The following is a 72,089-nucleotide window of genomic DNA, read 5'->3' as shown; positions in this document are numbered from 1 at the left end:
GCATAAAATAATTAGATACATAACTTGAAACTCAATGTGTTCATAATATTAGCAAGATGAGCACCATATATGAGACATCCCCAATGTTCCCAAGACATCTATAACTTAGTATGTACCCTAATTCAAGAGTTTCATGCATCAGAAAATCAACATATACTAGTAAAGTGGCTCATTTGAAACTAAACAAATATGGGAACCATACATAACAAAATTTCCCATTTCCATTGGAGGAATTAATATAAAAGATACATAAACACGAAATGGCATGACATCTAGAGCCCTTCCACAATTTTGGCTGGAGAAGCATTCACCTGAAGTTCTATAAGTTGGTCAACGTATTCTTGAGCAAGTATATTTACTCTTCTGGAGAATTGGTACCCAATTTTTATATATAAATGTTGGACCAAGCCTCATGATAGTTTCCTTCAACCATTTCGCAAGAGTCATCCGTCTCAACCTCTTCTTCTCTTCAATCACATCTCCTGCGAGTTAAAACTACGTTAGATCTGAAGAATGTAGAACAACAGCCTAAACTATCAAAAGTCCACTTCTTAAATGGATTTTGTTAGAATAGTGAATAGATAAACTGTTATGCTCTACCCAAATGGGAAGAGACAACAAAAAAGCATATTAGAACAAGTGAAGGGTATTACTATAGGGAAACATCATTATTGTATCCTCAAGTACTGGAAACACCAAACTATGATGGCTTTAGATTGAGCATATGGCTTCAGGAAGAATGGCTCATCAGAAAACGCAAGAGAGAGCGAGAGATAGCAGATAAACAGGAGAATCTGCCAACCTGCAAAGTTAGACGACGTACCTCTAATGACCACGCCTGTGTGTGTTTACAAGATCCTGCCACAAGCAGAGAGTGCAAATTCAATAGATAGAGTTTTGGGAGTTAAAAACTCGAAGCTTGACTTGTCAATCAAAGATCCAACTGAAAGGCAAACACTGAAATTCAAAGACAAAGCAGATTATGTCAATAAAAGAACAAAGTTAAGCAAAAGTTCCCTTCTCCGATACAACATAAATGAGCCAGTTGTAGATACCTGTTAGTTTTGGACGAGAACGTCGAAATTGCACATACCTAACACATCCACAATAATTGAAATTGCTATCTTGAACATGATCTATCCCTTTTATCATATGATATACTTAATTTTAGATGGACTTAGTTAGTAATCAAAAATTTTGGACAATAATCGAAATTTTTGGACAATAATCGAAACTTTTCGACTCCTCTAAATAAATTGAACTCTTTTTAGTAATAATTTCAAGAAATCTACTTATTATCAGAAAAAAAAAATCAATTTGGACCAGTGGATTCGATAAGTAAGAACACAATCAATTAAGTAAATTCAATTGAATCTTAGAAAGTATAATTCTTAGAAATACATCTGAACTAAAAAGAAAAGAATAAATCCATCAATTGAAATTACATCAATTCTATCCAATTTGGGATTAATAATTTTAGAGGGCACCCATATATTCAACCCAATAACCAAATTATGCTGAAAATAGAATTAGAACAAGTTCCCTCACAATATATCAAGCAAAAAGGGGCATCAAGTTCACAATGAATAATCAGTAACTGAATACTAAATCACACAAAAATTTATATTTCTCCGAAATTATCATAGAAATGCCAAAAACTGAGAGAACAAACATGTAAACCTCAGAAAATCGGACTGGTGTCCAGGATTATGTTGTGACTTCGAATCTCAATATCCGATGATTCATCAATAATTACTTGCATCATATTTAGAATAAATCAGCAATTACGGTGTTGAAGAGATCATGGAGAAAAGCTCCGCCTCAAAAATATTCAAAGAAAGAAAAAGAGGAATCGTACACTAATGTAACGGCCAGAAGGATCTCGCTCAGCGATATCGTCAAAATCATCAGAAATTGGCTAAGCCATTGCAACGTTCAAACAAGACTTAATCAAATCCATCAATCATTTCAAGAAAAAGCAAATTGAAATCAAGAGATCGAAAAAACCACAAAACAAAAATCGAGGGAACAAAGAACTTCAACAGGATTCAAAAGCAACATTGTTTTGGAAAATGGCTCTGTTTGGCATTACTAGCTGAAAATAAACTGAAACTGATAAGATAAAGCTAAAACTAATAAGGTGCTGAAACTGATAAGGTAAGTGATTAGTTTAACTGTTTGGCAAAATTAGTTGATTAAGTTGATAAAATTATTTTAGCAAAATTAGTTATTGTCAAAATTTTGGAAAGATTTTTCAAAATTTCAGTCACCTGATTGTGAAAAGGTAAATTTTTTAACTTATCATTTAAGTCATTTTAGCCACCTGAAATTTTATTTTAGGTGCTCCCCAAACACTATTAATCATTTTAGCACCTAAAATATGTTAGCACCTTATCATTTAAGGTAACTAAAATGCTTTCCCAAACAGAGTCAATGCTTCGCAAGCAATCAAATACAAGTTAAACGACGATTGAAAGCCGAGTCCACAAGCGAGTAAATCCATCTTTGAAGAATCCATTCGTAATTTGAGAGCTTGAACCTCCATTAACAACGTTGTGATTCGTAACTCTGTCAAACCAACGCAAAATCACCATATCACGTGGAATGTTTCAAGTTGCAAATTGCGAGAAGAGAGAGAGGAAACCCCTAGAATTTGGGGATTATGGCTTTTTTTTCAAAAGTGAAATTGAAAAATCAAGAGCATAAAGAAAAAGAAGAGTTGTTGCCTGGCAGATATGAGAGAGAGTGTGGCGGTGTTGATGGCGGTGAAGAGAGGAGGAGAGGATGATTTTCACCATTCATTTTGAGGTTCAGGGGTATGTTGAGGAGAGAGAGTGAGAGGAGAGGGGTCTGGTAGGGTGAAATGAGAGAGGAGATTAGGAGTGTTCTAAGTGAAGCAAGAGATGACGTTGGGCCATTCATTTTGGGTTGTCATTTTGAACCGTTTATTTTGGGCACTAACTGATCCGGTTGAGTGGATAACCGAATCAGTTTTAATTAACTAATTCGGTTCCACCCAACCGGATCAGTTAATTGACCCAAAATTTAGCATCCATCATTTGGTGGATTTACTGATCTGGTGGTGAGAGAATCGGATCAGTTTTGTTGTGTCATATAAGGTTTTTTCCACTAATGATACCTTGAAGAAGGAGTTAAGGTTGATGAAAGGTTGAATGTTTTAAGACTTGAGGCTTGGATGAAAGTTTAGTTAATTTGGCGAATGGAGGATCATGGATTTAGATTTGAAGGATTTGAATGAGGGGTGAACTTGTGTCCAAGCTCCCTAGATTGACTGTTTATTTCTTTTTGCCTTTGGCTCTTTCTTTTTGTCATTTTTTTTTTTTGCTTTTTGCGTTTTGCGTTTTTTTGGCTTTTTTTTGTCATGTGCTTTTCTTTTGTTTTATTTTCGCACTTTGATACTTTTCACTCTTTTCTGCTTTTGACTGGCATTGATACTTTTTGTAATGTAGTGAGGCTTGCACATGAGTTGGGTTTAGGGTATTGGAATGCTTGAAGGATATTTGTGGAGCTTTGATGTTGAAGGGATTATTTAGCTAATGAAGATAATGGTTTAAAGAATTTTTGGTCTTCTTTGGTTGTATGTGGATGGCCTATAAAGGTAAGTGGAAGGGAGAGGAGAATAACTCCTGATTCAAAGTATGTCCTCTTTTTTTTTTGTCATTCTCATTTTTTTTAGATCCCCTTTTATTATTATTAGTCAAGTTTATTAGGTGATTTAAGTTTCATCATTGAATTAGAAGCATAAATAAATAAAATGATGGAAAAGGCCAACGAAAATGAAAAGAAAATGCAGTTATTTTATTAATTAAAAATAAAGAAAACAAGGCTTATTATAAATTAAAATTCTAATGACATAGAATTGACTGGAAAGGAAATGAAAGAGCTAGGGGAGGGACTCTCCAACTCAACCTAGAAACTAGCGTTAAATGACTATGCCCCAACCTTATTTAGGCACTTCCCAAGGGGTTACCGCTATTGTTAACTTTTGCTGCATATGGAATTAATAATCTACCGTCTTCAACCATATCCTGCAGATGATGCTTCAAAGTCCAACATTGTGATGTCGTATACCCATTCCCTTGATGGTACTTACAATAGGAATTAATATTTCATTTGTTTGACCTTTTCTTAGAAGAAGGGTCCTGAGTGGGACCGATAGGCTGAATCACTCCTTTTGCATGAAGCCTAGTAAAGGCTTCTTCTAGAGTCATGTCCAATGGAGTGAATGTCCTTCGAGGTCCTTGATAACCTCTCTTGTCGGTAGTAAGGGCATTTACATTAGAGCTAAAAGGGTTCTTATTACTCTTCTTGAAAGAGTTGTTGTTGTTGTTGGAACCCTTGTTCTTGTTGGCTTGTACCTCTTCTTCAATCAGCAGGCCCACCTTATAGAGCTTTGTGAAAGACTATATGGGTTGGAAGTTGATATGATCCCCATACTTAGGCTGTAGGTTACGAATCACCAGTAGAACTTGATCATCTTGGGATGGCCTACTGGTCATTTGTGCATCTTTTTTCCTCCATCTGTTAAGGAAGGTGACGAAATCTTTGTTGGAATCTTGTTTAGTTAATTCCAACTCGTGAAGGCCAATGGGAAGCTGAGTATTGTATATGTATTGCTTATGGAACTCTTATTTGATATAGTCTATCTGATATAGTCCTAGTCATTAAACTTAGATTTGTTCCATGATATGAACCACTTGGATTGATGTGCATCCAAGGTCAAAGGAAAGACATAGGCAAACAGGTCATTGCTCATGCCTTTGAGAGCCATAGAAATGTAAAAGGCTCTGAGATGATTATTTGGGTCTTCGACCCCCTTGAATTTTGGGAGGTCACCCGATGTTACCTTTTTAGGGAGCTTGTCCCTCAGTTCAGGATCAATGATGCCATGGCCATGAGTCTGACCCTCGAGTTTCTCAAACCTCAGTTTGGTCTCGGTCTTATCAGGAGGTGGTGGTGGCGGAGGAGTGTCCTCTTCCCCAATTAGTGTCTCTCTCAGTGCTTTAATCTTTTTGTCTTGTTCCGCAAGATGAGAGTTCATCAATTGAAGTTGGGCCATAATCGCACTAAGCTATTCATTAGCGTCTCCCATTTCAGATGATGATTCAGAGGATTTGTCTGAGAATGTAAGAATGCGTTTGATGAGTCTGGGAGTAGGTTGACCTTGTATCCTCTCTGTCGGGGGTTCCCAAGTTAATCTCACGATTCATCCTGAACAGAAATCGAATGGACCTCGTAAATTTTAGGAAATGATGCTTTTGAAATGAGACATAGAAATGAGGGATGGAGAGATGGGAATGGAAATGAGAAATAATGAAAAAACGAGTGACGATAGATGAGGATGCAAGTGGACATGGTGCTGGGAAGCAATCAGAAATGGCTATGATTATGGTTATGATGGCGACATAGGCCTAGCTATATGCATATGCAGATATGAATTGGACTGGACCGGACTATGCAAGCAAAATGGATTGAATGATTGGGCTTTTATGCTAGTTTCACTAGACTTAATGGATTGCCTTTATGGATTTATGGGTAATTGGCTTCGCCAGACTCGATGATTTTGCGCCATTATGGTCTTAGGGTAGACTAACTTAACTAGACTCAAGCATTTCGACTATTATAGATGTAAGATAGGAGTATGAAACTTGGAGGGTGCCTTCATGGTCTTGGGAATGACTAGCTTCTCTAGGTTAAGGTGTGGGTATGGACTTGAAGGGTGTCATTATGGTCTTATAGGGTGCCGTTATGGACTTTAAGGGTGCCATTATGGTCTTATAGGGAGTTGTTATGGACTTAAAGGGTGTCGTTATGGTCTTAAGGGTGAGTAGCTTCGCTAAGTCAAGGTGTCGTTATGGACTTAAAGGGTGCCCTTATGGTCTTGTAGGGTGTCGTTATGGACTTAAAGAGTGTCGTTATGGTCTTAAGAGTGACTAGCTTTGCTAAGTCAAGGTGCCATTATGGTCTTAAGGGTGACTAGCTTCGCTAATTCAAGGTGTCGTTATGAACTTAAAGGATACTGTTATGGTCTTATAGTGTGTCGTTATGGACTTAAAGGGTGTCGTTATGGTCTTAAGGGTGTCGTTATGGACTTAAAGGGTGTCGCTATGGACTTAAAGGGTGTCGTTATGGACTTAAAAGGTACCAATATGGACTCAATGTGGTCAGGGCATTACACTTAAAGGGTGCTAGCTTTGCTATACTTAATGGTTCGGACTTATGACTTGATTAGACTAGGAAACGGGTTGGGCCTTATATGGACCTAATTTTGGACTTAGTGATATATTAGTTTGAAGTTAGACTTGAAAATGCACATGGGCTTGGCATTGAATTGGACTAGAGTTGGAATAGACTAGTGTTAGATTTGGACTAGACTTGACACAGACTAGGTTTTCACACATATATGCAAATAGGCCTAAATTTCGACATGGGCTAGACTTATATGGGCCTAAGATGGACTCTAATGCTAGTGGACCTAAAATGAATGTATAGGCTCAAATTTAGATGGACCTAATATGAATGTAAAATGAACTCTAATACATATGGGTTTAGAATGAATGCAAATGAATTGGATTGAATTTGGTTGATTGAATTGAATGAAGGTGTTTGGACTGGGTTTAGAATCTTCAAGATTCATTTTTGAAAGGAACCCCTTGTTATTTCTTTTGTTAGGAAAAGATGATGGATTGATTTTTGAAATTTTTTTGTAAGTGTCGTGTATGATTATGATTTGTAAATGTTTTTAAAAAAGAGTTGAGTAGAAGAGAGTGTAGGATTGATTGAACATGGTAAGGTAAGATTGATAGGAAGGATTAGTTGAAAAGTAGGGAGAAGGTAGACATGCATGATAATGAATGACTCACTCAATCTATGCGTTCTAACCTGTAAAAGCTACCTACATATCCCAAAAGAGGGAATCATACCGGCCGCTTGTAGTTCAGGACTATTAAATGTGGAATGCATGAAATGAAATGGAGATTATGGATGCAATGAGACTCTTACGGACTCTAGTTATGCATGAAGTGTGTGGTCGATGGACTATGCAATGCAAAAAGAATTCTAGTATGAATGCGGTCCTAATAGATATGAAATTCTAATGGCTTCGGAATCCTAGACTTGATAGACTTCTAATGATGTCAGAATTCTACATTTGACGAACTTTCAAGGATGTTAGACTCCTAGTATGCATCGTTTTTAGGACAAACTCGACCTTACATGAAAAGACTAACCCTTTTGAATTAGGTAGGACATCTGATTAGACCGTGTACTACGCGAATGCAGACAAACAAACATAGGACTGTATGTAGGATCGACCACCACGACGAATAAATCAGAGAAAAACATGCGATGCACATACTGTGTGTCGTGCAACATTGTGTCTGACACAAGGAGTGGTGCGTCAGGCGCAACTTGGGCTCTAATATAATTAATTATCATGAATAATTAATTGGGCTGTAGAATATCTTTTCGAAACACAATTTTGGAGTGGTTCTTGAGATTGCTCTTCCGTGGGATCGCGCTGACTAATACTACGGTATCTTTCATCATTGGATCCGTAAATGCGGAGATACGATTATGTGTCTACGGTAAATAACTGCAACCCTTCAAAATTGTTAAGGGATGCTATACTAAGGGTTGCCGTAAAAAAACGCAGCCCTTATGCCACTTTTGACCGCGGTCTTTGGCCTTTCTTCCTTAAGTGATAATTGAGCCCAATCCTTTGAAAAAGCCCAACAATTAATTATTCATGATAATTAATCGTTTTATTTTAATAAATAAATATTTTTAAAGGTTTTTTTAATTAGAATCGAACTTCTGTACTTTAAAGATAAATGAACATCATTGAAACACGAATTATTGGAAAGCTGTCAAAATGTGTCAAAAAGCAAGGCGGTGCGCCTACCCATCGTGGGCCTGACACACCATTATCCAACTGTGTCAGGCGCACCAATCTGCACCTGACATGTGGAATGATGCGTCACATAGAGTCGTACACTTGGCGCACTCCCCTGTTTGACATGCAATATTCTTTTCTATCATTTTTAAAGCGTGTACCATGTGTATGCAGCTGATTGAGCATGTTGCGTCAGGCGCACCAATCTGTGTCTGACACGTGTAATTGTGTGTCACATAGAGACGTGCGCTTGGCGCACTCTCTATGTGACACACAAATTTTTTTTTCCGATAAATAGGTCTTCATTTCCCGAATCAAATAGAAGTTTTACACACAAATTTTTTTTTCCGATAAATAGGTCTTCATTTCCCATATGACTTTTATACTTTTGCACTTTGACACTTTACGAACTTTTAAGAATTTCTCTCTAAAGCTTTCATACTTTTCAACACAAAACACATACAAACAAACACATTCATGCATTCAAAACACACGTTCATATTTTCAGGCTACACAATTGTTCGTCCTTAAAGGTTGTCAATCTTTCAGATCCAACCTATGGTATAATCCTGAGGGTCCTTGAATAAATCTGTTATTTTTATATTGAACTTATTAAATATTTATGATGTAGATATTTTAATATAAAAATTCTTCTTTTGTACATTCTAACCATTTTCCTTCTTTTTATTTATTTTTCATATACATAATATGCATGCTACATGATTGTCCAACTATAATTTTTGCATCACCCACATGTTTATTTTGCTAATCAAGACCTAAAGAACTGTCTAATATTAATCAAATTATTTCAACAACCTATTAGGTTTCATGTAATTTGATTACATAATAACATATCATAAAAAAAATATTTTCTGTATTTTCCGAACCAATCTAGACTAAATAATTTTAGGGTGCATGAAAATATTTTATGGTTATTTTTCTGCATAAAAATTGACATGAATCAATATTAAGTGAGGCCAGTAATGGGAGACATGGTTCCTACCCGTGTTCGTATCCTCACCCCCGAACTCAATCTATGGTTCATTGACCATCTGTGAAGTCATTACGGGAAAATCTATACATTGATAAGTTCTTAAGTTGTCCCTATGATAATCCAATATCCAATTCGGTTTATGAGTCTTTCTTTAAAGACTTGTTGGCGATCGACTTCAAAAATGTTTTCAATAAAATCCTTACAATGATGGAGTCAAATATGCGCCCATCCCGTGTAGGTGAAATAAAAATACGCCTACACCTATCTTCTCCAATTTAGGCAATTATAATACTTCACGATTTGAGAACAGAGACATTAAATACGCATATTTTTCTTTTGCTTTTTCTTATTACAGGTTATCTACTTATGTGTAAATTCTTGTACTTCTTGTTCATCATTTTGCTCTTTTTAATGCTTCCTACGTTATAAAATAAATGAAACACTACTTTTTTGTGGTGAGCTGTTTAAGAGAAGCATTTCATTTATTTTAACATGGAGAAAGTATTAATTTCAAATTTAATGAGGTTGATATCAAATATTTATGGCTAGTACTTCTGTAATTCATTTTTTTGAAGGTGGGACTATAGGTTAAATTTCGACTAAGTCTTTGACGAAGGGAATCAAGACTCATTACTATTTCGACACACGACAAGTATGTGTAAAATTTCTTGTCGTGTGTCGAAGACCAGGAAGGCAAAGAATCCCGCCTTAGGAAAAACAGAAAATTGGAGTTCGGGAATAATGCTTTTTGGAAAAAAAAAATGGACTTTGAAGTTTACAATTTGAACTTTGAAGTTGAAGTGTTTGTTTGTATCTTTTAATTTTTCACTTTATATAATTTGATTTATAAGATATCATAAAGTTGATATTTTCTAGAAAGTTGGTATCCTCTTGAAGTTGTATTGTCATATATTACTTAGAATTAAAATAAAATAGTTTCAGTTTTTGGTGATTCACTTAGTAAAAGTATAATTATAATATAATATTTTTTAAATAATAGTTACTTATTAGAATTACACTTCTTTATAGGGCCCAATTTTTAAAATTTGAATAAGGCCCCCGAAAATATTTAAGATTGTTTACAACTGCAATAATTAAAAGCTCACGAAAAACAATATATAGGATCAATAGTAGGTAACCTATTTTGCAATGAACCAGAAGTACTAGAATCTAATATCATCTCACCAATCATCCAAAAAAGTTATTTCTTGTATTTCTGAACATGACGCTCTAAGTTAAATGTGCCTTGACTACTATCAACATTATATTTTTTTTCCACACTTTTGACACTGACAAATCAGGTTACCTTGTGCATCCAAGTTGATGCGAGAACTCAAAATTATCCCATACGCTTGAAGTTAACCTTGTTTTTCATTTGAAATGAGGGTTTGGCTTGATGAGTACTGGTGTGCCATTACATTTTGAATCAACGATGGGTGGATGAGAGTTCTCTCTTCTTCCTCATATGAAGCCTCCATACGAACATTATTAGGAGGGAGGTCATCCATTTGAACCTCATATCCAAAAACAATAAATAAGAAAAAAGCAGATCTCATAAAATATAAATTAAAGGATACAACAAGAAATAAGAACAAATGAAAATTTTATAAAACAAATGCAACAAAAAATAAGAACAAATGAATAAGGAGAATCAAGAAAGAATCATAGAGAATAAAAAAAAATGTGACTAATATAACAATTTTTTTAAATTAATAGTTGAAGAGAAAAAGAAAATAAAATAGGAATGTTAAAAACAGAGGATGAACTCACAATACAACATCCGAAGAATAACGAAAAAGAATCATAAATCAAAAAAATAAGAAACAATCTGAAAATAAAAAAGAAATGTTAAAAAACAGAGCATGAACTGATGACATGAAGTATACAAAACAATGACAAATGAAAAGTAACGACAAAACGAAAATAATAAATTAAATGAAGATAAAATCATAACAAATGAACTAACAATGAAAGAACAACGAGATTTATGGCGTGGGAGATGAGACTTGAGAAACCAACAACAACGAGATTGAGATTGAGAGAGAGTCAAGACTCGGAGAGAGAAATGAGATTTAAGGTTTGTCATTTGTGCCTTGTGGCTTTGTGTCATTTGAATTTTAGGGGTTTTACTTTTTAATATTTGGTTTTAATTTGGGGCTATAAATGAGCATGAATGACATAATAAGATTTATAAATTGGGCTTGGACCCAAATCTCAAATATTTACTCAGATTTTTAAACGAGTTATGTGGGTTATTTTCGTATTGAGATTTCCAACATGAACTAACCCAATAAATCTCAGGTCGGGTCAGGTTGACCCAATTACTTAAATGAGCCAAACTTTTTTTAAACTCGTTTATTTTGAGTCGGGTTGTCGGGTTGTCGGGTTGGGTCATCTTTTGTCACCCCCAACTTGTCAATACAAACTCTCCACTCCAGGCTGATATGTTAGCTATTTGGAGTGCTTTAAAGGAAGGTCACAAATTCGATCGAGCCTTATTAGGGGTGATCCATGCCTTGAGGTATCAGGACCAAGCGAATAATTTTTTTTCAGAACTTATGCTGTCTCTTTTCCTTATTTTTCTTGTAAGAAAGTTGATAGGAAGGACATTGAGGAAGCACATTTCCTAGCTGTTCGTCGTAGAAAGCGTCTCTCACTAGGGGAAAAAAAAAAAAAGGGCTGCGCAGGAAGGACTGCGCGTTTTCTAAAAGCGCAGCCCTACTAGTGAAGGGTTGCGCTTTTTTAAAAAAGCGCAGCCCTACATAACAGAAGGGTTGCGTTTTTAAAAAAAAGCGCAGCCCTTCACTTAGTAGGGCTGCGCTTGTAGAAAAAGCGCAGCCCTTCTTACATTCAGAAGGGCTGCGCTTTTTCTACAAGCGCAGCCCTTTACTAATAGGGCTGCGCTAGTAAAAAAAAGCGCAGCCCTTTATGGGCTTTTTATTAAAAAGAAACATCAGTCATTTAATTCGCGCGCTCAATATCACCAGTCCAAACCCTCAACCCTAAGTTCTCTCTTCCCTCTTCCTTCTCCAATTTTAAAACCCTAAGTTTCTCTCCTCCCTCTCCCTCTCCCTCAACCGTCCTCATCCTCCCTCTCCCTCATTCTCTTCTTTATCTCCTCTCTTTTTTTCGAGAAAGCCTTCGAACTCTCCATCTGTGCATTCAAAGCACCTTTGATATAAATTCAAAATCTGTGCATTCAAAGCACCCAATACCGACATTCAAAGCACCGTCGATATACCGGCATTCAAAGCACCGTCGATATACCGGCATTCAAAGCACCGTCGATACACCGGCATTTAAAGCACCGTCGATATACTCTCTCCATCTGTGCAAATTCGGCTCGCGAGTTCGTTCAACCACCGTCGTTCGTTCAACCACCGTCGCGAGTTCGTCTCCCTCAACCACCGTCACGAGTTCTTGTGTACAAATTCGTTCGTTTCTTCCTCTGTTCGTCGTTAAGTGAAGGGTTAATAGATTATAGATCTATGTTTTTTTTCTTTAATATTGTGAAATTAATTAAGCAATACATATATGTTGTATTCATTTCTGATGTTTTTTTTATACATATATGTTGTATTCATTTCTGTCATTTCGAGTTATAGATCTATGTTTTTCTTTTTTTAAATTCTGATGTAGTTTTTTTTTATATATTAATTTCTTTGTTGTATTTTTCTGTTTTATTTGGATGTTTATAATTCTGATTTTTTTTTTTTGGATTATGCAAATCTATGCTTGCTATCATTTCGATGTTTTTTTTTTTTTTGTGGATTATGACATAGATTGAACTACCATTTAATATAAAACAATTTGTGTTGTTTAAACAAACATGAGTAGATATATTTAGGAGAAAAAAAAAATATTTTTTTTTTTGGTAGGAAGGGCTGCGCTTTTTAGGTAAAAGCACAGCCCTTCTAGCTTAGAAGGGCTGCGCTTTTACCTAAAAAGCAGCCCTTCTAAGCTTGAAGGGCTCCGTTTTTACCTAAAAAGCGCAGCCCTTCCTACTGAAGGGCTGCGCTTTTACCTAGCGCAACCCTACTTAAAAAGTGAAGGGCTGCTATTGAAAGGGCTGCTGTCAAAAAGCGCAGCCGTACAGGCCTTTTTCAGCGCAGCCCTTCTTCATTTTTCCACTAGTGTCTAATGCCATTGCTTGTTTGCCCATTGGAAAAAAAAGAAAAGAAAAACTCTCGATGGAAAATCAACAAGGATATAAACGGTTTATATGATTCTAGTATGAGGTATGAGTTTAGAATGAGAAAAACACATATCTAGTGTTTGTTTAATAAATAGATAATTTTAAAACCCATACCTCATACCTCAAACCCATAAGGTATGCGGTTTAGAAACCCATGGGGGAAGGTGGGTATAGATTATACCAATACCTTTAGGTATCAAATAGAAGAAAAAAATCTCATTACTAAATAAAATCAAAGTCCAAACACATGGTATTAAGTATCAAACTAGCTTTAGGCCCGGGCTATGCTTTAGTTAATTATAGTTTTAATTTATTATATTTTACTTTGAAATGTTAACATCAAATATAATTTGATTTAGTGATTATGATTGTAATACTTAAATTGGAAATCACACGATCGAATCTTATACATGACATTTTCTTATTTTTTATTATATGTGGACTATGTTGTAAAGCACCTAAAAAAGACTAACACGTGACATTGTTCCTTATCTAAAAACACTTTTTAATATATTTATATACTTCCTTCATTTTTTTTACATGTTACACATTTCTTAAACGGAATGGTGCAAAATACATGTTACACTTTTTTTCCTTCACCAAAATGGAAAGTTTTATGTTGCAAAATTATCAATTTACCTTACTTATAATAATTAACCAAAATTAAACCTAATTAATTTAACCTTATTATATACTAATCTAAATTAATTAAACCTCCTCTCTTTCTTCCACCACCCCTCCCCCACCCACCCCAACAACACAACCCCATCCCTTTCCCCTCCATCAGCCCAACCCCCACCCCTCCCCTCCACTCCACCGCTGCATCCCCTTCCCGTCGATTTCCCCCCTCCCCTTCCACCGTCGTAGCCCCTCCTTGTCGATTTTCCCGTTGAATTCATTTATTTCAAATCAAAATCTGAAATCACATAATCTAAAAAAAATTCCTTCAAGAAATCAACAATAGAGTCCGACCAAGAAACTCGCCAACTGCATCACCGACGACATATAAAACAACAATGATCAAGAATTTCATGGACATCACTTCCTCCACTATAGAAGAACCAAAATTCTTCCTCAAAACAGATGCAATATCTTGGAGAAGTACGAATAACAACAACAATGACGACGAATAATGACGACGATGACGAGGGTTTGCGGGAGGAGAGAGAAAGTTGGGAGGCGGAAGGGTTGGAGTTCGGGAATTAAGGAGGTGAGGTCAAATCTGGAATTAGAAGGGGAGGGGCTGCTGCGGTGGAAGGGGAGGGGGTGAGGGAGGGGCTGCAGTGGTAGAGTGGAGGGGAGAGGGAGGGAATGGGGGGTTGGGGTGGAGGGGAGAGGGAAGGGGTAGGGCTGCTGGGGTGGGTTGGAGAGGGGTAGTCCTCACTCCCTTACCACCCTTATTTTTACTTAATTCCAATTAAATTTTTGCCTAGGTAACTATAATTTTTAAAAGTATACCAGGTAAAAAAAACGAAAGAAGTAAATAAATTCCAAACTTATACCATCTTAGGCTATGTTTAGTTCACCTGAAATTTTCTGATCTGAACTTATCTGATCTGATCTGATCTGAACTTATTTTTTCTGATCTGATCTGAACTTATTTTTTCTGATATGATCTGATCTGATCTGATCTGATCTGATCACTACTACAAAAATGGCCAAAGAGACTACCTATAGGAGACCGGTAGAGGTTACTAACACATTTCTTAAATATAGGAAACCATTTATTATCTACAACCAGTCTCTTAAGTTTAAGTATTTGACTAATAAAAAAAGTTGTTGTGAAATAAGAGACTGTTTCCAAGTATAACCGGTTTCCTTGATATATTTTATTTTTTTTAATTCAATTTTTTTTCAACCCTGTTATACGTATGTATTGTTATTGTGAAGATTTAGAAGACGACTTCTAACTTTCAATGGGTTTCCTAAAAATAATAATTTTATAATTTAATATGTTTTTAATTAATACTAATGCAGTATAGCAACAAATATAATAGAGAAAAAACTACCTCTCCTAATATTATTCTACCTAGAACGTGGTTAATATTTCTTTTTCAAAAAAAAAAAAAATAGAACGTGGTTAATACCTGTCAAAAGAAAAAAAAAATACTGCGGCTTCAGTCTTCATCATCTTGCGCCATAAACAAAGCCGCACCATAGCTTCAACAATCTCAAGCTTTAGTCGCACATCATCCCTACAACCACCACTCCCCATAATCCAAATTCTCCCCATAATCCAAATTCTTCCATCAAAATTCCACCTTTGCTTTCGTAATATTCATAATCAGTGCTCCTCACGTTGTTCAATTCGTCAAGCTGTGATTCTCGTCAGTTCTTTTCGTCAATTTTTCTGGAATTCGTGATTGTCTTCGGGTAATTGGTGATTCATTTGGGAAGATAAGATATTTTCGAGAAATAAAATTGGTGCACTTGTATTCGAGCAATTTTTTTGTCTGGTAAGCAAGTTTTTCATTGTTATATTCGTCTATTTATGATTCTGGCTAATTCTTTTCATCAATTCTTCTGGAATTTGTGATTATTTTCGTCAATTTGTGATTCTTTTGGGAAGAAAATTTCGAAAAAATATAAAATTGGAGTACTTCATAGTTAAGGTTTATGTTTTTTTGGAGCTTTCAAGTGAAGCCCTTTTAGAATGTTTTGATTACTGAAAATTTTCGAAAAAGTATAAAATTGGAGTACTTTTATCCTTGTTCATTGTAAAAGCCGGTACCACATCAGGGCTGTGTTGGTTCCAAGAGAGGTTTATATAGATGGAAGAATACTTTTGAGTTGGTATTTGGGAAAACGAATCATGTTTGCGCATATAAGAATACCATCTATGTTTAGGTCCACGTTGATGATGTGATTGTGTAAACATTATAAAAAACAATTATCAATTTGCTTGAAGATGTGTTTTGTTATGTTGCTTTTTGTATATTCCTTCGTAAATTTGAGACATGCCTAGTTGTGTTCCTACATGTCAGAGATAACTAACTTTAGATCATATCCTCTTAAGAGACTTGGATAACAATGAATACTAGTACAGCAAGAGCACAAGGGCATTAGTCTGCTGAAGTTGTGAAGCTGAGAAATCAGAAGATTTTGCCTACAAAGTACAAACTCACCAGGCACTCTATAATGAGGGCTCTAATAGTATAGACAATTATTTAACATTAAGAATCTTCTACAAAGATGGTATAGCTGCTCTTCTATTAGTTCATTAATTTTATGCTTATTGGGTTTTGCTAATGTAGACGACACAACAGTTCAAAGACACTAAATTGTAGATATGGATCGCAGTTGGATATCAAAGTCAAAACCGGGTGATCCCGAATATATGGCCGGAGTAAAGGAATTTATCGATTTTGCTGTTAAGAACTCTGGAGGTCGTACTAGGTTACCTTGTCCTTGTTTTAGGTGCCATAATTTTATGCATAAAAGAGTAGATGAAATACTTAATCATTTGAGCAAATCGACTTTTGATAGAACATATACTGTTTGGATGTGGCATGGGGAGGATAAGGAAGATTCTTCTAGAAAAAACGTGCAGGAAGGTCCTACTGTCGATGAAGGTGATAGGTTAGAAGATATGTTGCGGGATGTTCATGATAAGTTTGATGAGAATCCTTCTACGTTGGAGAAATTGTTAGTTATTCTGAAAAGCCTTTGTACACAGGGTGTGAAAGGTATACAAGATTGTCAAGTGTACTTAGGTTATATAATTTGAAGGCAGGTCATGGGTTGAGCGATGCAGGTTTTACTGAATTCCTTGAATTAGTGAAAGATATGCTTCCTAGTGATAATGTCCTTCCGAGTAATACATATGAGGCAAAAAAGATTTGTCCTCAATGAGCTTGTCTTATGAAAAAATCCACGCTTGCCCTAACGACTGCATATTATATAGAAATGAACGTGAATCATTACAGAGTTGCCCAGTTTGCAATGCCTCACGGTATAAGAAGAAAGAAGGAGTTCCAGCTAAGGTTTTGTGGTACTTTCCTATAATACCAAGATTTAAACTTTTTTTTCAAATGCGGAAGATGCTGAAAAGTTGACATGGCATCATAATGGTCGAATTAAGGATGATAAACTTGGACACCCAGATGACTCCCTGCAATGGAGGTTTATTGATGGAATATTTCCTGAGTTTGGTAAAGAAGAACGAAACCTACGCCTTGCATTATCCACCGATGGTATGAATCCATTTCTCTCCCTTAGTTCCACCTATAGTACTTGGCCAGTAATTTTGGTTACCTACAACCTACCTCCTTCACTATGTATGAAAAGAAAGTACATGATGCTTTCATTGTTGATTTCTGGTCCTAGACAACCAGGAAATGACATTGACGTGTACTTAGCTCCCCTCATTGATGATTTGAAGATGCTATGGGATTCAGGTGTAGAAGTGTATGATGCACACCGAAATGAGACGTTTAACCTTAAAGCAATGTTATTTTGCACCATTCAAGATTATCCACCTATGGTAATCTTTCTGGGTATACTACGAAAGGAAAACACCCTTGTCCTATATGTGAGATGGTACAAGGGGAAAGTGGCTTCCATCATCTGGAAAGGATATCTTTGATGTACATCATCGATTTTTGCTATATTATCATCCTTATCGTAAATTGAAAAAGGCTTTTGACGGGAACAAGAACTAAGGGGACGTCCAAGAGTCTTGAGTGGTACAGAGGTGTTTGAAAAGGTTAAAGATATTGAGATTACATTTGGAAAGAACCATGGGACCAAACTTCCTAAACAGGGATATAAGAAATGTTGCGAGTTATGGCGTTTGCCTTATTGGAGATTTTTGTTTATCAGACATTCTCTAGATGTGATGCATATTGAGAAAAATGTGTGTGATAGCTTAGTTGGAACACTATTGAATATCTCAGGAAAGACGAAAGATGGTGTTAGTGCTAGAGAAGATTTAAAAGCATTTGGGATCAGAGAAGAACTCCACGTCGTTGAAAGAAACAATAGAAATTTTTTGCCTCCAGCTGCTATACACTGTCGAGGAAAGAGAAAAAAGAATTTTGTGAATGTTTAGCGGGTGTAAAAGTACCTGAGGGTTATTCTTCTAATATTCGAAGTCTTGTTTCAATGGGAAATATGAAGCTCGTGGGTCTTAAGTCTCATGATTGCCATGTTTTGATGCAGCACTTTTACCTGTGGCTATTCGTTCAATTTTACCTAAAAAAGTCGATTTGCTATTATCAGATTATGTTCTTTCTTTAATGCAATATATAGCAAAGTCATAGATCCTAAAGACTTGAATTCTTTGGAAACTTCAATTGTCATCATTCTGTGCCAATTAGAGATGTACTTCCCTCCATCATTTTTCGATGTCATGGTTCATTTAACTGTTCATTTGGTGAGAGAGGTAAGATTTTGTGGTCCCGTTTATTTGAGAAATCAATATCCCTTTGAAAGGCAAATGAAAACTTATAAGGGATATGTCAAAAATCACTTTAGACCGGAAGGTTGTATTGCTGAGCGAGCCCTTTATGAAGATGCTGCTGGATATTGTAGTGAATTTTTAGAAATGCGAAGACGATTGGGCTTCCTATATCACGGCATAGTGGAAGAATGGAAGGAAAAGGTACTTTAGGTCGTAAGCAACTTGACTTGTCTCATGAGCAGTGGTACATGGCACACACTTATATTCTCTTTAACGAGGATGAAGTTGCACCGTATATTAAGCAGCACATTGCTTATTTAAGGCAATACAATCGAAGAGGAAATGAGAAATCATTACTAAGTGAACATAACAAATCATTCAGCACATGGTTGAAAACTCGAGTTATGAAAGAGCTTGAAGATTCATCCCATTCCATTTCTGATCGACTCAAGAATCTAGCTTATGGACCTAATTTCAATGCCTCTTCTATTCGGGATATGTCATAAATGGTTGTACATTCTACACTAGAGATCAAGATGAAAATAGCACTATGCAGAACAGTGGTAACAGTTGAAGCTGAGGCTATGCATTTTGCTAGTTCTAAAGACAAGCATCCTGTATGTGGTAAAATGTCATATTATGGGGTCATTCAGGAAATCATTGAGTTGCAATATATTGGATTTTCGATACCGGTTTTTAGATGCAATTGGGTTGATTCACATGCCGGAGTCGAGTATGATGAGTTAGGCTTACTTTAGTCAACCTTGACAAGCTTGGTCACAAGGAAGATCCATATATATTAGCTAGTCAGGCGAAGCAAGTATTTTACGTCACTGATCCAGCTGATAAGAAGAGGTCAGTCGTTATAACACCAAGATCTCGACAAGACATTGATGATTATGATGAGGATGTTGTTTTGGAAGAAATACCGACAACTAATAATTTTCGAAACGAGGGTGTTCTTGAAGATGAGGTCGAAGATTCATCAACATATGTACGTGATGACCATGAAGAAGGTGATTGGGTTGACAAAATTAGTACTAAGGATAAACCTAGAAAGCGTCGTCGTAAAAACAAGTGAGGTGTGTTGATGTTGTTTTACTTTTTTATAACATGCTAATATCTAGCCTTAAAAAGTTTTTAGAGTATATGCATCAATTAGATCTAATGTTTAATAAGAAATGCATCATGTTATGTTATAAGTTAATGTTACTATATTTTTAATGGCTTCTCTATTTGCAATTTTTGTAGCTTTATGGCCAAGAAGAAAAAGCAAGTGTGCTCTCAAGGTGATCCAACCTCTTCTGATGATTCTGATGTTGAAAAGTCTAATCGTGATGATGAGAGGGGACGTACCGTACTCGCTAAGGTGGGGAAAGCTATTCAAAATGGAAACAAAATTTCTTTATATTGGCATCCAATTCGGAGGACTCCACGTGGTGATAACCGCCTCACTTTTACCACCTATATTGGTGTAGTTACTCGAGAACGAGTGTGCATCACCTATGACAGTTGGAAGGATGTTCCGAAAACTAAATTAGACGAGTTATATGATATAATCACGGTAAGCACATGTTTCCTCCTTATAAGGTGTATTATACAATCTGTTTTTGCACAGGCAGATTACTATATACTTCCTCTTCCAGATTGATAGTCCTGCACTACCCCCCTCCCTGCACTCCCACCCCCTGCACTCCCCACCTCCCTGCACTCCCCACCCCCTGCACTGCCCCCTCCCTGCACTCCCACCTCCCTGCACTCCCCACCCCTGCACTCCCCCCTCCCTGCACTCCCCACCTCCCTGCACTTCCACCCCCTGCACTCCCCACCCCCTGCACTACCCACCCCATACACAGCCTGTGCATGTATCTGTTGTCGGTTTTTTTTCTTAAGAATTTATTGTCAAGTATTTGCACTTGTATTACCCTGGTTGGCCTTCTCTTTTCTCTTTTAGATTATACTTTTTATTGCTGTGATTGTGAAACATGAACCTGGATGCTGCCGGTTGCTTGTCTTTGGTTTAATTCCCCCTTTTTTTAGCTTTACAGCAGACTTGATCATCCTCCGAGGCTTTGCTTGTGCATATTTTCATTTGCTCGTTTTTGTAGAAGGGGTTCACAGTACAAAAAGACCGTAGAAAATGGATCTTGTCTCGTGCTAATGATCGATGGGGCTTTCAAGACAAGATTAAGAAAGTTATGGTTGTACAGCAAGTCCACTAGAAGGTTGAGAAAAAAGCCACCATGGAAATATCCTTTTATCCTTCAACCTGCTTGGGATAAATTTAAGGAAATGTGCACTACCGAAAAGTTCAAGGTTTCATAATATTTAATATTTTTCATATTCTTTATTTTGGTTATGCAAATAGAATATTATTTGTTCTAAGTGCTAACTTTGTATCTATACTATTTCAAGGAGCTTAGTGAAGAAAGTCGAAAGCGATCAAGTCTGAAAGTTTCAAGCTATCGAGGAAGCTCCCGTGGGTACCAATACTATGAAGATGAGATTGTAAGTTATGTGAATATCGGTTATATTATATGGCATTGATTTTGTTAATTATTCTAAATATGTTTATATGTAATGTTAGGCGAATGAACTTCAGAAACAAGGGATCCACGTCGAGCAAGTGCCTCGCCATGAGTTATGGATTAGAGCTCATTCACTTGTGAAAGATGGAATAGTAACATTTGACAATCCAATCGACCGTGAAACTGCTATTGCAATCGTAAAATAGATTTCCTTTTGACATTTTTCTAAAATCTAAAATCTAAAATCTTTGTCCTATATACTCTAACTTAACTTTTGTTTCTTCACTATTATCTTAAGAATGCATTGAAGGCGCAATCGGAAAAAGGTGAAGTTGTCATAGAGGGTGGTCGAGATGATATTTTGGCTAGAGCACTCAAGAAGCCCGAGCATGGTGGACGTGTTAGGGGTGTTGGGTCAGGCATCACAAACACGGAGTACTTTGGATTTTCTCGTCCAACACCACCCAGTCAGATGCGAGCCGAAATAACTAACCTTATGTCAGAGATGAGACATATGAAAGACAACCAACAATTTATGATGACTTTTATGATGTCATGCTTAACCCAAGAGCAGATGAAACAATTTATGGCCGGTGCAAGTATAATAGGGACTTTTGGTGGCCAAGGTGGTGGGCAGTTTAGTGGTTTGGGTGGTCATAGAGATGGCCAAGTATCTGCAGGGATACAACAAAGCATCTTAACTGGACAAGGGCAAAAAGATGGCTTCTTCACTCAATTACTAACTAGAGGTAATGGGCTTTCTATATTGTCTAAAGGTATGTTAAGCCCTTTGAAATCTCAACCCCAAAACCAAGAGCGAGAGCCCGAGCCCGAGCCCGATCCCGAACCTGAGCCCGAGCCCGAGCCCTATGTTGTTCGTTGGCCTGAGAATGTTGTAACTCAACAAGAACCTGAGCTTCACTATCAGCTGCCCGATCCTTCCCCCACGAGTATTCATTTGCGCGAAATGGACTACGACGCTAAACCTATTAGTGAACATAAATTGCCTCAGGTATGAAGACTCTATAGCTCCTCCATATCTCTGATATTAATTTTGTTCTATCCAATATGTTTTGCTGCTGTTTTGCTCCTCCATACCTATGCTTTTCTTAAAATGCTGCTGTTTTGCACTTATTCCAATGTTTTGCTGCCTAATTTATCACTGTGTTAGCTGTGGAAGAAACATTATGATGTTAGCTCTTTGATACTGACTCTATAACTCCTCCATATCTCTCTTATTACCTCTGTTCTATCCAATATTGTTGTGTCAGAAGAATTGTGAGTCTTATTAGATGTTGTTATAGTAATTGATTATTGTAGTGCAGTGCTATTAAGTGTGTTTGTTGTTTGTGGTAACAATCTGCAGTTCTGTAACTGTATTTCAGTTTATAATTAACTATAAAAGATAGTCTTTTCCCCTCAAAAAAAAACTATAGAAGGATAGCAAGTGAGATATCAAACCCACCTATGCTTGCCATTAGCCCTCACTACATACTCTCAAAATAGTATAGATCCAACAAGAATTCGATCAACAACAATCAAGTTACTGTACCATGAAGGTACGCTAAAGATTGATATATATAAATTGAAAGAAACAAACGAAAATAAGTATCAGCTATTTGCAAATGAAAACTGTGATGCTGGGTGTTTATTGCTGGATGGATTGCTTCAAACTTCTCCCCTTGGTTCTTGGTTAGTACTCCCTCTGTCCTATATTATTTGTCATTCAGATTGTCCCAAAAATAAATCCAAGTTTCTGTTACTACAGAGTGATGTATTTGAAACTTCCACAAACATAAATGCTAACCTGGTGGAAGTTTCCATTATTACACAGTTATTTAGATGAAACTTCTGTAAATTTAAATGCAACTCGGAGGAGTTTTTATTAAAGGAAGTTTCAGGGAAGCAATATATTAAACAATGTTCCCTTGTTACACAGTTACCCTCTCCTTGGGTATTTGTTGGGCTAGTTCCCAACTATATGGATTTTCACTTCACTTTGCCTTTACAAGTATGTAACTCAGGTACCACTAAAAAAGGTCTGTCTAGTTTATGCTTTGATCCCAAAAACATAAATTTCATCATAAAAACATACTTTCCCAGACCAATATTGCTATAGAGAAGAAAACACATGTTCCAACTCTGACAGTATGAGCTTTATTAACAGATAAGCCGCCATGATGCATATTACAGTATATATTCCTGTCAGTACTCAGTACTATATTCCTCACTGTTTTTTCTCTCAACTTTTTAGAACATTCTTCTGTTAGAGTTTGTCATGATTTACTTTTGATTTTGATGTACTGGACTGCTCAGCAGGTTTATCATGATTTACTTGTTGATTTTGATGTACTGGACTAATACATGAATTGTCAATGACTTCTCCCATAAGGCCACAAGTAACCAGCACAGGTAAATGTTTACATGACCACAAAAATCAAACAATATAGATCCCAATTCCCCTAAGAACAGCATGAGCCTCCGCCTGTAACGCTGATGTGGCCAGTATCCTGTCATTCCCTTGGAACATAACTTTACCATTGCAGGTGCCTCGCCATCCAATTCCCGCCTCGTAGCCCTGTTCCGTAGTTTTTTTCCAAGCCACATCAGCTTCAAGCTTGCAGAGATCAGATGTGAAATCCTCAGCAGTTTGCTGGTCTTCAGGTTCCAGTGTTCCCTTATTTGATCTGAGTCTGTACTGTACTAAATGTTGGGAGTTCAGATCCCGTTGGAAGTCCTCACTCATCAAAACCATGACCTTGTCCAGTATTGCAGCTGGATTAACTCATATTCTCGCGAAGACTACGTCATTTCTGTGCAACCAAATAGCCCAAAGGATGGCAATAAAACTATTAGTGCTAAACCCATCCTTGCAATCCACAGTCCATAGATTATCTAAAACCTAGGCCCTGCACTACCCTCCTCCCTGCACTACCCCCCTCCCTCCCTCCCTGCACTACCCCCCTCCCTGCACTCCCCCCCTCCCTGCACTCCCCACCTCCCTGCACTGCCCACCTCCCTGCACTCCCCACCTCCCTGCACTACCCCCCCCCCTGCACTACCCCCTCCCTCCCTCCCTGCACTACCCCCCTCCCTGCACTCCCCACCTCCCTGCACTCCCCACCTCTCTGCACTGCCCACCCCATGCACTGCCCACCCCATACACAGCCTGTGCGTGTAAAGGTTACTGGTTTATGTTGCTTATCTGTTTAACTTAATTTACATCTCCAAAATCCAAATTCTATCTTTCTTTTTTCTTTTTTTAACATGAATTGTTGCTGCTTCAAGGCTTTAGTGAATTGCACTTAGCTTTCTTCTTTTTTTCCTTAAACTACTATAATGCTTTCTCCTACTTAATGTTCTGTCCCCTTTCTTAGATCTTGGAGTCTTTTGCCTTAAGTAATTGCAATTTTATTTCTGATGAATTTTCCAAACTATCATCTTGATTCTTAGACTCAGTCAAGTTTCAGCCTTGGTTGAAATCATTCTTGAGGAGGTTTCAACTGCATCAATTTATAGTAGCCTGTGAGTTATCTGGAGTCTGTACTCACTATTTGCGATGCTGAAACATAGTGGAGGAATTTATGAACTGCAGCGTATGTGCTTGCTCTTAGCGTATGTGCTTGCTCTTCTCAAATGTAGTGCAAACTGCAAATAGTAGATAAGAGAAATTGTAATATATTTTTTGTGTGTTATGAAACTAAGTATATCCCCTTTAGTTTGTGGCATTTCCCATGTTATTTCACATTAGTCATTTACGATCAATTCATTCAGATTCATAACTTCTTCCTGAATTTAATTGTCTATAAAAATCGGACCAGGGTATTCATGATTGTTGCTTGGCGATTGAGAATGAGTTTGAGATTCAAATTGTTGCAATTGGACAAGTGCACATACTGGGGTCAACAGAAGTGACTTTGAATCACTTCACCTCTTTATCACACGATTATCGTCGAGTCTCTATTACCAAAGATATTGTGCCAACTGCACCATTGCCATGTCCCAATGAGGAGTGTAGTGTAGTGTGCCAAGCAAAGTGTGCCTTTGTTTCTTGGCCTGCTCACTTAATTTTTCCAAAGACAAAGGTACATTCCTATCAAGGTTATGCAAGTACAAATGCCTTAATTACAAATGTAGCTTTTGCAACTCAATTAATCAATTTTTTTTTTTGTTTGCTTGTAAGTATAAAAACAGGCAGCAAATGACGTTGTCTCAAAATCACCAGCTTCAGAAACATCAACTACTCAGAAGTATGACATTACTGATAAGGATCATGCCAAGGTGACCACCGATTTGTTGAGGACTTTGAAGAAAGAAGCTATGGTGATGAAAAAGACGCGTGGAAACATCATATTATCGATCCCGGATAGCGTGTTTTACAACGAGCAAGAGGTAAGGCTTGATTATGAAGACATGCTGGATTGGTGCTTCCAAAGAGAGATGGGATCAGCTCACATGTCGATTCTCATGAAGTATGTATTTTTGTTTCGAGGACATGAAGTATTTATTTAGTTGACTTTTAATTGTGATTTTTTTCTAGATAATTGACGATTTCAATAAGTGTCTCTATGTACTTAATTTTTTTTTGTTATGCTAGGCACTTAAGTGAATCATGTCAGAAAGATGGCATATCTGGGGTGTATGGATTTTGTGATCCTAATTATATAGCTTCATGGACTCCAACTATAGAAGAAGAACGATCTGACTATTTATGTCGTGTTTTCGGGTGCAATGGAGGCAAGAACATTAATCAACTATTTTTTGCACCTTTCCATGAAGAGTAAGTGTATATATGCGTAATTTATTGAAATTTGATCTAAATTAGTGGATACGAGTATTTTTTTTGCCTTTGCTAATAAGTTGCATATAGTCGACATTGGATGCTAGCTGTCATAAGCCCTTGGAACGGAACAGTTTTTTGGCTTGATCCTAGTGGAGCAGACTATATTCGTGATTTTGCTGAACGGATCATTAATGAGTATGTGACCTAATCATAGTCTATTAATATTTTTAGTTATCTTATTATCAATGACTTCATCTAATTATATTAGGTGAAAATTTCTCAGAGGTATTGTAAAATTTAGCATGGTTCATCGAAAGGACGTCAAGAAATTGAAAAAAAATCCTGTAAGGTGGAACAAAATACAGGTTTGTGTAATAATATATTTAAAATTATACTACATGTAATGACACATTTGATTTGAAATAGTTATGTCAAGTGTTGATTTATCTGAACTTTTTCATGACAGTGTCCTCGTCAAGCTCTAGGCTCTAAGGATTGTGGCTATTATGTTTGTCGTTACATGATTGAAACTATCGCAAGTAAACGGCAATTAATTCCTGATAAGGTAACTTTTTGTCACTCATAAACATCTAATAATTTTTTGGGATTGAAAACATTTGTGAGGAACGAGGAGAATGTTATTGTTGCTCATACTAATAAAATACATATTTATACTAATTCTAATTATAATTATCTGAAATTATTTTGTAGTACTTTCCAGGGATTCCTAGCACTTATTCCCAAGAGATGATTGACGAGTTAAGAGATATGTGGGTGGATTATTTAAACAATCAAACACAAGACGATGGAGATTGAAGACACGACCAAGTTTGAATTGTACATATTATTTAATTATTTTCGAATTTTAGTTTTAGTAGCTAGCATTAGATTATAGAAATTTTATTTTAAGACATTATTAGAAGAAATTGATGTTTTGAATATAATTTATTTTGTATATAAATTAAATATAGCAAATATTTTTTTTTTTGACATGATGAATAAAGCAAGCAAGAATTTATATTTAATAATATTGTTGTGGCTATTTATAAATTGTTATACAAACCTGTCAAAAAAATAAAAATAAAAATAAAAATAAATTGTTTTATTAGAAAAAAAAAGCGTATATACGAAGAGCCACAAATACAGGATAATGTATGTATTGTAACATTTTACTAAACCTAAGAAACCGGTTGCGGTCAATAAATGGTTTCAAAGAGTAAGGCAAGGAGACCGGTTTTTAATGTTAAATGGTCTCCTAACCTCTTTATATATTATATATATACTTATCTAAGAGACTGGTTTTACCTGTCAACTGGTCTCCTAAATAAACAAGGAAACCAGGCATTATAACCGATCTCTTAGCCTAGGACACCTGTGAGATGGAGATGTGTTATAGTCCGGTTTCCTAGGCCATTTTCAACCGGTTTCCTAGGCCTTTTTTGTAGTAGTGGATCTGATTTACAAGATTTTATCTTTTATAAAATATATTATTACTATTATATTATTACTTTGTAAATCATTATTATGCAATACATTATAAGATCTACTTTATAGTATTAATATTATTATCATTTTATTTCTATTACAACTTTTACACAACTTTTATTATTAATAATAATTATTATTATAATTATTATAAGAACAACAATAATAATTATAATCATAATTATTATTATTACTAAAAATAATTATAATCATAATTATTATTATTACTAAAAATAATTATATAACTCAAGTTATTATTTTTACTAAAAATAATTATATAACTCAAGTCATTATTTTATAAGAGCACTTATACAATGTTTCACATTTTCCCTTAAAAAAAGTTTCACACTTGAGAAGTCGGCGAACTCAACTCTTTTTTTCCATATAAAATAAAATAAGATATACAAACAACTATGACTTGAGCAAAAAATAAATAAATATCGTGCAACTTCAAATAGCTAGAGAGATTTGGAATTCGGTAGGAAGAGATATACCGAATCTAAATTTATAATTTGTATCTCATACTTAGCTTATTTTGAAATATAATCCGAACTTAGTAGTTTCGTTGTCATGAATTTGAGATATCATATTTTATATATTTCTTATTTTTGCATCAATCTTATGTTCTTAACACGTGACTTTTAATTTTCTGTTATTTAATAACAAAATAACTTAATATAATAATAACAATGACATTTATAATGGTAACAACAAGATTAATATTAATTACCAATATTAATAATTAATAAGTACAACAACAACAATAATAATTCTTTTGAACAATTGTACTAGTAAATAATAATACTTCCTTTGTATTTTTTTTATCTTTCTTACTTAGAATCTTGACACTATTCACAATTAGAGATAATCTTTTAGATTTTTCTCAATATATAAGAAAAAATATAGTCATGTGGGGTCTTGTTTGATTCGTCTACTTTATTAATATTCAATTATTATAATTTTTATTAATATGTAGTGAAAGATATTTAATAATAATGAGTTTTTAAATATAAGCATGATATGATCTGAACTAATCTGATCTGATCTGGTCTGGTCTGATCTGATCTGAAATTATTTTTTCTGATCTGATCTGATCTGAACTTATTTTTTCTGATCTGATCTGATCTGATTAGATCTGAAATAAGCAAAAATAAGGTGAATTGAACATAGCCTTAGTTTCATTTTTTATTCCAAACTCATACTACAGTACCAGTCTACCACTATGATTCTATGAATCAAACGCCCCAAAAGAGTTGAGCTTAAGCATCAAAGTCAAAAACCCGCCTTGTTTCTCAACGGGTCGGATTTTGGAGTCCGTGTAACTCGTCAATTTGAAGCATCTCTCTCATTTCAAACGCTGAATTTTGTTTTCTCTGAAAATTCCCCCAATTCATCTTCCCCTCAAACCCCAAAACCACAAAAGTGCGAAGAACAAACAAATCAAACCAAACGAATTCCATCCCTAACCTCCATTGACGATTTCTTCAACAAATAAAGGTTGATTTTGAAGGACGAAATTGACGAAAATGTCGTGGTTGAGAACAGCGGTGAGCAGAGCGGTGGAAGTTGGGAACAAGAACAATTTAACTCGCACCGTCAAAAATTACGCCGATTCTGTCGTTCAACATGCTGGTCAAGCCGTTGCTGAGGGCGCCAAACTCCTCCAAGATCGTATTGTCAGTTTTTTCTCTCTCTCTCTCTTTATCTTAATTGTTTTTGCTTCGAGTTTCATGAAATTCTTCTGCTATTCGATTGTCAATGTATGATGATTACTGCATGTAATCGTTGCGAATATAGCATTTGACTTTTAGCTTCTTATTGGATTATGTTGCACCGGCTACGGAATTGTGAAACATTTTATATTGCACGAACGCTATATGTTTAAGTTTATGCTTAATGTTGATTATTATGTTGATGTGGAGAAATTGAACCAAATTTAAGCTAAATGTGACCAAATTAAGTTTTTTTTTGTCTCTTGGTTGGGAATGTTGAAAACTAAGAACATCCTTTTTGTTGATATTTCGTCGGTCTAGAAGAAATTTCATTTTGGGTAATGGATGAAAATTAGGGGAAATGCGTTAGTATGTACAATGTTGGTTGTTCATGGTGAGATAAGCTTAAGAAGGGTATTGTGGTGGAGTTTTTTTTGTTTTGTGTACGATGTATAATAGTAAGAGTAACATTTATCAATTTTTGATAAAGTAAACTCCCTAACTTGGAGTACTTACCGTTGGTATATGTATGGTGAAAACACAAGATATTAGTCGAAATCATATTAGGAAACCTAATGTGATAAATCATTATTCTACAAAATATATCATATAAGGTTATAGCAAATTATATTTGGTAGAGAATTATATTCTATATCAATCAATACTGTATTTGTGTCTTTTTTTTGCTGTAGTTATCCAAACTAGATCAGGGTGTCTATTCTCCCACATTCATTCTACTAGAGTTTCTTTTTTTTTTTTTTGTTATGGAACCCTATTCTAGACGACACGTGTTGGTAACATAATGATGAGATCTTATTATTGTATGGTATTCATCCATTCTATGCAAGATTGAGCAACCACATTTTATGCACTTGAGCAAAGCTTAACAAATATGCAAGCATCACAATATAAGGCAGGCAGCTATTAAACTAGCCACACAAGTATAGTTAGAAGTGCTCATTAGCAACAACAATGTGCTTTCTCATCGAAGATAAAGACAACACTATTGGTATTTCCTCTAAAAAACTTCCAACTTTGGAAGGATTTACTGTTGAAGGAGGGACAATGTTTCCTTCCAAATCCCTTCCCTTTCTATCTCTTCCTCATCCATTAGAAATGGATTTTAGGCCTTTTGCCCTTCGCTTCCTTTTCCTCCACTTCTCTGACCTCCCCTTCTCTGCCTTTCCCTTCCCTTTCTTTACCTCCATTTTGCTATCTAAACAAAGGAATATTTCCTCTGAAATGTTTTAGATACAAAATAATAAGACAGAAACCACGATTTAGAGTTTTCCTCTTTCTTTTTCAAGCCTCCCTCTTTCTTTCTGTCGACACTCAGCAGCATATTACCTAACCTTGCATGTGATCATATCTTTTCAAGAGGACACTAAAGTCTAAACCGAGAAATGGGCCTGTATTATTCCAGGCGTATGACAACACATCATCTTGGGCATCTCTTTGTTTTTTTTCTTGATGTTATCATATTGTAGTGAACAAGTAAGAATGGACTACAATTAGTGGACCTTTGGTCCTGGGTTGTGACTCTTTGCTACCTTGTTTTACCCTATGAATGTAAAGATCTCCTCTCCATTTGCTTTCTTAACGTGTGTTGGGGTAGGAGGTTTTGATAAATGATGTAGATACACTTCCGTAAGAAATTCTTGTCAAGACAGTTTCTATTTGTCAAGAATAGTTTTTGGAGAAAATAGTGTTAAAATGCGTGAGAGAAAGACTAAGAAAAGGAAGAGTTTTATTCCATGTACCGAATTTCTTTTGCTTTTTATTTGTTGTGAACTGCTACCCTTGCTTATTGGTCTCCTGCATAAGGTCTATGGAAAGAATCTCTAAGTTTATGTACTTCATACCCTGCGATTGTTGCTCTTATTCTATTAGAAAAATTTGTTTTCTTTCTCCAAAAACAGTTAAACATTTAGAGGTTGTCATTAGCTGTGGTTTAAAGGACATACCCCCAAATCGGACAATGAAGCTAGAGAGCAAGCTCCAAGAAAGGCTTAAATTTTTTCTTTTTACCACCTTTGTGATTCACAAAGTCTCGTGATCATATAATGAAGGGTTTTTTGGATTTTTGTGAATCAGCAACATAGATTAACAAAATTTAGAAAACAACAACACTCGAACAACTAGCAACATGTCTCTTAAAGAACTAGGACAGGCAAGTAACATAAAGTCATTGAAACAAGATTTCTTGATTCGAGTCTTGATAGGCTCAGAAAAGATATCTTCGCATTTCCGTAGGTGGCAAGGAAAGATGAAGGCGTATCTCCTTAGCTCTACATCAGTCCAAAGACTTGTTTTGCTGTGAAACTTTGAGCTCTTTTTTCTCCTCTCAAGGTAGGAAACATATGAAAGTTTGATTCGAAGTTATCTCTCTAATCTTTACCAAAAATGGGACTTTAATATCTGACAGACCAAATGAAAAAAACTAAAGCTGAGACTTCAATAGTAGAGGACCACCAAAATACTTAGAGCTTTCATCTGGATTATAACAAATATCTTTTAGGAATGTATATCCATTAAGTTGATGTTTTGATTAATAATGTGCTTTAGTTGATAATGGAAGTTAAAGTGTCCTAGTAAGCTGAACTTGAGCAGCTACAGTTCTATGTATATTTAAATATTGGTTTGGAGGGGGGGGGGGGAATCAGTGTTTTGTTGAAGAGTACGACAATATCTGTGAAGAATTCTCCCATGTTTTCTTTGTTGATTTTCTGGACACTGGCGGCCGATTGGGTTTATAATCTTTATTCTATTGTAGTAATAGTTGTTTTGTATATCACTGTTTTTTGGCTTGTGAAGTAGTCTGTTTTAACTTATTGAATCCTTTGTTTTGAAGGCTTTATGAATCTTTAATGAATCACAATTGCAGGGAGTTCGAAACCATAAAAGCTTTAAGAATGCTGTCAAGAGATTAGAGGAGGTCTCCATCAGCTGCAGGGGGCCAGAAAGAGTTCAGCTATTGAGAAGATGGTTGATTCTGCTCAAAGAAATTGATAAGCTATCCGGAGATTTGACTGAAGATACTGTAACAACTCTCGAGCAGCATCTTGCTTCAGATGATACCAAAGAGAACCCTAGGAAACCATCATCAGTAAGTAATGCTGTTGTAGGCAGGTTCTTGTACTGTTTAAGTACATAATTGTAGGGTATATGGAATTAGGTGTTAGGCAGTTTGTCATGACTGCCACATGTGGAGTTACACTGGTCGTTGCTCTTAGACATGAGAAAGATTTGATATCCTCAAAAAGTACATGTTATAGCATTTTATGAAATGAAGTACTCTCTTTGTCTTTTTAGTTCTTTTGCTTTGATTTTCACACTCATCTCATCACGTGGTCCATCAATAAATTTACTACATATTATTAAAATTTTGAAACAATCGATACTTTGTAAATATACATTGAGATGAATTTATCATCTTACATACTAACATATGTTATATATAATAATAGAAAAGGCATGGTCAAAGTTGGTTTATAAATAATGCGTATAGATTTTGAATCTTGAAAGAATAGAAGAATACAATCCTCAAGCTCTTATAAATATCTTGAATGAACAGCTCAGGATATACTGATCTCATGTAAATTGCAGAATGAAAGAGGAATCAAAGTTTATTTTATGGGTTTATTGGCCTTCTTTAATTTCCTTTTTTTTTTTCCCTAGCGAAGCAAATGCTAGAAAACTTTGGAGTAAGTATTAATGTTACATGAAGAGTACTAGCTTCCAATATTTTGACGGCATGCTTTTTTTGCCGCCACTACTACTCTGATTTTACTTTAGGAGAGTAGATTTCTAACTTTTCTTTAGGCCTGTGCTTATAGGGAATTATTTGGCTTCTCTCCTGGCAGATGTGACATGTCTCTTGAAGTTTGGTGGACGTCTGGTCCTCTTTCCCTGTAACAGTCTCCTTCATTGATGAAAATTTCCTCATCTAAAAAAAGAATAACTGCCATATCTCAAATTATCCTTCATGATGCTTATAATTTTTTTTCACTCTAATAAAAATAAGGGTTAATATTAAGCTTTTTGTAAATTTAGCACTTTTTAACAGTTCTGTAAGCTGAGTTTTTTTTTTTCTATTATATTACATGATGAGGACACATGCTTGACCCTGTATTTGCTGTTTGAACCTTGGTTTGCCCTGCCTGGTTATTGAGTTTGCAGAAGTGTGATGACTTTGACCCTCATTTTCTGTGTGTATAATATAGTGAAACTGGTTATCGACCCATGTATTTTAGATGGTAAAACCTATAAGATAGACATCTTCTCTATGAAACTGTCATAATTCTTTTCTTAATGATATAATTAAACTTCTGTGTTGAAACTTTAAACTGTAGATTTTAAATTCAAATTGGTTGTTTTTGATGATATAACATGCATTATTTCTTGAATCTTGAGTATATTTTGACTGTCTTGCTTTCTGTAATTGGTAGGTTCTGTTTTATGATTCTGATGACCAGAGTGAACCAATGAACTTCCGGGATGTTTTTCTTCACAGCCAGGCTCTTGAGGGCATTACCCTGTCAATGGTATGTACTCAGTCAATTGACTGTATAACCTTTGTGTGTCTCGTGTCCTCCATCTAACGTAGACTGGTTGAGTTTACGAGTTTGTCTTCCACACCTTGGATGAACAAGTTCCTTGAAACTTTGACCGATTGTCTACTGTTAGATCATAGGTTGTAAGATTATCAGTTTTCCCACTTCTAGTAAACTAACTTAACGGCAATGTAACTTTTTTTTTTTTTTTTTTTTAAATCAGATACTTGAGGCACCAAGTGAGGAAGAGGTCTCTTTACTTCTTGAGATGTTTGGGTGAGTTTCTCAATTATTCAATTGACAATAATGCGGCTTGGAGCTCACTCAACCCTTACTGTTACTGTATTTAATTTGTAATTTTGTACATTATCTGACGGATATCAATTTACACCTTTTTTTGGGAAGGTATGTTAGGATTAGGGAAGTGAAGTCAGGCAGATGTTCATAACTAGGCTAAATTAGGATGATCTTAGTTGGTAATATGACATCTTGTGTCAGTGTTTTTCTTTAAGTATACTGTTAGTATATCAACAAACGGCAACTAATTATAGTACTATAAAACATGCAGTAGTGCTCTATCATCATAATTTTGTACGATACATTCTAAATTTCTTTTCACAGTTTCTGGGATCATTCTTTGCACCAAAAGGAGGTCTAAGTGGAAATATTCATATGAGATTATCTGATGATGGCAACTAATTTTTAGATTTGTAATGTATATAGACTACTCCCTTGGTGTTAGATTTATTGGAAAAGCATAGGGCGCTTGGAAATGGGCAATACTGGTCTAATATTGTTCAAAGAAACTGCTGAGGTTCTGAAATAATTAGAAATGGCTAAAGAGGTTTTTCTTTCCTGTTGCTGGCAGTCTCACGTACTTGACATGGCCTTAACATTACCACTATATGAGAATTGCTGTTTTGATGCTTGTACTGCATAGTTCTTTTAATTAAAGGCTTTTTAGTAAGATATCAACTGTACATTCATTCGAATTTTTTACATGCAATTGAAACCTTGGAAACTTGATGACTCATGTAGAAAGGGAGACTGCACGGCTCTTTAATATCAACTGAACTTGGGTATAATCGCCAATGGTAGTCTGAGGAGTCACCTTTTGAACCCGAGGAAGTGAGGTCTCCCCATTTAGGAAGCTTTGTTGAAATTGGTTTTGAGATGGGTAATAGGCATACCTTTGCTGCATATTGAAAATTAAAGTGCTTTCATGTTAAAAGGCTTAGCTTTCATCATCATAGGGATACTGGAAATTCAGGCATAAGACTGTAAAGGATTGTGCTTCTCTTTGGTTCGCGTTTGAGTTAATTATGTCTAATTCTGGTTTCTAATTGTTACCAGTGCAATGTTATTGAGCTGTAGTTAATTAGTTATTGCTACTTAATCCCCCCCCCCCCCCCCCCAGCACAGAGGAAGAAGGTGTTTTTTTTTTTTTTTTTTGTGTGCGAGAGTTGAGACAGAGTGGAATTGGTGCCGTTGCTTTTCCTTCCTCTACTAGATTACATTACTAGAAAACAATACTTCTTTTTCTGTTTTTTTCCCTTTTCCAAGCTAGAACCTAAATGTATTTCCATGGACACAATCAATTACTGTCATCTAGGTTAATCTTTTAAGAGACACACGTGATCATGTTTTTCTATCAATCAGCTGTTCATGTCTCTCTTTGCTGCTATCCTGAGTGTATGTTTGCCTTCCCTTTTTTATTTACATTTTCTACATTTTTGATGATGAAATGAGCTCATTATACGAGATGATTTGATTAAATAGTGAATGAATGCAGGCTCTGTCTCACTGGTGGAAAAGAAGTCCATCATGCTGTAGTAAGTAGTATTCAGGATCTGGCACAAGTTTTCTCAAGCTATGAAGATGAAGTACTGGTAAGGATGTTTTTCTTATCACTTCTTCTCCAACCTTGTGCCTCACCTCCATGGCAATGATGTGATGGTAAATTTGTTTCTTGCTTTGTTGCTTGTCAACCAATGTTACTGTGATGAACCTTACTCTAATTAGTGGCTGATTTGGTTTGTTATTAGGATCTTCTGTAGATTCATTTGCCTGGTTCAGATGCCAAGGAACTGAATTTGGATTGGGAGAAACTTTATTTTTCACCTTAAATCGTTTGCCACTTTTCAGGTAAAACGAGAGGAGTTGCTACAGTTTGCTCAAGGTGCTATTTCAGGGTTGAAAATAAATGCCGAACTAATGAGGTGGTTGTCAAACTCATGCTTTTCCATTGTAGTGTGTATTACATTGGTGGATGTGCATTTGTTTTTTTAGATAATCCTTTTAGGGTATTTTATGTGTAACAATGGCATTGAAGAGATCGTCTCATTTTTTCCTAGGACTTTGGTTAATTAGTCAATAATGTGGCTAGAAACCAGGGAAGAAAAACGCGTTCGCGGGAACAGTCGCGGGTACGGCTTGTAACGGGGAAATAAGACGCTTCACGGCTGACGTGGCGTGAATTTTTTTAAAAAGAATCACATTAATATGTTCTAACCTTATTTGCGTTGTTTTAGTTTATGAAGCATTATTACAACATAATATAATCAAATCTATCAGAATATCATGTTTCATCAACTATATTATTAACTTGTAAAATATTTTTGGCCATTGTTTGAAAAGAACGAATGTAATGGGGATAAAAGCATTCTAACGCGGCGATTTTGCGTTACTGAACGGAATAAGAAATATATGATTTTTAATATGGTGTTCCATAACGGGATATTGCGGAACGACAAATCCAAAATCCGTTACAACATTCTTAACGGCGGAGTTTTAATTCCATGCTAGGAACCCATCAAGATGTGTTGAAAGCAGCAAGTGCTCCATACTGGAAACTTTTAGTGACTTCGAATTTACTAGTTTTTATGGTTGTTTTTCTATTGTCAGTTATAGTCTAATAAGCAAGATCTTTTTAAATCCCCTCCCCCCCAGTGACGAGAACTGGATTAAAAGGAAAGTAACTTATGTTCCCTCAAATGTAACGTAAACGGCACCTATGCTCCACCCTATAGGGAAACATCTGGTTGGACGGTTGGTATCTGTTTAATATGGGTTCGGAATTAACTCTTGCTATCTACTTGGTTGCGAAAACGGATACTCCTTCCTTTTTTTTTATACTTGTTTCACTTTCCTTTAAGGGTTGTTCAAAAATACTTCTTCCATTTCCATATATGGTTAGTTTCATCCATTTGATCTCCTCAATTAGCTTAACAAATCATAAATTTATCTAAGTACTCCCCTCACTCTTTTCCTCTCTCCATTGCAGCACATATCACCTGTCACCACCCAGCCCACCGCAACTCCTCCCACCGTGACACCTCTTTCCCCTTTCACTTTCCGGTGGTCTTTCCCTTCCTCTTGGCAGATTTACCCAATCATTTTTCTTGCTTTTATGGCGGCTTCATCTACAGGTTCTCCTCATCAATACCAGGCTTTTATGGTTAGCTTTGTCCGTTTAAATCCCTAAACAATGCCATGACCAGTATCTCTCTCTCTCTCTCTCTCTATATCGCTTTCGAACGCGATTTTATTTCTCGATGAGATTGGTGGTCAAGTTGAGTGGATGGTCACGAACGAGGCTGGAGATGGGGTCTGTTATATGGGGGTTCGAAGGTGGTATGAGGCTGAAATATGTTGGAGGGGCCTCTGATTATTTGGGGGGTTGCGCGATGGTTTTGAAAGAGAGGAAGGAAAGAGAGACGATGAAGGGAAGAGGAGGTGGGCTTCGCTGATTTGGGGGTGGGCAAGCATGGGAAGAGGAAGGCAGGATGGTGGTTGAAGGTGACGAGGATGTGAGGGGTGGTGTTAGGTGTCTTGGGTGATTGACATGTTTAAAGGGCGAGGAGCCGTAGTAAAAGCAAATGGGTTTAGCAAAGTAGGCTCTGTTCTTTGAGACCGAATTAATGAAATTTTAATTCAATTCAAACAAAATCAATTCAGTTCACTTCTAGGAAAATTCAGTTCAATTAGTTTCCTCACAGTTTTAATTCAGTTCCGTTCAGACAAATTAAGTTGAGTTTAGTTTGTTCAATCTGGTCCAAAAGAACTAAGCCTTAAATATGCTTCTTGAACAATTAATTTTGAGCTTCATCACTTAGTGACCAAGAGAAGTCGAGAAAGTAATAAATTTGAGGGAGTATAAGGGAATGAGCATAAATCTACAATGGCAACTATGAGTCTGTTAAACCCACTTCTCTCCTTTGTGTAGAACTCGAGATTTATTCTAATGGAATCAAGTTACTAAGAAAAGGTAAAATCCATTAGTTTGTCTCTTTAGCTTCTTAAAATAGTCTTTTTACATTCTTTAAAATATGTTTGTTATGTAAACGTTCTGAAGTTGGTAGGAAGGTGTCTGGATTCTTTCATAAAGTTATAGATAACGTATAAATTATGGAATTACTGTTCCACATACTTATATCTTCCACGTATTTATGAATATAATAAGCCATTTGGCCCAAGGCCCATGCTCACACTCTGAGGCGAGGGAGTTATTCTCGCTTTGATGTTGTCCATGAATATGGTCTTGGCACCTCAAGGGTTCCCTGTTACGTACTGTTCAACAGCCTGAAATCATGTGATAATTTTGTCCATCTCCTCGCATTGGCTGCTGTGTTGAACAAATATGCATGATATGCTTACTTTTGGACAATTTTTGTTTGGCTTGGCATAATAACCGACCAATTGAACTGTTCCGTTGCATCTCTGCAACTTATGATCATTGTGATAGTAGTACTATAGTAGCCAGACATGCCTTTTGAGTCAAGTTTTACGACAAATAGCTCCTCTGAAGTTCGCTGCACTTATAGGGCCTTCAGGAATTAGTGCTTATCATACTCATCCATGGTTATGTGGCTATGAGAGACATTGGAGTGTTGTATGCTTTATACTCCCTCCGTTTTGAGTTGTCCACTATGACTTAAGATTGCCAACACACATCTTTGACCATTATTTTAATATTAAATTTATAAAAAGTTAAATATTTTGAAAATATGCATTTATACAAATTCAATAACATATTAAATAGTGATGTTTGCTTTTACATATTAGTAAAAGAAAATGTTAAACTAGGCTGTATGGAAAGTGCAATAGTCAAGATCGAACAATTAATATCAGGGGGCCTTCTACATGGTGACTTTGTGTTTTACCACTTTGATTTGGTGGAAAACACATCTGATTTTCCAAATTGGCTCTCTGTTATTTTGACATTCATGAGCATTGAATATCCACTTTGCCATTAACTTCTAAAGAAAAAAAGGACAATTTTGTTTATTGACCTTGTGGTTTGCAAAAGTCTATATGGTGCAATTTTTCAATTGTTCTAGATGCATGGAGTTTTGCAAACATGTATAATCTATATGATTCTTTTGTGGGGTAAATAATAAGTTACTTCCATTGTTGGAGATCATAATTCTGGAATCAAAGCTATTGATGCAATCTGATGTTTTAATTTGATGTTCCATAATAAGTTACTATTATTATGTCTGTTTTGTTTGTTATGCCACAATATAGGCTCACTTTGGGAAATCAAACTTTTTTTTCTATCACAGAAACTTAGCCAAAACAAATGGTCACCATGTAAAATCTTCCCTCAAATAAGGAAGTATTTTTTTCAGGCAGGTACACCGTACACTTGGGCCCCGGCTCATCAGTAAAGCCTAATCCATGAACAACCCCATACCTCTACACAACCTAAAGTAAAATGCCCCCATTAAGAATTGAACTCTTCCACTAGGATGGAAGATGAGAGGTGTTAGCACTTCAAACATCCTTGATTCTTGGAATATAGTACATCATTTGGTGTTCTTTTAAATATCTAAGTATTGTAGTTGAGGAACTATGCTGTTTTTACAAGATTTTGACCGAGGTTTTCCCTTCTAGGAATGTGATGGCTTTATGTCATACTTTATTTTTAATATTATTGTGTTTCTGTAATGAGTAGGCAAATTTTGGGTTCAAATAAGTTGCTTATGGGATGGAAATGATTGACGAGGTTAGGACTCAGGAGTTGGAGGGTTTGGAAATGTGAATTTCAGGTTGGAACTTATAAGGCCTAATGAGTCAACTAGCTATAGGTTTCTTTGATTAATTTTTTAGGAAAGGCACTTGGTTTATGGTACAAATAACAAACTAGGGATTGGGTTGTGGATGCTCATTTCTGGAGATTTGCGAAAGCAAGGGCCTCTGAGAAACCATATTTTTTACGAGAACAATATTGAGGGGATTTATGCTTCTCTTTTCCGATTTGGAGATGTTATGATCCTATTCTTGAACGGCATGGGGCCGTTTTAGAATCTTCTTACCAATTCTTGAACTTTGTTACATTTGGGAATTGAGGATGAAGTGGCATGGCTGGTACTAGTGTTGGTCAGGCTGATAGGATTTCATCGATATTGGTCTTTTACTTTGTTATATGTTAAAAAAAAAAGAGTTGGGGGGGGGGGGAGGCGTTTCTGTGCAGGACTTCTTTCTACCCACTCTACTGTTTCAAGTGGCTTGATGGTTGAAAGATGGGCTACTTTACCTTTTAGATGATGATCCATTATGTCTCTAGTTATTAGCATTCTTTTGTGTATTTTCTCCCTTACCTTGAATTTTAGTTAGTGTGGCTTTCTCTAATCCTTGGTTGGGGATGGTAGAAGAACTATTTAGTTCTTTGTTGCGAGTGTATAGAACCCTTAAAGGGGATCACTTGCTGAGTAGTGTTCTATTATATCACTAGTAAAACCTGATCCATTTGTTCTTTGTTTGAACCCCATTCATGTGGCAAGACTCATTGTCCACTCAACAATATGGTGAAGACCAAGGTTGGAGATCCCTTTCCTGTTCATGCCTCTGGATGCTCATTTGTCAAATATTATTTCAGTTCCTATTCAAGGACTTCTTAAAATTTGAGGATGTGCTTTAGGGATTATAGTGGATACCTGGAAAGTGCAGCCCCCTTTGTCCATTGGTTTTCTTTCTGTTTTCCAATGTTTTTAATCTTTCATAATGCTGTTGTTCTTACCCTTTTTAACTGAATCACGTGATAACTGATAACCTTTCATATCCCAGGTAACATATACCCGAAAGTTACTCAACCATATTTTTCTAGAACTGTGTTACATCCTCGAATAATTTGCTTATGCACATTTGAAAACTGGTCTGGATTTAAAAGAGCATCAATTCATAGAAATTGTTCTTATTCTTGTGTGTTACTATGTAATATTATTAGTCTTTTATGCACGGGATGCATGTGAAAGCATATAAAAGAAGAGGAAGAAGATTATGGAAGGGAGAAGAGGAAGAACCAATAATTTGTTTAGGGTGTTTTGTGTAAAATTCTAAAGTTGTGTGTAACAGTAAATTTTGGAGTGGGAGTTGTGCCATTGAATTAATTTAAAAAAAATAAATGTAAAGATGATGTTGATTTTGATTTTGAAAGTTAATGTTTCCATGTATAGTTATTTTGTTTGTGGGTTTGTGTTATTATTATTATTTTTTGTAAGTAAGTTGAGATTTAATTTTTTTATTGGGGTTTGGTGTCCCCCTTGTCCCTTATACATAGAGATGAACAATGGAAATAGAAGCTGTTAATTGGGTAAAGATTACTCGCTTTGTGTCTTTTTGTTTTCCCCATTTCCATTTTGTAATGAATTGGTAAGTACTCATGTCTTTTTTGTGTGTTGGGTAGGAGAAAAAGTAGACAGAGATTTTGGGGACCATGTTACTTAAATAGGAAATGGAGCAATCTTTAGGGACGAACGAAAAAGGAAAGTAGCGAAATCTTTTAGGGTTGGAGCGAGTACTTTTTATGACTCCAAGTTGTCTTCAGTTCAGCTTTTTACAATTTGTTGGTCAAGATTATGAAAAAGTTATGATAGCAGCTGCTTGTATGTGCCTTATATATTTTGTGAATGCAGAGTAGATAATCAAGCTTCAAATCTTAGGAAAAGAATTGATGAAATGAGAAATCCACTGGAGGTTTCAGGTGTAGGTCTTCAGCAGCCGCCTGTCACAAATTCTACTAGTGCTACAATAGAGGTATTCCAGTATGAGCATCTTTGAGTTGCAAATTGATGGTCTGAATTGGTACTTGATTTCTAATGCTATTATTTTATTGTTCTTTCCTCCTGTAATTCAAGTAAGGTTTTTCTTATTGAATATATGTCTTGTTCCTTTGCACTATGCAGGCCTTCAAATTTGCATCATATTTATCTTTTCTTAATTGCACTGTCACAAATTTGGTTTGTTTTGAAGTTTTGATTTAAGCAATGGTCTAAATAGTATTTGGATTAGGCAATATGATTTGAGCTTAGATCTTGGGTATGTTAAAAAGTAAAAATTCCAAAATACAACTTAAGTGGAAAAGATCCAAAACATTGATAAAGTTATTTGATATGTGGTGCTGGATTTGGGAAATTCCTCTACATAAGCATCCACCTATCGCTAAGGGAATTATGGCCCTGTTTGGTACTAGCGTTTTAGGTAGTGGGTAGTGGTTGGACAAGATTAAAACACTACTTAAGAAAATTATGAGTGGTTGGTAAGTTGGTGCTCGCCTAAGAAGCATGTGTACTCCTCTTGGGTACCGTTTCCCGTACCGGGTACTGGTACGGGTACGTGGTAGATATGTCCCCAAACTGTACCTTGGAAGGTGGGTACGTGGGGTCCCAATGGGTATGGCTGAGCCAAAATATGGGTATGTCTTGGGGACAGATCCAAAGGCTTAGAGACGTCCCTAGGCCTTCTAATGGAATTTCAGCCAAAGAAGAAATAAAAATCCTTTAGAATTAGGTCTAGGGCTTGCGTTTCTCTTCAGTCTTTAGTGTTTAACTTGGCTGGCTTCATTGTAGATTGAAGGAGAAACATTGGGGAGGGGAAGAGAAGAGATAAAGCATCGAAAGGTGGGACTTTGCTGGGTTACTGGAAAAATAGGGGGGAGATGAAGAGGAGGAAAAATTTTAAATTTATGTTTTAAAATTACTCGATTTTCAAATAAACAAGCTGACAAGTGACAAACATACGGTCCTAGCCTAGTAGGCTCTTTAGTTAATTTTTCTTTAAATTGTTACAACATACTACTTCTCTGACTATTTATTATTTTTATATCTCCTTCTTACAGAACTACCACCCTCATTACTGTGCTCTTGTTACTCTTACTTTTTGTTTGACCGCAACAACTAATCTTTTACTCCTAGAGCACTAAAAACAACTTGTAATTTTTTATCCTTTATATTTTCAATATTACAGTATTGATATTCATTTGCGTATATATATAAATTTATGTAATTTTATTTATTTTTTTGCCGAATCCATCCCCTACCCGTTTTTGGAAATTTCGATTTTGCCGTTTTCCATGTCCGTGCCCGTACCCGTATGCGTGCTACTTATGTGGTCGCAATAGTGGGTAGCGGGTAGCCGTTGGAGTAGATTATAGGTAGTGGTTGAATTAAAATAAGGGGTGTTTTAGTCTTTCTAATGTTTTCTTTCAATATTATTTACTGATCCTGCACCTGTATCTAGAGGATTTGTACCTGTACTTAACACCTATGTAATAACAATATGTCAATACTATTACCTATCATGTTAATAGAAGGGATGGTTAATGATATTCGTCAATATATGTGAAATATCTTTTTGATATATGAATAACAGAATTTGATGTGAACTCAGACAACAAAAAACATGAAGTTACTACAATAGTACTACTCTTGAACACTTTATTTTGAAAGCTGAAATCTTCAGTCTTTTTGCAATCTCAACTTTTCTGAAGTCTGCTGAAAGTAGTAAAGTAATTTGAATGTAGGGAAGGCTTCTGCTACGACAGAAACTATGCAAAAGCTCTTAATTTATGATAATATTGTAATTCGGACATCAAGCTGAGCCCTTTGTCCAATGTGTTTGTTGTATATTGCGAGAGGTGGAACTACTTGTGTTTGAATTTTGAGCTTGTTAAGCTCTCAGGCGATAAGCTTATTGAAGATTTAGGCTGGTATGGGTTAGCATAGCTTCTTTGCTGATGCATATGGAAAATTTCTACATTGCTTTTGGTAGATTTTATGAGCTTAGTTGGATTCATTAAACATAAGGGCTGAGAATCTCTCTCACCACATCATAGTCCCGATTCAGATAATTGCTACTTTTCATTTAGCAATGCATTTTAGGGCTTAAAGCAAGCACTTTTATTCATTCGCTGCTGTTTCGCACTGGAAGGTATATTTCTGCTGTTTTTATTTCTGTAGCTCTTTGGATATGTTCCCAATCCAGATAACTGATAATATTTCCCATCCATAATCCTTTTTAGGGCTTAAAGCAAGCACTTGCCCAAATTCGCCTTTGTTCAACACTAGAACGTTTGTTGCTGAGGAAGCAATCACTATACAATGGAGACACCCCTGAAATTCATGCCCAAAAGGTGTGTAGTTTATGATTTTCTCTTCATTGTAATTCTTGTGTCATGCCTTGTCTTCCTTACATGGTACTGAAATCTTGTTGTCAATCCTGTATTTAGAGAATCAGGTAGGTTATTTTCTAGTTGATACATTGTCACAATTTTTTTTTTTTGTCACAATTTATCCCATGGATTCTTTTACTGTAATCATTTCATGTGATGATGACATACTATATATATATATATATATATATATATATATATATATTATATAAGGGAAAGGGGGAGGAAGATGGTGTCCTCATTTAGATGTACTAAATTACCCTTAATGATCTAATGGAATGAAAAAAATTACAAAAGAAAATAATTTAAGAATCATTTCTCATTTGAACTTGCCATTCAAAACAAGTTAAAAATGGTAATGTCAAATATTTCAATCAGAAAATCAAATGGACAAATATATTGACATTTTTTTTATAAGAGAGAGTATGGTATACATGACGTCCACCTGAAAAGTCTGGACACTCACTACCTTTGATACTCTTTAATTCAGTCACAAAAAATTAATATTAAAAATCACTCACAATCTTTATTAGTTTATTATATTGGCAAATTAATACATCTAAATTATATTCATCTAACTATTAGTCTTTGACATTTTAAGTGTAATCATAATTATAGTACGAATGGATTATATATAATAATTTTGCCAAATGCATCCCTTTAAAGTGGTCAATTTTTTAATTGTAGTCCTTTCATTTCAATATCTTCAATTGCAACTTCAAATAAAGCGAGCACTTTTCAGTTGCAGCCCAAAAGGCGTGAAGATAAATTGGGTTTAGGCTGCAACTTAAAAGTGTTTTGTTTATTTGAGGCTGTAATTTGAAGAGATTGCAATCAAAGGGCCGCAATTAACAAATTGGTCACTTTGAAAGGCTACATTTTGCAAAAAAATCTATAATAAAATAACAAGTTTCAAAATTAACGCACGCATCGCGTGCATATAAGACTAGTGAGTTCATATGAGAACGCATACTTATATGAGAAATGAGAATAAATTTTACATGCTATAATTCTTATGAATAAGTGATGTAACTCTAATGAAAAAGTAATGTAACTCCAAAAACAAAATATCTGAAAAAAACAATTTTTTTTTTCTGAATTCAAAATTTTTTAGAGGGATATAACTCTAATGAATAAGTGTTGTGACTCTAAACCAATTGTGTGGTTGAGATTCATTCTCATTTCTCATGTAAGGATCATTCTCATGTGATCTTGCCCCTCTCTCTCTCTCTCTCTCTCTCTATATATATATATATATATATATATATATATATATATATATATATTTATGTTATTATTTATTATATATATATAAAAGTTTGTGACTTTTGTTATGGAATGGAGACTGTTATAATGTTTTGAAACTAGTGGATGTATTTCTTTCTTTTTTTCTGCATTATTTGTGCTTGAACACATTCAACCAAATTGAAGAGTCACTTTTTATACTCTTTCTGTCCCTCTTGCTCCCCTTCCCCCTCTTCTTCTCATCCTCCTCCCGTTTGCGCTCCCTGTCTCTCTCTCTCTCACATCTCTCCTCTCACCCCCCCAACAATAAATCGAATTTTTTACGAAGATTTTGGAAAGCATTTCTGTTTCTGTCGTCACTTTAACAATTGTGATGATTTTAACCCATTTTATATGTTTCTTTATCCTGTGATGCTCTAACTCGGCATTAGAACCCGCCGTATCCGTGTCGACACAAACCGGGTGTAGACATGGGATATGGGTCGAACTCGCTGGAGGTAATAGGACACGGCGATTTCTCATATCTAGGGTTTTTAGAACCCTAGATCTATTGACTAAAGCATCAAGCAAAGAAGAAGTGGACCAGAATCTTAGGGCTTTAGGTGGCTTGATAGGTGACCCTTTATGGTGTCACAACAAATTCCTGTGGCCCGCTAACATATTCGGTGGAGACAGGAAAGGGACTCTCGCTGTCCTCTCCCAACTTAGACTTCTCTGCTCTCTTCTTCATTTCATTTTGTCTATTTCTCATTCTTTCGTATTTGTTTTTCTGTTTGATCTAGAGGTATCTTCATCTTCTATCTGCAATTTGGAGTTTGAGAAGTTGCGAGAGTGAATATCACACTTCTACCTTTTCACCTTTTTTTTTTGTCCTTAGTGGCCCCTTGACCTGTGAGGTACACGTGCCTAATCAACTACATGACCTTTTATTTTTTCGTTCTCTTTCTTTTTTTAAACAAGTCATTTAAATCTAAGTATTATCTAAAATTTATTTCAAAGAGACAAATTAATTATTTATTTTATTTGAAAGACCGTCCTCAAGTGCAAATTTTGATTTTGAATCCTTCTCAAACATGTCTGCGAGTCCTTGATTTTTAGATTTCAAGGATCCAACACTTGGATCCATACCCATGTATGGACACCCGTACTCGAGCCCGAGCATCATAGTCTTTATCTTTCTCGACAACCTATACTTCTTTTCAGCCATTTGTTGCGAAAAATTGGAGTCACTTTTGCTTTTTCGTGACTATTTTATCTTCTAGAACACAGCATAGTAGCTCGAACACCAAAAACTTTGATCTATGGTTACCGTGGTTAAAGATGATATCTACAATCAATGTTGTTGACTGATCACCTGTTATCTATTGGAGTTTGAAAGAAATCATAATTATGGGCCTTTGTTTTTCGAGCTTGTAGCGTGAGCTTTGAATAATGTTGTTTGTCCTTTCTGTTTAACTGATCTATACTCCTTCTGTAAACTTGCACAGATACTTTTTGGCTTTCCCAGAACGAGCTTCAAAAATTTTAAAATCTCTATGAATTCTCTCTCCATCACATCAGCCCTTTCTCTCTCTACCTCGATTCTTCTCTTACAAATTCTCTCTCTACCTTTATTCTTCTCTTACAGTTTCTCTCCCTTTTTATCCATTACAATATTTTCACATTCATCTTTCTATCTCTTTCAATGTTTGTGCCAAAGCCAAATATGTAATTTTAGGGAACAGATTGAGTAATTAGTAGGCAAAAGCTTTGAAGAAGACCATATAACAACATTGTTGTGTACCTTCAGTGTCCAGTCTCAATCAATGAGTGACCAATTTATGTCCTTTTATCTAAAATATAATGAACAAGAAATATGATGTTCAACGTCTCTAACATGTCTTTATGCTTTTTCTTAGAGTTCTCATGTTAGATGGGTTTCATACATAGACACATTAATTGAGAGTGTCTGTGCTTTCTAGTGAACAACTTGCTCTCCCCTGCCTTCTTCTCCTTTGGGGTCTTGCTCTGGGGTTTGTGCAAGATGATTAAAGTAGTGGTTGATCATGGAATTCTATCTGGTGCTGCTAACTATAATGCATCAGTCAGTTTCATCCTTGTTGAAATTTCATTGCTGGCCTTCACCCAACTTTTTGTTGCATACTGGGAGAATGGAGCTGAATCGCACATCAACTTCTAAGGGTTGAATTACTATTTGGATTTTATAGACTAAAGTGCTGTATGAAATAAACTTTTTAAACTTACATTCAAATGATCAGTTAGTTTATCTATAATCATTACATAATATTTTATGATTAGATAGTTTGAAGTGATTTATTCATATATAACATGCTGATGTGCAGGTTGATAAATTGAAAGTCTTATGTGAGTCTCTCGCGAATTCTTCTACAAAATCTGAGAAGCGAATATCAGATACCAGGTAACAAAAGACTTTACATGTACTAAGGTTTCATGCTGTTTTTCTCCTTTGTCTTTGAAGCTTGTTTCAGCGATAATTTCATATGCCAGTTTCACTGTGTCATGACTCAGGAGACAATGTACATTATACCATTTACATATATATTTTGTATCCCCACCTTTTGTTCATTTGCTTCATATGGGCATTGTGGCATTCCCCAAAAGAAGGAGATGTGAGATTTCATATGTTTACGCTTGCAAATTGGTTTGTATATGATCTATCTCATCTCCAGGTTGCATCTTTCGTTTCGTTGGTTACTTGGTTGACACATGATTTTGCTGAAATAGGCGGAGTCTCCAATGTAGAGCTATATCACTTTTGATGTGAGGTTGTTGCTTTTGATCCTTTAAGAATTATTATTTGCTTGGGCCTATGTGTGAACATTTCTTAGGAAGAGGATTACCTATATCAACTATTGACCTGATCTGAACTCTAGCATGGAAGCATGGTTCGAAAATACGGTTTCGGTCACGGTAATGGGAACAGTCACGTTTTCGCTGGAATGGAACGGATACGTTTGTTGCGGACCATTTTTCTTTTTTCTATTTTATGTATTTTCTAAATTTTTAACACAGATTAAGGCTAGAACTCCTTTCTTCCTTATCTTATTCCACTTGCCAAGGAAGGGGAGCAACGAAGAGAAGACATTTTCTTTAGGATGGATGGAAGCGACCTTCGCTTACGGGTCATTACATTAACTCAAGACCTTTCAGTCGTGACCATGAGCTAGCTTAGGAATTCAATATTTGGTTAACGCGGGAAGGCAGGTCGAGCAGACCGCTCTTGTCACCTCTTGGTAAAGAAGTTTCGGCCAAATTAATTATTATATAATCATTAATTTTATGATAAGTAGTAGTAAGCTATTAACATAATTACAGTAGTAAAACATGACACTACACTGATGAGAGTACATACCATGTATTGGTACAACGTACAGGATAGCCATGTACTGGTGAAGTGGTATTGAGGAGGGGTTTCTTTAAAACAAAAAAGGGGTAAAGAAGAATAGGAGACTGTCACGTGGGGTACTTTAGTGAAACATAAGAAGAGACAAAAGAGAGAGGGAGAAAGGGGACAACTGACCTACTTAGACCTCAAAAATACTCCCTCCGTCCCTAAATAGAGTTCCCATTTCTTTTGGGCATAAGTATTAAGAAGAAGACCTTAATTGTATTAAATCATAATTAAATATAGAAGTTGGTACACTTTTTATGAATTGTTTATTAAGGAGAGAGAATGTAGGCCATATGGGAAGTGATTATAAAAATTGAAAGCAAAATAATATTTTAATTGGTCGACCCATACCAAATAAGGAATGGGAATCTATTTGGGACATATATAAATGGAAAAATGGGCACTTTATTTAGGGACGAAGGGAGTATAAAGTACAAAAATTAAGTTAGAAAAAAAAATTGAGAAAGAAGAGAATGAAGCGTGAGAAACAAGAAAGAGAAAGCGGAGATCGAAGAAGAAAAATATGAACTCTCCTTTCAAGTTTGTTTCTTTCTTCTATGCTTTTACCGGAAAAATCAGCCGAATCCGGTACGGTTCGGTTGTATCGGGTAAAAACTCGGCGTATTAAAAACCAGCATGAAGAACCGGTAAATATCGGTTCGCCAACTCTGACATCCGTTATGATTCGGCTGCACTAACTGTAACGGCCGCATTTTTATACTATGCATGGAAGGGTTTATCGTGGACAGACTCCACCTGTCTATACCACTTTCTGACACTCTCAATTGCTTTCCTGGATCATACTTCCACCTGGTTTCACTTTGACTGATTATAATACATCTGTAGCCTCTTAGATTGTTGTGTCCTTGACGTTTTTGAAAATCCAGTAGTTTCATGTCATTATATGCCTCTCCTGTTTGTAATGAATCTCGTTTTCCTAATCTCTCTTTTACACACATTTAGCTTTTTACTGGTCTTACTGTGATGTTCACTGAATGGGATACCCGTAATGATGAGAGAAAAAGTCTATGGTCAAGGAACCTCCCCCCCCCCCCCCCCAACTTACAACATCATGCTGTACAATTATCGTTCTAGCAATTCTCTCACAAAGACCCCAAACCCACAGTTGGATAGAAGATATCCTCATTCGAGCCCTTTGCTGGATTAGACTAATCTGTTAATTGATAATTCCTTCTTCCATGTTAAATGCAACATATCCCATATCTCAAAGTTTCACATTAGAACATTACCTTATATGGTGATGTGTTCTCTCTCTACTCTCGTATCACATTGATCCGTCCTTTATCTATCTCTATATCTCTGCTCTTCACATGATTTCTTAAAAAGTGTGTGAAGCCTATATGTTGCAATAATATGGGTCAAAGGAGGTACTTCACGTCCTTCATAAATCGTGGGTTATGCATGCTCAATTCACTATGTAGTTGCAATGGGTATTTCTTAGCATTTCAAGATATTGATAGCTTGACATTATTTCTTCTGTTTTGGACAGATCCCAAAAAGAGGAGGCTCTGAAATTTCGTGTGTCGAAAGAAAGTGAAGTTAGTGAAATGGAGAAGGTACCTGCTGTAGAGCTGCAAAAAATCATTTCTTCAATGACTATCTTCTGCTATGCTATTTGCATGGCGCATTAACTTTTGGGAACTGGGACATTTCTGAACTTTTCTGTTTGAAACTTTTTATCGTTGCATCTACCTGGTGGAAATATCCTATATTATCTATTTATTCTTGGGAATGTTAAGTAGGTTCTTTGTGTGACACATAATTTATTGATTTAATATTGATTTCTTGTTTTGGCTGTTACAACTCTTGATATCCTTATTAATTGTCTTATATTTCTAGCTCGCATAAAAAATAACCATTTTGTTCTTATCTGAGGATACTGCTCATTTCTTCAGGAAATAGGAGCTGAAATTGCTGAACTTGAGAAGAAAAGAGATGAACTTGAAGCTGAATTGAAAAAGGTTCCTGTTCCTTTATACTCCCTGTGTTTCTTTTTAATCTACACACTTTCCTTTTTGGTCTTTTTTTTAATCTATATACTGTTGCTTTTTATGTTTTTGGTAACATGCCTTGTCTACTTTATCCTCTTTTTCCACCCATGTCATCTACTTTTTAATATTTTGATTCACTTTTTAGTTTCTCTCTCCACCTTTTCCGTTTCTATCTCATACTTTTGGACTTCCTCCTTGTTCACCCTCAAAGTGAAGTGAGTAAATTAGAAAGAAATGGGAGTATAAGATTACTTTTAATGAAGTTTTTAGACTTTACATGCAGAGCTCTTTTGGTTATTTCTTTCCTTTTTCCCATTTAAGTTTGTGTTTTCATTTCTTTTCCCTCCCTCTGGGTTTTGTTCTCTCTCTCTCTCTCCTACCTCATGGGGCCACTTTTTTTTTCTATCTGCAATTCTGACAGCGTACCACTCTTGTACCAAGACTTATACTCCCTCCTACCTCTGTTTCTCTTTATTAGTCATGCTAGGTTTTTCGGAAATTTACTTTGACCACATATGTCTCTTATAATGGGGATAAAATCTATACCATTAGTCATTTTAAGATTTACTTTCATAATATCATCTTTTTGTAAGTGTATAACATTCATCTATGGATTAAGAATAATTAAAAATCAAAGTCCGCTTTGAATATTGCGGGCTCCTTACTAAAAGAAACAGAGGGAATATGGGATAGAGGAGAAACTATGAGTCTATGACATCTGTTAGCGTAGTGCAAAACTTGTATGCACATGATGACATGATTCTCAGTGTACCAGTTGTTGGATGTGTGGCTGTTGATTGTGTGCTGGTCTGTTACTTTATGGCTCGCACTTCACTAGTTCTGCATTCTTAGTCCTCATGTGCCGTGTCATGTGCACATGTATCTTTTCCATTTTTTGTTCACTTCCTTTTTGATTGGTTCAGCCTCATGGCCCATTTTTAACCCATTGGCGTGGAGGATATATAAGGCAACAAAACGTCTAACTTAGAGCATACATGGTACATGCTATAATAGGATGTAAATTATATTGTAAAACAATTAGGGAGGGGTGGAGGGTAGTAGATCAGACTCCAGATGAGAATAATAAGCTCTTTTTCCTCATGTTATAGCAATAATTTGTTTTAACTTGGGGTAATATATTCCCTTCAACTCCCCCTGCTAGTATTAATTTTTTTAGCGTTTCCATGAATTTTATTCTTATTGCTTTTGTATTCTCTTGCTGATACTATATTTTATTTTTCCATATGATACAGCAATCTAAAAATACATCTACATTTTACATAAAAAATAAATGAACTCAACACTCTCTTAACAACAAGAATTTCTAATAAGAGTATGATTATAATACTGTCAACCACTACGACTATCCTTTTTCTGCGAGCTTAATCGCCAATACTTGGTTTAGGTGAATAGCTCCTTGGCTGCTGCTCGTAAACGTCTTCTAATCACAAGGGAAGAAAAAGACCAATTTGATGAAGCTAACAATCAGATTCTAGAACACCTTAAAACGAAGGTTTTACCAGACTTTCTCTCTCATGTTCAAGACTTTATTGCTAAGAAAAAAGCTTATAGATATATTCATCTGATTGCTAATATTATCAGGAAGAAGAACTATCACGATCAGTTGGTTCTTGTAAATCAGAAGCAGATGTCCTAAGGACCTGGGTCAATTTTCTTGAAGATACATGGGCACTTCAATGCACATTCATGGAGTCCAAGGAAAAGCAGGCAAAGTATGTGTGTAAAATCCGCTGAACTTCTTCCATAGCCGCTTCCCCCATAAAAATATAAAATATTTACCTCTGCTGATTTTGCTTTTCAACAAAACTGAAAACAAATTTAACAGTCCATTTGGTGATGAGTTTGTGTGAAGCAGAGCATCAGTTGATCCCTACCCTTTTTTCCTTGTTTCTATCTCCCTATCACTCTTCACCTCCTGTTTCTGTTATCCCCTCCTGTTGCTTTTGTTATATTCTTTTCCCTTTGTTCCCTTTTTTATGCTAGGGGGCCTTTGATCGTATGCTTTATATTTCCATGACAATTATTTCTTGTTGACATATACAAGTGATGAATTGGAGAGACATGAGGACTTCTTCGTGAACTTGGCCATTAAGCTTCTCTCTCGGTACAAGGTAATTTTGAGCTTTAGTCATTTTGTTGTTATGTTCACATGTAGGAGATCTTTTAGGTCAAGTCTTCTAATAATAGTGCTTATACTAACTTTGAAACTGGTTGCACTTTATATACCTTCCTTCTCTGAATACTTCGAAACATTGGATTTCGGACGATATTAAGGAGGGGGTATTGTGTGGGCCACTTAGTATGTAGTGGGGCTAAAAAATGAAGGATTTTCTCTTTTTCTTTTTATCCTTATATTCATCTTATTAGGTAGACCCAACCCATGTAAGGAATTGGGTAAATTACTTTGAGACAACCTTAGAAAGGAAAGTGGGTAATGAATTGAGACACAGAGGGAGATCTGGGTAAATTACAATTATGCTTATGTTTTAATCCTCTTTGACATTGAATTTTACAGAAAGAACTGGAGCCTTCAATTGGCCGTATTAGGCAATATGTGGAGAATCTTAAGTCATTAAGTGGAGGGTAATGTTTTACGTTTTATGTTGTAGTCTTTGCTTTCCTATTTCTACAGTTTTTCTCCATGAGGAACAAAAATGAATCTGGATTCCTGATTGTGGAGCATTGCGTGAGACAGGTCAAACATAGTATCAGATGGAGATAATGAAGATTTCAAAATATCAAACCCCAGAAGAAATTTGGAGGAGGAATATTTGGATTATGAGGCCAAGGTTACTGACTTTTTAATTATTTTTATTGAAATATTGACTAATAAGATTTATTATTACTGTTATTATTTTTTACTCATGGAATTATGAGGAACAGAACTAGCTATTCTTAACTGCGCATGGTGTCTTATGAGATTTTTTATTCTTTCATTTGTAGATTGTGACCACGTTTAGTGTCGTGGACAACATGAAAGAGCACATGTATTCCAAAGGAGGAAAAATTGCCAGGTTGAATTTTCTTGATCATCATAAGCTTGTACTTCATCTGTAGATGACAGTCACATACATCTTTCAATGTCTGAAAAATCTTGTCTGATTTCCTGTAATAGGTATATATATATATATATATATATATATATATATATATATATATATATATATATATTATATATATATATATATATAAGTGAGTTCGTATGAGAATGCATACTTCCATGAGAAACGAAAATGAATTTTACGCGCTATAACTTTTATGAAAAGTGATGTAACTCTAATGAAAAAGTGATGTAACTCCAAAAAAAAAAAAAGAACTTTTTTTTGGGCTCAAATTTTTATAGGGGGGTATAACTCTAGTGAACAAGTGTTGTAACTCTAATCCAATCGTGTGGTTGAGATTCATTCTCATTTCTCATGTAAGGAGCATTTACATGTATTCTGATTGTGATTGGAATTTCAAGCAAAACACCACTGAATTCAGTGGTGGGGAAAGCATGTGAAGGACTCGTCAATTTTGAAGAGTACTCTTATGAGGGATTCGGATTTTCTGACAATTATGTTAAGATAATAATGTATTGTGTTGCTGGGAATTAAGTGACTTGCTTATTGCAATTGCCTCAAATGGGATATTTTGATTATTTTTTCACTCAGGAAAGATGATTCAAAAGTCAAGGAGCTTTTTGATGATATTGAGAAGTATAGAAGGGAGTTTGAATCAATTGAAAGACCAATTTTGGAGATGGAATCCCCAAATAGGGAGCCAGAGACACCAACTAGCGAGAAACCACAGGATATTCTTTCTCAATCACCTGCAAGACCTACTAAAGGTTTGGAAGCCGAGGAGCATATTGAACCTTCAACAGTAAATAAAGAGCAGGTGCTTGACCATGAAGCTGAGTTGGCAAAATTAGAGTCTGAATTCGGAAAGCTTGGTGAAGATTACACGTCTGAGGAGATAGGTGGCTGGGAATTTGACGAACTTGAGAAAGAACTAACAAGCAATGAGACAAGAAGCTAAATGGACTGATAGTTTCAATGTGAAAATCCTTGTTATATATGTGTAATAAATTGTCCCAGCTGTACAATTATCTTGAGTTTGTGATCTCCCTACAAGCATTGTTTTTCGCTCAAGGGCAATTACAATCACATGTAACTTATGGGCTTGTAAATTCTTAGGCAGTGTTAAAATAACTGGAATTTGATATTCTCGCTTCTTCTGTACCTCAAGTGTCATATCCTACTTGTACAAATTATTGATGTTTATGCGATGTTATTCGTGCTGGATGCAGATTTGTGAACAAAAAAGCTTACTTTGATTAACTTGATATATTGAAGCTTTCCAACTAATTGGCATTGGTTTTATGGTGGTGGGAAGAAAATGGTGGGGTGTTTGGAATTTCTTTGTTAGACCATTGTGTATTGCTTGATACTGTTTCCCGGTACCGGAATAAGATTTGTTTCACCTTTTCAATGACAGCATCATTGCACAGGAGGGCTCATTTGCTTAGTGGTTTTGGAGCCCCATGGATCCCGAGGTTTCTTCTTCTAAAGATTCTTTTTGAAAGGTAGATTTTTTTTTTTAAGGCGTATTTGTTAATGTAGAAGTGTTATTTTTTCCAGTTCAACGAATCAAACTAATTTGAAGTTTTAGCTTTTCCTGATATTCTGGGTTGGTGGTGGGTCAGTTGTTTTTCTTCCATTTCGGCCATCTTTGTTTTTCCTTTTTACTTCTACTGTTAGTTAAAGTACCATAATTTATGCATGGTAATCTAAGAGTAGACAATGTGATCTTAATTTAGGGAAGTGCCTCAAGCATTAACTTCATGTCACAAGTGACAGTGACCAAAAGTTTATCTTGTACTTCTGGTGATCAAACTGGTTGTGCACTCATAAGTCATCATAAATTGTAGTCAGATTTGGCTCGAAATGTTTAAGGTTCCAGTCTATGTTCGGGTTTAAATGATTTTCATCGCCAACCTAAACCAAATCTGACCCACATATCTATTAAATTTTTTCTAAAAATAAATTATATTTTTAACATACGTCCTCCGCCTTATATTAAATAGGACTGACGAACCCTGCTATGACCTGATAACATGACACGAACCCGACCTGAAGTTACTGAGAGAAACACGAATGACAAACCCGAAGTCGACACGGAACCAAACACGACCCACTGACACGAATTGCCAGCCCTAATATTAATTGCTACTTTTTGACTAGCAAAGAGTTTTAGGAGTTCTATCTTACTTTTTGATACTGCTAATGATATTGGCTCTTTTTGTGTAGGTAGTGGTTTGTAGATTTTCAACTTTTTTTCTTTTTAAGATGAGTATGCAGTGTAATTATTGTTTGGGCTCCTCATAATGGTGAGAAATAATATAAAATCGATGAGACCTTGCCATCTTCGAAATTGTATCATTTAATGTGCGACGTGTGAATATACGAAGTGTGAATTAATATGGGATGCACGGCGTAGAAGATATTGAGTTTGATTTATTTTTTTGTGCGTTATAATCTTATTGCTTAATTATTTATGCATGATTTTATTTCACCTACACGGTGTGAGCGCATATTTAACTACCCCATTGTTAAGGTTTCAAGTGGCTAATCTAATGTTTTCTTCATTTACAAAAACTGACTTTACTAAAACATCATCAAATGGAGGTTTACAAAAACTGAAATCACTTAATTACCCAAAAATATGAACATTCAATTAGAACCCAAAAGAATATGTTCAAAACCAAGGTTGTTGTTGTTAGCTTGTTTAGGGGGCCTTCCTAGCTCTCTGATGTGCCTTGGAAGTACTAGCCCCACTGTCAGCATCTCTCTTTTAACCTTTATCACCTCTGCCACATGTTCTTGCATTGTGGTCTAGTTGCTTGCACTTACTGCACTTAACAGAGCTGTGTCTCTTGACATTCTTTGCTTCATTCACTCATCTTTTCCTCTGTTTTGGAGGTCTGCCATCACCTATCTTCCCATTCATCAGCATATTTAAGATTTATATATTGAAGGAGAAAATCAAGTAGTTATAAGAGTGTTGCAAGGACATTACACTTTCCCTTGGACTATCTAAACACTCATTATCAGTTGTTTCGTCAATTTAGACTACACTAATAAGCATATATTTCGGGAAGCTAATCGAGTAGCAGATCTACTATCAAAAAAAGGTCACAATATTTTTGTTGTATCGGTTGACGTGGATGTTTCAACAAACCTTTCGTTAAATAAATTGTTCTTTTAGATTCGTTAGTAGTCTCCCTTGAGAGAATGGTGTCCTAACTTCCTTTATGTACCAAAAAAAAAAAAAAAATCTTATAAGCTTGTGTACAAAAAACACAACTCAACAGGGCCTGTGGGTTGTGTTTGGGCCTACATTTTGGGTCCGGCTCTCCTAGCACAAATAGTGTATTTTGACATTATTTAGACCCCATGGAGTAAGGTAAGTGAAACAAAAATGAGGAAATGATTACTAAAAATATAGAAAAAGATATATGCAGCTCTTTTTAAGAAGTTGAAAAAGAATATAATAAGCAATTAACAAGTATTAGTTACATTAATTGACTCGCGAATATGTCTTTAAATTTCTAAATTAATACTATTTTAGAAAATGTATCTAATACTTATTAGAACTTTAAGGTTGCATATATCAAATCCAAAATTATCTAAAGTAAAATAAGGTTTTTTTTATTTTTTCCGATGTGCAAGAAGGCAAGCATAATAGGAAAATTTTGGACAAATCGAAAAATAATGGGAAGATGCAATAAATTAAAATGGAAAAAGGAAAGAAAATAGAAAACAAAAGGAATACATCCTTTTCAAAAATCTCGCAAATTTTTTTTTTTTTGAAGAGAATTTATCCAAGAAGCTTTCATAGTTCATACGGTCCATGAATTTGATGACCATATCCTCTTAGCTTTGGCATACATTTGTTTAAAAAATAGATAGATTGCCTTTAATTGTGAAAATAAGATCTCAAGATGATGTGAAAAATAATATGTCGATGATAATATGATAGTTAAATTTTTAAAAGAATTTGGTGACAGAACTAATCATCAACATGCAAATCATAGTTTTCTAATACTATTGAGCAAATGGTAGGTAGCAAGTAAAATGTAAGCAATTCTGGATGGTAAAGTAATAACAAATACACAACACAAATCAAAATTTAAAGATAAAGAAACTGTCCCTTCAAATTGTTAAATAGCTACACAAGACCTTTTTGCTAAGAAAGAACAAAGTGGACCGGAATAAAGGGAGAGAAAGATCCCCTTAGAAAATGGACTCTCAATAGAAAGTTCTCGAGCTTTGCATTGAATTAACATTTAACCGTTCCTAAACCCTCCACCATCAAATGTCGGCATTTTTTTCTTCTGATTTTGGGGTTAAAACTACGTAAGTCAACAGCTAGAAACTTACTATTGATACAACTAGAAGGCGCTAGGCTAATGAAAAAAGGCCTTCTCCTAGTGATAACTGACAATCAGTAGGTTTTAAGACTTTATTTGACAGATAGTATTTTTTTTTTTTTTTGATACGTAGAGAAAACTTAAGCGGACCCCCTAATCAGGCGGCCAACCTAAAACGTCCTTTCGGACGAAAAGGGAAAAATCAACATCAAACGGAGGAGTATGAAATACAGGATCTAAAAAAGAGTGCCCTTGATTAGCCATAAGATCCGCAACTTTGTTAGCTTCCCGATAACAGTGCTGAACCTGTAAGGAGACAAAATGAGGGAAATTAGAAACAATGTCAAGCACAATATAATGGATTTCCCAAGGCACTTTCCAAGTTTTTCTAATAGCATTAATAACAGCAAGATTATCTCCCTCAATAATCAGACGATCAATGCTAAGGTAAACAGCAGCTGAGACACCTTCCAAAAGACCCCAGGCTTCAACCTGAAGAATTGAACAACTCTGCCCAAGAGCCCGACCACCCGAAGAAATGGGGTCACCCAAAGAATTTCTAATAACAAAACCACAAGCTGCACTACCATTAGCTAGTTTAGAGCCATCAAAATTCAATTTACACCAACCTGGAGGAGGAGGAGACCAGCAAGCCACTGGGCCAGACCTAGCAGGCTTTGCAGCGAGCTTACCTTTATGATGGACCTTTGCAATAGCCATTTCAGAAGAAACAGCAGCCGACCAAGAATCAAAATACGAACTGATCGCATAACTGACCTTTTTTGCTGTGATTGCCTCATCATTGAAAATAACCTTGTTCCTGAAAAACCACACAAACCACCAGACAAAGGAGAACTTCGAGATGTCCTCTTTAGAAGAGAGACTCTCGCACGCCTCAAAAACCGAACGAAACGACGGCAAATTAATATCAGCTAAACAAGTAGGAGGGCTAGGCCAGACAGAAGAGGCCTGAAGATGAGCGAAAACATCCAGAGTGAAAGGGCACGCAAAACAAAGATGAGCAACAGACTCTACATCATTATTACAGAAGACACACTGTTGAGGAACAAAAATATGACTTTTTTCCAGACGAGATTTAGAAGGTAAGCCATCATTACACGCTTTCCAAAGAAAATTCTTAATTTTTGGAGGAACAGGCAGACTCCAAATCCAACGGAACTCAACTTTCTCAAAGGAGGAGGGGGTAATACCTTGCACCAGCAAAGCCCCCGACTTGACAGAGTACTCACCATCTGACGTGAGCCCCCAGATCAACCTATCAGGCTGCTCAGAAGACGGAACAAACACAGACGAAATCAGGGAAACAATGTGAGGAGGAACGAGGGAAAGAAGGAGCCTGGTGTTCCAACATTTCGTGGGAGAGAGGCATTGACAAACCAGCATATTAGTGGAATCCGGAGACGGGGCTATAATATTTTGCAGAGGAAATTGAAACAACCAATTATCGGACCAGAAGTTGATGCTCTTACCATCACCAACTTGCCAACGGAGACCTTTCTTAAATATGTCCCTGAGACTTAACAAATTTTTCCACTGCCAAGAAGCAGATTTGGAGACTTTCATAGTAAACAGATTTTTATTTTTAATATATCTTTTACGAACTAGTTTAACCCACAAATTGTTGTCTTCATTAATGATACGCCAAAGAAGTTTCATTTGAAGAGCCTTATTATTAACATCCGCCTTTCTAAAACCCAAGCCACTCATAGCTTTTGGCTTACAGATACGGTCCCACCCAATAAGATTGGGAGTTTTAACCTCGGAATCCTTGTTCCAAAAAAATTTCGGTAAATGCGATCTAAATTCGAGAGAAGGTATTTTGGCAAAAGAAAACTTTGCAATTGGTAGCTAGCTTTGGTAGCTAGGTTTGACTGGATAAGAACAGCCCGCCCAGCTTGGGACAACGAATTCGCCTTCCATTTAGGAAGCTGACTCAAAGTTTTGGTCGTCACCGAACTAAAAGTTTCCTTAGACACTCTAGTGCTAATAATAGGACAACCCAAATATTCCCCCAAATCCGAAACTTCACGCATACCCAGGATGGCCTGGAAGCTACTTTTTGTCTCCATAGAAACATTTGAGGTACACTGGAAGGAGGACTTATGATAATTAACGAGTTGGCCAGACATCTTACAATATTTATCAAGGATTTGTCTAATAATCAAGCAACTATAATCTGTTGCTTTAGCAAAAATCATAGTATCATCTGCAAATGTTAGAAAGGGTACTCGAATACCAGATTTACCTATGGCAACCCCAATAGGCTTGCCAGGCCCAATAGCCGCTGAAGAAAGTAGCCTAGCTAGCAGTTCCGCACAAAGAATAAATAAGTAGGGGGATAGAGGATCTCCTTGCCTAATCCCTCGGGAAGAACAGAATTGCTCCCCCGGTATTCCATTAACCATAACGGAGAACGAAGGAGACGAAATGCAAACCTTTATCCAATTAACCCATTGGGCCGAGAAGCCCAACTTCTCTAGCGTGGTCATAATATATCCCCATTCTAGCCGATCATAGGCTTTTTCCATGTCTAGTTTAATAGCAATCCAACCAGTAGCCCCCGATTTACATTTGAAAGATTGAAAAATTTCATGAGCAATAAGAATATTATCTTGAATTAATATATCCGGAACAAAAGCTCCTTGAAAAGGGTGAATAATCTTACCCATAACCTCCTTGAGTCGATTCGTCAAAACTTTCGAGATAACCTTATAAATAGTAGAACATAAACTAATAGGCCGGAAGTGATTTGGGGAAGAAGGATTGTCAATTTTTGGAATTAAAGCAAGGAACGTATGATTTATTTCCTTTAGAATTTTCCCAGAATGAAAAAAGGCTTGGACGGCCCTGATAACACTGTTCCCAACAAGAGTCCAATATTTTTGGAAAAAATAAGGCGGGAAACCATCAGGACCCGGGGCCTTATCAGGCGCAAGATCAAAAACAGCACCTTTAATCTCCTCCCCCAAAACAGGAGCAGTAAGAAACATATTATCATCATTAGTGATGATAGATTCCAGCAAGGAAAAATCCAGGTTTTTATCAAAATGAGATAATGGATCGAAAGAAAAACGGGCTTAAATGCGCAAGTTAATTCTTCAGCAATGGCAACAGGACATGACACCTTCTCACCAGTAGAAGAAACAATTTCCTTAATTTGATTACGATTTCTACGAATAGATGCGTGAGTGTGATAATAATTGGTGTTAGAGTCACCAAGAATAAGATAGTCCGTTTTACATTTTTGCTTCCAATATTCATTACTGAAAGTTAATAAACTCAACCTTTTATTTAGAAAGATGTCTTGCTGCGTGACTAGGGAGGGATTTGACGGATCCATAATCATATCGGATTGAATAACTTTTAATTTGTCATCAACAATACGTAATTGATGGAAAATATTCCCAAATTGGAATTTGTTTCACGATTTTGATTTTTCCTTAAGAAGTTTACATTTCTTTGTAAGTCTAAACATGTGGGAGCCATCAAAATGAGAACACCAGGTTTTCTTTACCAACAAATCGTAATCTTTCCTTAGGCACCACATTTTTTCAAACCGGAAAGGCGGTGCTTAAGAATTAGTCTTTGAGAGATAGTTAAGAGAAATTTGACAATGATCAGATGACGTAAAAATATGATGAACTAAACTTGCTTGGGGAAACATAGAAATCCAAGAAGTACTTGCCACCCCCCTATCAAGTCTTTCAAAAATATTACCTTCACCACCCTTTTTTTTTCCGCCATGTAAACCGGGATCCAGAGAAGGGAATTTCGATACAAGCAACATTACTTAAGAATTGTGACATAGTTGATAATCTCGCAGAGGAGACAGACGCCCCCCCATATTTATCTTCAACACATGAGATCTCATTATAATCCCCAAGAATAATAAATGGTAGGGAAAGCAAATTTATATAAAGAGTAAGTTCAGTCCAAAATTAAGCCTTAAATTCTTTTCTAGCAGGAGCATAAATAAAAACAAGAACATAAGTAAAGTTGAGACTAAGAATTTGAACTGAACAAGCAATAAATCTAGAGCCTTTGAACAAAATAACTAGATTGAAAGGATTAATATTACAAGGCTTCCACATAAGCCATAAACCACCTGAATACCCACTAGTTGGGATAACATCAAAAAACTGAAAGCCACATTGGCTTATAAGCACTGGGGTAGGGTTAGATTTGGTTTTCACTTCACAGAACATAAAAATTTTAATGTTGTTGTGGATACAAAAGTCTTTGATTTCAGCCAGAACATTTTTTCTACCACTACCACGTACATTCCAACAGGCTACAGACATTATTTATATTAAACAAAAGTGGAGGTGGTTTAGCAACTACCATTTGACTGAGCTAAGAAGAACTTAAATCCTTTTCCTCTTCAGAATAGATGAAGCGTCATCTTCATCCTCCTTGTCTAACACCCTCCTCTTTGCTGAACCGGACTGAGAAGAGAGCTCCACTAGGTTTGTAGCATCAACTCCCATCTTTGCAACTTGCTTAATTAGAGAGAGATCAGAAGACAGAGACTGAAAAGAGTGCTCAGAAAGCGAATTAAAACCAACCAGATCATTATCATCCTGATCCTCTAAACAAAACGTAGCATCATCATCTTGGCCAAAGCACTCATTCTGACCAGCAGAGTTATTGGCAGCAATCAAAGGAAGGTAATTAGTACCTTCCATCAGGTCTGAAGTACAATATACCTGGACAGGAGAAGAAGCTGAGATGGGAGGAGCTACCCCAGTAGCACCTACGATCTTACTCAGCCCAGAATCATGAGGAGAATGGACTAGAGGCATCAAGAGCTCATCCTCATCACTAGAGGAGCCATCAGAACAAACAGTACTAGAAATCAGCATTTTACCTTTACCTTTACCCAGGACAGTAGGGGGAAGCTTGTTATGGACTGCAGAAACGTTAGCTTTTTCATTGATAACAACCCCACGGGTAGCAGGGATAGGCAATAAACCAACAGCACCAGAATTAAACAAGTTTTTCTTTGCACCAGGTCTAGGACCCACAACCTTGCTAGGTTGTTTGGGCTTCACATACACCACATTAGCTTGCTCAGCTGTGGGAGTATGTTCAGCTTGCCCAACAGCCCTAGCAAGAGTGTCATATAAGCATTTCTGTTTCGGATTCTTCACAAGTTGAATAATAACTTCCTTTTTAGGGGAAGTGAGCAGAGGACATGAATCAATAGAATGCACAGGCTCACCACAAAACGAGCAATCTGAGGAAAAATCCTCATACCAGATTACATACCCGTGAATTAAATCACCAAGCCGGCTTACCTCAGCAAATTCCAGAAGGGGGCCTTGAATATCCACCCGAACACAGGCTCTAGCAAAGCGGATTTTGTTACGTAAAAGAGACCTTTGGTCCAGCTTAATTAGGGCACCGATATCATTAGAAGCAAGAAGATTAGCAATAGAGTCAAAGTTCAATAATTTAGTGGGAAGACGAGGGATACGCACCCACAAGTCTACCCACTTGATTTCCTCCATATAAGAATCAAAAGAGGATTTCCAAGGGGACAGGACAAATAAATCACCTTGAATGTGCCATGGGCGCTCACTCCAGACCATAGCAATGTCTTGAGGGTTGGCAAACCTGAGCAAGATCCACCCATTACCCATTTCCAAATAATCAACATCCCCCCTTATCATTTTCCAGTCAGCCTTTGTTCTTGCGATGATAGTACGCAAGTCCAAAGGGGCAGATAACATTTTTCCTAACAAACATGACTGAGACAGCTCAACAATATCCTTCTGAACTTGAGGAAGATTGTCAAGAACTTGGACTTCAGGAAACACAGGAGGGGGGGGGGGGCGATCATTTTGCAAAGCATCACCTAACTCAGAACTTTCTAAGACTGACTCAGAAATAGGATGGACAGTAGCAGCATTTATGGTAGATTTTGGGTTGGAATTAGAAAGAAGAGCATCCTTAAAATTAACTGGGCTATCCATAATAAATGAGAACGAAATTGAAGAGGAATAACTTACTAGCAAACAATATGAGTTAAGAGAGAAATTTAAAAAGAATGAATGAGAAGAAATGACCTGTTCTTCCTTTTTATAGTAGTAAATGCCTTGGAGTATTGGAATGTAGAGATTGCCAGAGGGACTCACAATAGGAAGGTTTGGATTTGCATTAAATGCAGCCGCAGAGGAAGTCTGGGAAGAACCAACTCCTGGAGCACGCTTCAGGGAGAGATTTACTCCAACCACCAGCCGAAAGGAATATGAACCATCAAAAGGAAAATTAAACTGACTTGACACTCCAAAATAACAATGAAACCTCACAATCGCATTAAATGCAGAACTCTGAGAAACTCGAAACCATCTAGCTGGCATGTACTTATCAAAGGCAAACACGAAACCCTTAACCCATCTAAAGAGTTTTCGGGAAGATTTAGAGACAAAATCCCACTTAAAACCGAATTGATTATTAAAAATTTGAGCTTTTGCGAATAGTCGCAATGATTTCGCAGGAGAAAGGCTACGAAAATAGCCATGGGACCGAAATGAGTTTCCTCTACCAACTACTAGATAGGGGATAAAGTAGCAGCTTACTAGCAGAGAAAGGAGAAGAATGATGAAAACACATTTAATGCGTATACTTTTAGAGGAAGAAGGGGATGAGATTTCATCAGGATAAAGCTGAATTGATTTGGGATTTTTTCTAGGGTTAGGGTATTGAGAATCGCCAGCTAGGGTTCCTTTTTTTTCTAGAGTTTCTCTTTCTAACACTTTCTCGCTCATCGTGTTAAGAGCTAGTATTTATTTGACAGATAGTATATATATTGAAAAATCCGTTTTGAAGAGACGGTCTCACGTTAGTGTTAACGTGAGATCGTTGATGACTGATGTCATGCTGACATCACGTACGTGCATCAAACCAGCAGTAGAATAAGTTAAGCGCTTGCACCTATTAGTTACGCTAGCTTTAAATTGCTTCTGGATGAATTAGTTAAGCGCTGGAGTATATTAGTTAAACGATGAAATATATTAGTTATATCATTAAAATCAAATGATAATGCATTTTATTGGTCATAACTTCAATATCACGCATAAGTAATTATGTCTTTCTCAAAAAAAAAAACTAATGCACTAATTCTCTCTTTCTTAAATAACTATCACATTTTTGCATTAGTTATGCCGACCTCAAATAATCAATGCAAAAACAATGTTTACAAATGCGTATAATAAATAAAACTAATGACCTTAAAATCATAACTATTGAACTCCCATACTATCAACCCTCAACGTATAATTGTTAACCAAATATCAAAACTATAACCATAAAAACATGCATCATTGTTACTTATGAAATAAATAAATAATTATTCATATGCTATAATTATAATCTTTCAGTTATTTTCTAGACTAAACTATTAGGTATAAAATTGGAACAAGAAAAAAAAAAGTCATTACTAATGTAAAAAACAATCTCCAAATATCATAACTACTTATCATAAAACAATAACTAATAGCTAGAATCACAACTATCAACCATAAAACCATAATTAAAGGTCGAGGCTGAGAATTGGAGGAAAAACAGACTCGTCTCACGTTAGTGTTAACGTGAGACAATCTTTTATAAGACTTTGTGTACATTGAAAGTATATACTCGGAAGTCAATCAAACTTAAATCAAAGTTGCATGGTGGCATTTAATGTCATGGGACTAAGTTTACATATTACAAAAAAAAAATTAATATGAACCAGGTGCACACTAATTACTGTGCACCCGATCCATATCAACTGAGCTGTAATGATTACAACTATCAGTTTTTGCAGCGTTAAGTCTTTCTGTCTCCTCAGATTTTCACTCTCCTCTGATAACTTCTTCATTTTCTCTATCATAACTTAACTTTTCATCTTCTCTGCCATAACTTCTTTAATTTTTTTCTCTTCAAGTTCATTCAGTGTTTTTTAGTTTTTTCGTTCAGTTTTGTGTAATTTCGTCATTTGAATTTTGCAACAGGACGGAAGAAGAGCGCTTGTGGCACATTCACAAAACGTAGGGGTTTGCGTTTGTCGCTTTCGTGTTCGTTTACAGGAATCGAAGTTGCATGGTGTTATTGAAACTGCTCAGACTACTGGTAATTATGTTGTTGATTTTCTTTTTACTTTAGTTTCTTATAAGTTTTGGAGTGTTGATGTTTTTTAAGTTTGAATTACTCTCCGCTCATTTTTTGCGATTTTTATTGTTCGCATGTTAAATTATTTATGTTGATTTTTGATTGTTTTGATGTTGATGTTTGTGTCTTATAGTTAATTTTTGTTTGACCTAATTTTCAACTTTGTTATTACTTGTATTTTCATGCTGTAGTTAGTTTTCGTGTTTGTTATAGTTGATTTTTTTGTTGTATATAGTGGCTATTTTACTCTTATTATATCTTATAGTGTTTTTTAGTTTGAATAATTGTTGGCTCATTTTAGTGATATTTTTATTGTTCTCATATTGAATTTATGTGTGATTGATGATTGTTTTTGCGTTGATCTTTATGTTTTGTGGTTAATTTTTGTTTGACCTAATTTGTGACTTTGTTATTGACTTATTGTTACTTGTTTCTTGTGCTTTAGTTATTTTCTTGTTTGTTATGGTTGATTTTTTTGTTGTATATAGTGGTTATTTTACTCTTATTCTGTCTTATAGTGTTTTTTAGGTTTATATTTTGTGAAATAATTTGTAATTGTTTATAGTTGTGATGATATAGTATATTTTGACATGATATAGTGTGTTGTGTAAAAATATAGTGTATTATTTGTAATTATACTGTACTTTCTATTATATAGTGTTGATTGTATTTTATAATTATATTGTATTTTTGTTATGATATAGTGTGTTTTGACATGATACAGTGTATTTGAAACGATATAGTATGTTATAACATGATAGTGTTTTGCTGTGAGTGTTTTTTGGCATGAGAGTGTTTTGGATGATATAGTGTATATTGACATCATATAGTGTGTTTTGACATTTTATAGTGTATGCTGAGATGATATAGTGAAGTTTGACATGATAGTGTATTTTGACATGATATAGTATGTTTTGACATGATATAGTGCATTTTCTTGTGATATAGTTTATGTTTATTCTGAACAATTGTTTGTTGTTATAGAGCACCCTTTACATGATTCTGGTAATCCATCTACAAAACATTAAGATGTAAAAACTTAATCTGCTATATCTCCTGGTAATAAAGGGACTAATTTTGCTAATCATCCTGCTAATGAAGGAACTGACGTTGGTAATATTGCTGGTACAATTGTTATAGAAAAGATAGCCAGTAAGAAGATGGTAAATCCTGCAGCTAAGAAGTATACCTTGAAAGCTTCAAAGAAGAGAAAAATATTGATGAAATCTGAAAGACATAGGGTAAACCTTTTTAAAACTACTTGTTGTGGTAAAAGGCTTTGTGAACCGAATAAAGGTTTGAGTGTTGAACGGAGAAAAGTTATGATAGAAATTGGTTTCTGATCTTTGTTGGATTCAAATATTTCCAGGACTAACAATTCAGGGTGGTTCTGTCGTGTTTAGAGTTGGTTATGCCAAAGAGTTCAAGGTTAACCAATTTAATGTTTATGATGTGTTTCCGTTTTCTCTACATGAAGGAAATGATGTTGTGGATGTGTCTAGGGGAGCTAATGCGGACAATCCGCATGTTGAGTTGAAAGCAAGCTGGAAGGATTATTTTGGAGTTTGTCGGGATAATGTGAATATTCCTATGTCTTTTGTTTATTCCAACTTAATTGGGTTAGTTGATGATGGGGAGATTTCAAAAAGTTGTATGTGTTATTTGCTTTTTCTTCTTTTTAAGCTCCATATGCAAATAACAAACTATATTTGAGGTTGGTGTTTGCTGTGAATGAGGTTTGCACAATTCCTTGTTTGAATTGGTGTAAATATATTTCGGAGAGGTTGAAGCATGCTACGGTTTTGTACAACAATTCATTATACAATAAAGGTTCTCGGGGTCATTATATTGGGTGTATAATATTGTTGGAGTTGATTTACTTCCATCACCTACAGATTGGTGATGGTGTGCCTCCAACTCTTCTGCCTCTTTAATCTATATTACTTCTTCAACTTCTGAATTTTTTTTTTTTGAAACTTTCCTCTATCATTGCTTTGGCTGGTTCTATTCTTTAGCTCTTCAATATGAGGTTGTAGTACCTTATGCCATGAAAGTTTATGTTAGAATTAAGTAGACAAATGTATAGTGGGTTACTATGTGCTATAGTGTGTTTATAGATCATATAGTGGCTTTCTTTATGATATAGTGTGTTTTTGTCTGCTACAATTCGTATAGTTGATATGGTATTAAACAAATATATAGTGGATTTCTATGTGATATAATGTGTTTATATATCATGTAGTGTATTTCTTTATGATGTTGTGTTGCTACAAAGTAGAGTTCATATAGTTTGTGTGTTTTTCATATAGTATATTTCTTTGTGGTATAGTTTCCTTTCGGATGATATAGTGTATTATTATTTGTTGTACTCTATAAACTAAAATTGCTTAACGTGATTACATACCTCCTTATCATGTGCCGTCTCCGTGGTGTGAAGCTGTTTATTTCTCCTTTCTCTCTCTTTTCATTATCAAATTTTTCCCGAACTTCTTTTTTTGCAAATCTTATCCTTTTTGATGATATGTATTTCTCTAGTATTTTTTGGACCGAATGCAAGTGTAGAACTCTTATGGCATGAAAGCACAACGAACCCTGATTCTTCAAAATTTCTGCATCCACACTCAATTGTCTTCTCTGGGTAATTGAAGGAGAATTATTGAGAAAACCATCAATACCATTGAGGAAAACTCTGTATGCTAGAATGTTCCCTTGTGTACCAACTAATTCAATTGCACTTGTCACTGCATGTTTTAATTCTTCCTCGAAATCTCGAAAAAGAGTATGTGTGTACTGTGAAGAAGCATGTTTTAATAGTGGACTTATATAGAGATCTGATTTGGTATTTCCTTCTTACTATTAAAATCATCCCTTTCTTCCTGTCTTCTCCATCTTTTTACTTTTTCTTGGAATATTGAAAAGAAGTCAGTCAAGCTAGTGTTTTGCTTACCATAAACCCAACAATATGATTTGTGCTTTCACTTCTCTATAAAGATAATATTCTGGCAGAGAAGAAATCTTTGCTAAATGATGCATACCATTTTTCTTTCAAACTAAATAATCTCTTGAACCAACTATCATCTTCTAGTTTGTATTTTCTGGTCATCGTGCTCCAAGTTTGTTCACATTCTATTTTTGTAATGCAACCACTCAGACACTTGTGGAAAATGTCCTTGAGGTCCCTATCTGCCTTCACTCCAAAATCGTTGATTTGTATTTTAACTCAAATGCCATAAACATAGCCTGGGTCTTGAGGTTGGGAAAGCCTGTCAATAAGTTTATATAGTTAGGTTTTCTAACAATATCTATTGCTCCTGCAATAGCATATAACAAAACCTGTAGAAATTCACATAAACATCAATACCTTTTTTATTCATGCTGCAGTTGCAGCATCTTGGTCACTGAAAATATTTATTAGACATTTACCTCTCATTGACTTTTTGAATGTTTTAAAAACCCATTCAAATCTCATCCACAATAAACACACATGCAAACATTGTGTTTTTCCAATGTTTATTAATTCATACAAATGATGCACAAATGAGATTATACTTGTTTGTCCTATATGTAGTATCAAAAACATAACATTTCCAAAGATTGTGTAGTCCTCAAGCATCATAAAAGTCTCTCAAAAACAAGCAGCAAACTGTTCCTTCATCATTCAATCTTACTCTAAAGAAGAAGTTACTGCCTGTTTGCATCGGTTCATAAAGGTTATCAACAACATTTTGTGAATCCTTTCCCTCAATTAGTTTTTTGAGTCTATAGCAGCAGTTGAAGTGGTCCTTCATTGAATGCCCCAATACATCTTCACCACCAGCTTTTGTACTCATGTATCTAAATGAATTTATTGGTCTTAGTCCACACTCTTGCATAACTTGTATGGTTTAATTTGTTGATTTGGATCACTCATTTGACGCTAAGATCCGTGAAGGTAATTTAGTGGTTCTCTTGTAAGTGGATGATTATGTTTTATAACATGCTGCACTATCTCATATTGTCCTCCAGAGTTCATCCTTGTTTTAATTAGAGCAGGACATTCAGTTCTTGTGATCATAATTCTTCTTGTCCTCTACTTATTTAAGGTGTTCCCTTGTTTTGAAAAGCTATCTTGTATGACTATGTCTATATTATTCTCTCCATGGTTTTCTTTGTGTTTAATATTCCTTTTTCCTTGAGTAGAGCGGACATAGTACTTCTAATGCACCACTGATGTCCCTTTTTCTGCTTTTGAATTTTCTAACACTGAACCCTACTATAGCAGCATGTTGACGATATAGCTCATGTATTAAATCCAAAGTGGGTATTACTTGACCAAGTAAAACTCCTCCAATTTCATGTTTATTCAAAGATTGTTCAGTTGAACATGTTATAAAAGATTAAGATATTTATGATAGTGTATCTATTTATGATATAGTAATGTATATATGTGTTTTATAGTGTATCTATGTGTGATATAGTATATGTAATTTGTGTACTCTAATGCATTTCGTACGTAATATTTTCTATATACGCTAGTATGTTTTTGTCTGATATAGTGTATCTATTTATGATATAGTGTATCTATTTATGATATAGTGTATCTATTATGATACAGTGTATGAATTTGTGATATAGTGTATTTTTCTACTATAGTCTATTTCTGTACGTAATGTTTTTTATATTCTATAGTGTTTTTCTATGTGATATAGTGTATCAATTTATGATATAGTGTATGTAGTATATTGCATTTTCATACGTAATATTTTCTATATATGCTAGTGTTTCTGTCTGATATAGCATATTTATTTATGATATATTGTATAGATTCGTGATAGTGTATATTGTGTACTATACTGCGTTATTGTGGTCCTCAGTGTACGTAATAGTTTTTTTTTATATTCTAGTGTCTTTCTGCGTGATATAGTGTATCTATTTATGATATAGTTAATATATAAATGATATAATGTGTTATATCAAACTTACCAAGGAATGACAACTAAATTAGATTCATTAGTTGATACTATATCATATTGCTCGTCAACTTGATTTTCGAGCTCATCATGAAACAGCACCACATTTTCTGCAAAAATTTTCAGTTTTACTGCTTTGGTTAATCAAACAAATGAAATTATTGAGTTCGATTGTTGTTACCTTCAAAACTTGGTGTATTATTGAGATCTATCACGATTGGATCTTGATGCTCATTTTGGATTGAGTTGTGATGTTGTTCATCACCGAATGCTTCAAAGTCGTCTATATTACATGCTACAATACTCTGCTTGAGATATATTTGCTCCGTTAAACTCGAATTTTCCATGAATTTCTCGCAGTTACTCAATTGGACAGGAAATTGTTGAAGAATCAATTTCGAATCAATATAGTTTTACAATTATTGAATCAAATAAGAATAATAATATGAATTTAAAGAGATGTACGTAAATTTAGGATTTGTATGAAATTGAGAAATATTTTGAATGATGAGAGAATAATTTGCAGAAATTTTAGAGCGGGAGAATCTTTAGTTTTCGAAATATTGAAGAGAGAAGGAAAATCGCAAATTTTGGAATGTGGGAGTGAATAGTGTTTGTCGCAGGTCATCATATATCTGAACCTGGTGCACAGTATTTCTAATGTGGATCGGGTCCACGCAAGTCGGATTATACATATTAACTTATACTATGTTAGTAATTAGTAATTGACATTGTTGATATTGGATGTTGCATTTGAAACTAGCATGAAGGCCGAATTCGTGTTCATCTTAGGGGGAGGGGGGGGAGTAGGGGGGGGGGGGGAGTATGTCTGTAGGGGGGGAGGTATT

The 72,089-nt window shown here is 35.7% G+C and overlaps 3 protein-coding genes across 4 annotated transcripts; all 3 read left to right on the top strand.

Annotated features, from left to right (window-relative positions):
- The first annotated feature begins 21,619 nt into the window (after positions 1-21,619).
- On the top strand, positions 21,620-23,394 carry LOC125494805 (uncharacterized). Its single transcript, XM_057392953.1, has 2 exons — positions 21,620-22,045; positions 23,353-23,394. The coding sequence occupies exons 1-2, from the start codon at positions 21,620-21,622 to the stop codon at positions 23,392-23,394; spliced, it is 468 nt and encodes a 155-aa protein (XP_057248936.1).
- A 2,104-nt stretch (positions 23,395-25,498) lies between these two features.
- On the top strand, positions 25,499-26,795 carry LOC130590365 (uncharacterized). Its single transcript, XM_057392583.1, has 5 exons — positions 25,499-25,813; positions 25,904-26,011; positions 26,100-26,181; positions 26,283-26,381; positions 26,528-26,795. The coding sequence occupies exons 1-5, from the start codon at positions 25,602-25,604 to the stop codon at positions 26,630-26,632; spliced, it is 606 nt and encodes a 201-aa protein (XP_057248566.1). The 5' UTR covers positions 25,499-25,601; the 3' UTR covers positions 26,633-26,795.
- A 1,766-nt stretch (positions 26,796-28,561) lies between these two features.
- Positions 28,562-54,992, top strand: LOC104886935 (uncharacterized). Of its 2 annotated transcripts, XM_010671490.4 has the most exons (18): positions 28,567-28,977; positions 31,898-32,119; positions 33,462-33,557; positions 33,790-33,842; positions 35,359-35,455; positions 35,712-35,785; positions 41,483-41,603; positions 43,867-43,977; positions 47,604-47,680; positions 50,184-50,250; positions 50,590-50,655; positions 52,091-52,198; positions 52,288-52,418; positions 52,751-52,817; positions 53,222-53,289; positions 53,402-53,495; positions 53,650-53,720; positions 54,360-54,992. In XM_010671490.4, exons 1-18 carry the CDS (start codon positions 28,828-28,830, stop codon positions 54,724-54,726), a joined length of 2,040 nt encoding a protein of 679 aa, XP_010669792.2. In that variant the 5' UTR covers positions 28,567-28,827; the 3' UTR covers positions 54,727-54,992. The 2 variants fall into 2 exon arrangements, with proteins under 2 accessions (XP_048494904.1, XP_010669792.2); XM_048638947.2 differs by lacking the exon at positions 53,650-53,720 and having other exon boundaries at positions 28,562-28,977; positions 54,360-54,504.
- Positions 54,993-72,089: the final 17,097 nt, after the last annotated feature.

This window comes from Beta vulgaris, chromosome 2 (genome assembly GCF_026745355.1).
Source record: "Beta vulgaris subsp. vulgaris cultivar EL10 chromosome 2, EL10.2, whole genome shotgun sequence".
Lineage (NCBI taxonomy): Eukaryota > Viridiplantae > Streptophyta > Magnoliopsida > Caryophyllales > Amaranthaceae > Beta > Beta vulgaris.
Note: the sequence above shows the minus strand (reverse complement) of the source record. Positions and strands in the feature narration are given on the sequence as shown.

Bases quoted from the DNA above. Each gene is read 5' to 3' on its own strand.
- LOC130590365 (XM_057392583.1), top strand. From the start codon at position 25,602: ATGTACTTAATTTTTTTTTGTTATGCTAGGCACTTAAGTGAATCATGT. The intron at 26,012-26,099 runs GTATGTGACCTA...AAAATTTCTCAG, and splicing joins GCTGAACGGATCATTAATGA to AGGTATTGTAAAATTTAGCA. The intron at 26,182-26,282 runs GTTTGTGTAATA...TTTTCATGACAG, and splicing joins TAAGGTGGAACAAAATACAG to TGTCCTCGTCAAGCTCTAGG.
- LOC104886935 (XM_010671490.4), top strand. From the start codon at position 28,828: ATGTCGTGGTTGAGAACAGCGGTGAGCAGAGCGGTGGAAGTTGGGAAC. The intron at 35,456-35,711 runs GTAAGGATGTTT...GCCACTTTTCAG, and splicing joins GCTATGAAGATGAAGTACTG to GTAAAACGAGAGGAGTTGCT. The intron at 53,290-53,401 runs GTAATGTTTTAC...TGCGTGAGACAG, and splicing joins CTTAAGTCATTAAGTGGAGG to GTCAAACATAGTATCAGATG.
- LOC125494805 (XM_057392953.1), top strand. From the start codon at position 21,620: ATGGCCGGTGCAAGTATAATAGGGACTTTTGGTGGCCAAGGTGGTGGG. The intron at 22,046-23,352 runs GTATGAAGACTC...ACTGCTCAGCAG, and splicing joins GTGAACATAAATTGCCTCAG to GTTTATCATGATTTACTTGT.